The sequence below is a fragment of the Maylandia zebra genome, linkage group LG17 (genome assembly GCF_041146795.1).
Source record: "Maylandia zebra isolate NMK-2024a linkage group LG17, Mzebra_GT3a, whole genome shotgun sequence".
Classification (NCBI taxonomy): Eukaryota; Metazoa; Chordata; class Actinopteri; order Cichliformes; family Cichlidae; genus Maylandia; species Maylandia zebra.
Genome location: NC_135183.1, coordinates 13,516,671 through 13,588,759, shown reverse-complemented (window position 1 = coordinate 13,588,759; position 72,089 = coordinate 13,516,671). Strand labels below are relative to the sequence as shown.

The 72,089-nt window shown below is 40.0% G+C and overlaps 2 protein-coding genes and 1 long non-coding RNA gene across 4 annotated transcripts; 2 read left to right on the top strand and 1 right to left on the bottom strand.

The window, feature by feature from the left end:
* Positions 1-23,113: 23,113 nt before the first annotated feature.
* On the top strand, positions 23,114-26,080 carry LOC143413233 (uncharacterized). The gene is made up of 3 exons (XR_013093858.1): positions 23,114-23,451; positions 23,708-24,022; positions 24,167-26,080. It is a non-coding gene; the product is annotated as an uncharacterized LOC143413233 (long non-coding RNA).
* Positions 26,081-29,907: 3,827 nt separating this feature from the next.
* On the top strand, positions 29,908-43,984 carry atpaf1 (ATP synthase mitochondrial F1 complex assembly factor 1). Its single transcript, XM_004572332.3, has 9 exons — positions 29,908-30,137; positions 30,758-30,866; positions 31,066-31,128; positions 31,494-31,556; positions 31,651-31,701; positions 32,965-33,012; positions 42,763-42,858; positions 43,175-43,282; positions 43,426-43,984. The coding sequence occupies exons 1-9, from the start codon at positions 29,923-29,925 to the stop codon at positions 43,606-43,608; spliced, it is 936 nt and encodes a 311-aa protein (XP_004572389.2). The 5' UTR covers positions 29,908-29,922; the 3' UTR covers positions 43,609-43,984.
* A 696-nt stretch (positions 43,985-44,680) lies between these two features.
* Positions 44,681-65,516, bottom strand: rhpn1 (rhophilin, Rho GTPase binding protein 1). Of its 2 annotated transcripts, none has more exons than XM_004572333.2 (16): positions 65,293-65,516; positions 65,003-65,102; positions 61,830-61,945; positions 57,149-57,277; positions 56,508-56,583; positions 56,056-56,133; positions 55,759-55,883; positions 55,132-55,298; positions 52,334-52,521; positions 52,095-52,251; positions 51,422-51,547; positions 51,077-51,271; positions 50,917-50,993; positions 50,678-50,824; positions 50,058-50,210; positions 44,681-49,580 (listed from the first exon to the last, which is right to left on the bottom strand). In XM_004572333.2, exons 1-16 carry the CDS (start codon positions 65,310-65,312, stop codon positions 49,368-49,370), a joined length of 2,067 nt encoding a protein of 688 aa, XP_004572390.1. In that variant the 5' UTR covers positions 65,313-65,516; the 3' UTR covers positions 44,681-49,367. The 2 variants fall into 2 exon arrangements, with proteins under 2 accessions (XP_004572390.1, XP_076732330.1); XM_076876215.1 differs by having other exon boundaries at positions 44,681-49,577.
* Between the last annotated feature and the right edge of the window lie 6,573 nt (positions 65,517-72,089).

Below are 72,089 nucleotides of genomic sequence, written 5' to 3'. Positions count from 1 at the left end.
GCCAGTGTTACTCAGCCACTCCTCAAAAACAGACACACACACACACACACACACACACACACACACACAGAGATGTTGTTCTTTCAGACTGTCAGTCTGACCATTGTGATGCGGACATCGCCAGGGCTGACACTAAAAGGGGACAGGGCTCAGCTCTTATCGTCACGGTAACAAGCTGATGGGAAGACAGACGAGCTCCAACCGCCACACCTGATCAAGAAGGAGGAGGACAGTCTCTTTGAAACAATCCCCCCATACACCAAGCATTCGCTTCCTCTCATTGTCACATGTGCACACACACTGGAGTAAGTCAACACTGAATAATCTTTATATATTAGGGGTGCAACGATACTCGTATCGATATTGAACCGTTCCATACGGTGCTTTTGGTTCGGTACGCATATGTATCGAACGATACAAAATTTTTAATTTATTTTATCAACTTTTCTTCTGACAATGCTGTCTGTGTTGAGCGCTCAGTGGATCTGTGTTCGACTACTCCGCCGAGGCTGCACTGTCGAGCGCAGATCCACTGAGCGCAGCACAAGCTAGCAAGCCAGAAGCTAAGCTCGTTGCAACATGGCAAATTGAACCTCCCCCACCCTCATTCAGATCTGGCGTTTGGAACTATTTTGGTTTTCATATGAAGTATGACCCTGAAGGTAAGCGCGTCATGGACAAAAGTAAAACAGTATGTTGGATGTGCCACGCAATGCTCAATTACATGGGCGGGAACTACTGCGTTAGCGCAGTTTGCTCGTTAACGTGTTGAGGCTGTCCAGCCCCATGCACGGGGCGATCCGCGGTAGCGCGTTAACGGAGATTTGCCGTGTTGTGGCATTAACGTCATTTCAGATTAACGCTGACAGCACTAGTGGGAACACAACGAATATGACTGCACATTTACACCGACATCATCCTAGTGCAAAGACAAGTGGAAGCAGACAAAAACAACAAGCACGCATGCTACAAACTTTACCCGAGTCATTTAGACAGCCGTTAGCACATGATTCTCCTTATGGGGACCTGATATGTTTAATATGCTGCTGAAAATATAGCCCAGAAGAAGCGTATAGTATAGCTTTTATTTTGGAAAGAGCCATTTCTCTGTAATAAACTCTCTTTTCCAAAGATGAGTGATTTCTCGATCAGATAGATTTATTTTTTTATTACTTTGTTGTTTCAGTAACATTAAATTTAAAAACTGTACTTTTGAGTTAAAATATATATTTATAATTTTAGTAAATGACAAATTAAAAAAGCATGAACATTTTTCTGTATCGAAAAAATATCGAACCGTGACACCAAAGTATCAAACTGAACCGTGAGTTTTGTGTATCGTTGCACCCCTAATATATATATATATATATATATATATATATATATATATATATATATATATATATATATATATATATATATGTTAGGGGTGCAACGATATTCGTATCGATATTGAACCGTTCGATACAGTGCTTTCGGTTCGGTACGCATATGTATCGAACAATACAACATTTGTAATTTATTTTATCAATTTTCCTTCTGACGATGCTGTCTGTGTTGAGCGCTCAGTGAATCTGTGTTCGACTACTCCGCCTAGGCTGCACTGTCGAGCGCAGATCCACTGAGCGCTCCACACAGACAGCATAGTCAGAAGGAAGAGCGCAGGGCAAGCTAGCGAGACAGAAGTTAAGCTCTCCTTGCAACAGGCAAATTGAACGTCATTCAGATCTGGCGTTTGGAATTATTTTGGTTTTCATGTGACGTATGACCCTGAAGGTAAGCGAGTCATGGACTAAAGTAAAACAGTATGTTGAATGTGCCATGCAATGCTCAATTACATTGGTGTGAACTAGTGTGTTAGCGCAGTTAGCTCGTTAACGTGTTGGCCGTCTAGCCCCATGCACGGAGTGATCGGCGGTAGCTCGTTAACGGAGATTTGCCGTGTTGTGGCGTTAAGGTCATTTCAACGAGATTAACCTGAAAGCACTAGCGGGAACACAACGAATATGACTGCACATTTACGCCGACATCATCGTAGTGCAAAGACAAGTGGAAGCAGAAAAAAAACAAGCAAGCATGCTACTAACTTTAGCCGAGTCATTTAGACAGCTGTTAGCACATGATTCTCCTTATGCTGCTGAGAATATAGCCCAGAAGAAGCGGATAGTATAGCTTTTATTTTGGAAAGAGACATTTCTCTGTAATAAACTCTCTTTTCCAAAGATGAGTGATTCCTCAATCAGATACAGGGCTTGCAATATCGCTAGCCCGACGTCCCGGAGCTAGCGATTTTTTTCAGTCGGGCTACCAAAATCTATCTCTTCCCTGCCCGTCGGGCTATTGTAGGAAAAATATATGTCAATGCTTTTGCATTCTTTCGGAAATGTAGCTGGGTAATTATGTCATTGGCATCGGTGAGCCACTGTCAATATGTGACATATTGAAGTCGCGTTTGAATTTGCGCTTGTTTTTTGCTTTCACTTTGCAATCGTGCGAACTGTGTATAGAGAGCGACAGCACTGATCTGTGAGTGATGATAATTTGTGCACCAATTCCTCTGACATCGTCTTATTAATCGTTAGCTTACTATGCAAACATGACAAGTGAAATCTCCCGCAGCAAGCTTAAACATGTGAGAGGTTGATCGCGCAGAGAATCGCTGAGCTTATGTGAGTGCGTGTGTAAAAGCATTTCAGTTCTGCTGAGCCAAATAAGACAGGTCAGGGTGAAGAAGTGACAGCCAAAGAAAAGCTTACCACAAAACGGAGAAGTTATGACAAATCAGACTATGAGGCAAAAAGAAAGTGCAGCTTTATGGTTTCATGGACAAAAGAATTTCTGTGGCTGCAACATGATGAGCTAAATAACCAGGGCTGCACATAAGTGGTCCGCAGGTGCGCATTCGCTGTCAAAATAAAAAACACGCACAAGGGTTAGGGTTAAATTTAAAAACTGTACTTTTGAGTTAAAATATATATTTATAATTTTAATAAATGACAAATTAAAAATGCATGAACATTTTTTTGTATCGAAAAAATATCGAACCGTGACACCAAAGTATCGAACCGAACCGAACAGTATCTTAGCTGTTCCCAGGACTGCGCTCTTCTGGACAGAGATCTCCGATGTTGTTCCCGGGATCTGCTGGAGCCACTCGCCTAGCTTGGGAGTCACCGCATATTCATGTAGCCCCTTCCGCCAGGGTTACTTGCGTAGTAGCATTCCAACAACGCCCTGTTTTCGTCTCTTGCCCACCGATGCCTTCTTGTTCCAGTAGCCCACTTTTCGTCAGGGTGCCTTGGTTCCTCAACACCTGACGCGGACCTTGTTGATCCGGGCGACGTCCGAGCCAGCATGCCTTCATATTTATCTGTCTCGCTCATGTCTGCGGTAGGCTTGCTTAGCATAGGGGGTCTAGCCTTAGGACCCTTACTGGATACAGACGCCCCAGGCAGGAATCGAACTTGCGATCCTCTGTTCCAAAGGCGTGTAGTCTAACCACTATGCTATCCATATATATATATATATATATATATGGTTAAATGATTAATTGTCATAACTTTGGATGTTTTTCCTACAGTTGAAATTTAGTACATATATTCACAACTTTATCCTTGGGGTAATTTGTAATAATGGAGGATTTAAACATCATTTAAAAAAGTATTTTGTTCAGTGCTTATTAACTATGTGAAGGTTAGCAACCTAAAAAGGTGGTAAATCTTTTCCAACATCCATAGCTTATCTTTATATGCAAGTTAGCATGCAAACATTATAGCATAGCATTTCATATTTTTCATTTTGTCTTAGAGTGCCTATGATATTTTTTGCCTTATATCAACCAAGAACTACACTCCCAGTCAAAAGACACACCTTATCATTTAGTCATTTCCCTTTATTTTTACTACTTTCTACATTGTAGATAAATACTAAAGGAAAGGAAGAAAAGGAAGACCAAGAGTCACCTCTGCTGCTGAGGACAAAAGTCATCCGCCTCAGAAATCGCAAGTTAACAGCACCTCAGATTAGAGATATGCCACACAAAGTTCCAGTAGCAGACACATTTCTACATTAACTGTTCAGAGGAGACTGTGCAAATAAGGTCAAATAGCTGCTAAGAAACCACTACTAAGGAAAAGGAACAAGCAGAAAAGATTTTTGGGTGCCAAGAAACACAAGGAATGAACATTAGACCAGTGGAAATCTGTGCTTTGGTCTGATGAGGCCAAATTTGAGATCTTTGGTTCCATTCATCATGTCTTTTTGCGAAGCAAAAAAGGTGAACGGATGGTCTCTACATACATGAAGCATGGAGGAGGAGGTGTGATAGTGTGGGGGTGCTTTGCTGGCAACACTGTTGCAGATTTATTCAAAATTAAAGTCACACTGAACCGGCATGGCTACCACAGCATCCAGCAGCGACATGCAATCCCATCCGGTTTGTGTTTAGTTGGACCATCATTTATTTTTCAACAGGACAATGACCCCAAACACACCTCCAGGCTGTGTAAGGTTTATTTGACCAAGAAGGAGAGTGATGGAGTGCTGCACCAGATGGTCTGGCCTCCACAGTCACCTGACCTAAGCCCAATCGAGATGGTTTGGGATGAGATGGACCGCAGAGTGAAGTCAAAAGGGCCAACAAGTGCTCAGCATCTCTGGGAACTGCTTCAACACTGTATAAAAATAAAACATGTTTTGAGTTATTTCACACTCTTTTCTTTACTACATAATTCAATATGTGTTCATTCATAGTTTTGTTGCCTTCAGTGAGAATCTACATCATAAACAGTCATGAAAATAAAGAAAAACCATTAAATGAGAAGCTGTCTCCAAACATATGACAGTGGGAAGGAAAGTCGATACTCCTATTGATTAAAACTTGCATAATGAATTTGAGGTCTTCAGAGGTCTGAGAGAGTTCAGCGGTCTTGATTTTGAATTTCATGTAACTGTACTTTCATTTAGTTCCGATTGTATCTGCTTTACATTTATCTTCATTTTTTCTGCACTAGAACGCCCGAGTGTGTCCAGGGTATGCATGATTCCCATAAGAGGGCAATGCGAATGCTGACATGTCTGTTTTTTTATGATCTGAGAGCAATTTGAGCAAAATCCAATTTCTTTGCGTCCAGATATAGTTCATTGTATGAATCCTTATATGACAGAATTTGCACTGAGACAGAGGCTTTAACTGGAACTCAAGAGTATATTGTACGCAAACGTGTATTTGCAACAGAAGCACAGAAACACACATACACACACATACACACACACGTAGATGATACGCTACAGATATTGATGCACTATTCAAACATTTTTAACACCATTAGAATTTTGTGGGGGTTTTTTTAATAAGTTTTACTTATACACACTTACTTAACCAGATGTCTTTTTCTTGATTAGCTAAGAATTTCTACCATTTGTTGTATTGGGACTGAACTACCAGGGCAGTTGCCTCCCTCCTCCTCACCCTGCCTCTCTGGCTGTCTGTCACCTCTGAGCTTTAATACAAAGGGACGTACACGATTGACCTGGTTCCAGAGCAGTAACAGAGTGTCTGGACACTTTACAGCCGGTAAAGAGAGATGCACTATTAACCTCCATCAACCCCGCCTCCCTCACTTTCTCTCTCCTGTCATTCTCCACTCCGCCCCCCTTTCACCCCCCATCACTACCTGGAATTGGCTGGGGGTGAGGTGTTGGTGAGAGGGACATCAGAGGGGCAAAAGAGTGGGGTTAAGAGCGGGGTCAGTGGCTTTGTGTGATATGTCACCCTGTTGGTGTTAAAGGCATATCCAACTGTGGTGATGATGATGTTCTGGGAAAACTGACTGCATCAAAACATGGTTTAGTACAGCGTAGTTCAGACATCAGTTGCCTCAAGGAGCTTCATATATTAACGTCGACCCTACAATAATACATACAGAGGAAAACCCAACAATCAGGACAAGAGACATGCTGTGAAGGAGAGAGAGTCAGAGATTAATAACAAGTAATGATTCAATGCAGAGAGGTCTATTAACACATAGTGAGTGAGAAAGCTCAATACATCACATTTTATCACGACTGGTCCTCGGGAGAAAGTCAGGGGATGTTCACATTTTCTTGCTATCACTATTTAATAAGGTTTGGTGACAAAAACTGTTGTATATTGTTAGGGTGAAGGAAAAAAAAATAGCTGTTTGAGTTTAAATTATAGTCTGTATATAAAACATGGAAGAAGTTACTTATAGATCTCCCACTGGGTTACAGGCTTCTGTGTTTAAAGCCTTGATCTAGCTTTGATTGCAAAACCAAATCAATTGCATGCTCGTATCGTAGTGACTTGTCATTCAAGTCAGTGCATAAACGCTTTATCAATCTGGACTGTAATAGGGGAAGTAATTTACAAAATCAAAGACTGAAGCCCAAAAAGGCACCAGGAAAATGTTCTGTACTGTACAGGCTATAGTGAATATATTCTTCTACAACATTAAACTAATTACAAAGCTCTATTCAAGATTTCCAGGGTATAGAGGCTTGCATTTTACATGCGAGACTGTGGAGGTTGCTTAAATGTGAAATTTAACGTTTGGTAAGAAAAACAGCTTGCACAACGAAATCTATTGGGTGAACCTATGCGGGTGTTTTCAGAGGAATGACAGGCTGTAAAAATGTGAAACCATCATTAAAAATGTTGTACAACTGCATTTTTTTTTTAGTTTGTTGTTTTAATAGCAGTCAAAGTTACATCAGTATCTACTCTCCTAAATTGCTTTGCTCCCATTTCCATGACAAAGTGAGACAAACCTTATCAGCTACAGTCATCTAGTTGTTTAGTTTGACAGACAACTTTCACATCAGCATAACTTAATCAACACAAATGTGGCATCCCTGTGAGGGAATGACCACATTAATATTATTTGGTATAAAACACCGGTGTTATGGGACAGTTTTCCTTACTGTATGTACTCCTTTTCAGTTACTTTAAAAGAATAGAAACCCATGAAAAGGGAGTCATTTTATGTTAGAAAGCAGTGAGGGCGGAACGTTGGTGGTTGCTCCAGGGTTTCAGGGTGCAGTAAGTGGAGCCCACCTTCCGCTGCTTCCTCAGACATGTTCTAGAGGAAAACAAAGATGCATCGTGTCTTCCTTACTCCGCTCTTCACCTGCTTTTACAGGTAACATATTTGTCATCGTGGTCTTCATCCTTGGGACCCGTAACACAAACAAACAGCAAAATTTCCAACAGATAGTTGTCAGACACGGTGGTTTCCTGTATGTTTTCAGACAGGATGAAAAATTGTATTGATTTTCACTAACGTATTTATTTTTTCATTATCATGTGTCAGCTGTTTGTGTGGTGGGAGTAGTGAAGGAAAGGCACAAATCTTGTTTTTGAGACAACCGATGGAAAAAAATTTCCCAATTTGCAAATTTATGATTGCGGTCACATTTGTGCCTCATTGTCTCATGTTAAACGTATATTTGAGACTCTCTCTCTGTTTAACTAACTGCTTCCAGTTGAGGGGAGACAAATCACTGCTCATTTGGAGGCAATTCTCAGAATGCATCATTTGCCCTGTTCATGGGACGTTTGCCGGGAGAAACCCTTCACATGCACGCACAGGAAGACAGAAAGAACGTGATCGAGAGGAAAGAGGCAAAGAGGCAAACGGGGATCTCAGACAGCAGTGGAGAGTGGCACAGGAGTCCCCATAAAGCCAAGGTTAATTCCTCAGTCTCTCCATCCATCACTGAGCAGCTGAGAATGGGGGGTGGGTGGTATGGGGGTGACATACCACTTTCAGCCATATATATGTGTGATGAAAGGAAAGAGGGGTGGTAGGGGTGACAAGAGAAATACAGTTCAGAGAGACTGGGGGGGTGAGGGGGAGTCTGTATCGCCCCATTGTCTCCCCAAGCACCCATAAAGGGCGTAGGAGGCAAGGGATCATAAGGCTCGTTTGGCAGGAGTTATGGCTGCCACCAGAAGGCGAGTCAGAGCAGGCAGGCAGACCAGACCAATGACAAGCTCGGGATGTAATTGTCACGGTAACTGGTGGGCACTGATGCCGTTGGGGTCAGGAACAGTCCTGGGTGGACAGCAGCCAGGACATCACAGTGAGTGCGGTAGAGACATCACTGTCACTAATGATCAATGGTCAGCTGAGGCAGAGAGGGCGGTAGCAGTGGTTAGCCACCCAATGAGAGAAACATGGAGAGTGGCAGGTAGATTGTTTTAACTGAGGTAGCAGTGATACAGGCCAGAAAGGAAAAGTGGAAAAAAAAAAAACAAATGTGGGAAAGCCAGATTGTTTTAGGACTAGAAGTCTAAAAGATGTCAAAGCAGCTGCTGAGAATAAAACTCTGGGTAATGCATTCATAAACTCCTTTCTAGTGATGCACACAAATACCCTAACACTGCTATCTAGTTACCAATACTTTTAGCTTATGTGGTTAGAGAAATATAGTTGCTCTCAGGGGGGTATTACTGATGCATCAAACAATTGTATAGGTAATGTTTAGGTTAAGGTCAGATTTTTGGTTAGGGTTTCTGTAAGTACGCCTAGATGTTGCCATTTTTGTCAATGTGTAGCTACAGAAGTGTGACTGGACACGTTTAGTGTTGATCATATGGCAGCAGAGTCTGAGTTCAGGCAGACCGAGCACAGGGAAGGCAGAAGAGCTCATCTTAATGCCAGCCGCATTATCTGGCGTGCTAATGGTAAATAGACTGGATCTTATATGCCGCATTTCTACTCAATTTGAGCACTAAAATCACTTTACACAATATATCTCATCCACCCATTCAAGTACTTTTTTTATGTCCAAGTAATTTCTTTTTAACATTGAAACAAGCCACTCATGGTTCACTATCTTGCCAAGGATAATTTGGGCATGTAGACTGGAGCAGCCAGGGATCAAACCACCAACCTTCTGATTAGTAGATGACCCGTTTTACTTTCTTAGCCACAGATACCATGGGTATGCTGGTACTTGCTTGGCACAAACTGATAAAGTTCATATATAGTACCCTATTTAAGCATCTTTAATAATAATAATAATAATAATAATACATTTTATTTAAATAGCGCCTTTCAAAGCACCCAAGGACACTGTACAACAGATAAAATAAAAAGTCCTGAGATTTGTGTCTCTTTTTTTGTTTTTTGAAGGGCTTCTCTGAAGAATAAGAAAATCACCATCATCGAAAATAGTACCCTATTTAAGCATCTTTAGCCTACCCACTGTTGCTGTGTGTTTGCAAGCCACTATACAGCCCACCTCCACATCAGCTCCTCCCGATAATGTATCTGACTTATTAATGGCATATCTGCTGTCACTGATGACCCCAGGTTTATCCTTCAAATCATAGTTCAAACATTTTAAATTTAAATATTGCTTTAATTAAAGAAATATTTGCAATTTTTTCACAAATCCGTACTTTCTTCGAGAGGGACAGACACACTCCCCTCTTAGTTATGTTCCATGTCTTTTTATCCTTCCGACCTGGCTTCTGTCAGGAAGGTGGGTGTTATTTAAACCGGGCTACACTCCAAAAACTAAAACTGACATTTACTTAAAATTTTTGAGGCAACACTTTTACACTTAAAAATATTGAGTAGATTGGAAACCAGTCAAATCTGTTCAATATACTTGATCAATTGAATAACTTAAGCTTAAACATATTAAGTTGAAATTAATAATTGTAGTTGTTACACAAACATGAAAAAATTGAGTAAATAACACTGACATGCTTGGTCAATGTAACTGAATTATAGATGGTCAGTTAATCCAAAATTTTGTTCCATTTACTTAATATTGTAAACTGAATGTAATCAAAATTGTACTTAATATTAAATATGATAAATGGCCTGTATTTGTATAGCGCTTTACTTAGTCCCTATGGACCCCAAAGTGCTTTACACTACATTCAATCATCCTGAATGTGTGTGTGAATCATTCAGTCATTCACACACACATTGGTGATGGCATGCTACATTGCCACAGTGATCAATTGAATAACATTGCCTGGCAGCGTGGCGCACAGACAGAGGCGAGGCTGCCGGACACTGGCGCTACCAGGCCCTCTGACCACCAGTAGGTGGGCAGTAGGCAACCAGTAGGCGACCAAGACTGTCGGAGCTCAAACCAGCAACCTTCCGATTACAAGACAAGCTGCCAACTCTTGAGCCACGATCGCCCCCTAGAATTCAGATATGAATGTTATTGTATTTCACTGGTAGTCTAAGTCTGAAAAACCAAACAAACTAATATGTAGTTGTGTGTTTCATAATACATGTATGAAAAATGACCACATGTTAAACATGAGCAAACACAAAAGCTCAGAGTATTTAAAAAACAAAATGAACAAAACAATGGAAAAGGCTCACGGTAGTCAATTACTCTACGTTATCGTGTTTTACTTACACTTTTCAGTTGTAGTTGCTGACAATAAATAATATTGATGTGGATAATTAATGATAGTACAAGATACTGATGAGTATAGATACCTATTTCTCAAATATTTTGATTCAATTTTAAACAAAAAATATTAAGTACATGCAAAGAAGGTATTCTGTGAACCACATACTGAATTTTTTTTGTCTGAGATAAATGTAAATAAATACCTTAATTTAACACGAACACATACGTTAACATTTTAGACATTTATTTCAACTTATCAAACTCAAATAATTACTAAAAGCATATCCATAGATTTTATCAGGCTCATCTAACTTATATTTATTGTGATATTTACTAAGCCTCTGAATTACTTTTTAGAGTGTATGCTTATATTTTGCTCATTCTCTCTCTCTTACCCTCACACTCTCTTCTTGCCTCTCTCTTGCTCTGTATGTCTCAGAGGGTCATTTGCCTGTTCAGATGAGATTATGAGCTATAATGGAGGAGGTGTGGAGTGCTGAGACAAGGAAAAATGGCCTACCGTGCAGATAGGAGATTTGATGGTTAGTCAATAGCTTTTTTTCTGTCATCAGAGAGAGAGGGGAGGAGAGCATGGAGACGAGCATGCATGGACCTTGATTCTGTATAGGAAATGCATTATTTTCTTGAAGACTACCTGAAACGGTCTCAGAAAATCATTTTAGCATGAACTAACCTTGAACATTCCCATACTTATGTAAATGATCATTGTCAGTGGTAATCAATGAATGGAATAGCCTTGAGGTTCTTAAATGTTATTGAGAACATTTTCAATCTAAACAGCATTTCTTTGTCAGGTTGGTTATAAAAGCCTTGTAGACAAGATGAGAGGTCACATTGTTACTCCATCTTTACCCTCTGTAAAGCTGTCTTGCAGTTTCACAGTCTATGTGCCAGACTGCTAGTTGGCCACACACTTTCATGAAGTCTCTGCTGGCTGTCTAATATTGTCTCAGTGACCATAAAGGTCAAATAACTGGTGGTGACACAACGAGGGTGTGAGCTGAGATTAGCTTCCAGCTTCCAGGAGAGCAATTGAAAATCTACCTGGATCAAAGTCCATTTAAAATGAACATCAGCTCTCAAAAAAGAAAAACAAGTCATGACTTTCTAATGCATTTTTCTGGTATCATTCTTTGAAATATTTATCTGTTAAAAAGGTGTCTAAGACCAGGACTGTGGTAGCGAACTCTTTCTGTCCTCTGGAATATGGACAGGGCATTTTTTAATCAGTCATACTGAGGACACTTGATAATATTGGTGACTGGTTACCTTGGAGGCCTGATCAACTCCTTGGACTTTTTTTCATATTCTTTCAGCATTTGCTGATTTTTTTTTTCCTGTCCTGTGGCCACAGGATGCTGCCTTTATGTGTGCCATTGCCATGGACAGGACCATCTGTGGTGTTTAATAATCGATCAAACTTCTAAAGTCAACAATGGAAGTGAAACAAGGACTCTTTCCAACTGTAAAGGCAACAAGCTGGAAATGAATTATTGAATTTTTGAATTATTGTCAAACTTTTACAAAAGGCATTTTCTTTGCTGTTCAGTTTAATTATATTCATTCTGATTTATATAGCACCAAATCACAACAACTTTATATTGTAGAATAAAGATCCTACAATAATACCAACAACAAATGAGCATATAAGCAAAGTGAGTTGATGCAACACTCTGCAGACTTTTAAGAGGACTAAGTTGGAAGTTTGGTCCTATTTTAGATGCTAAGAGTGCTGATGAAGAGTAGAATGATAGAAAAGAGTAGCCTCTGTGCCTGCAGAACACGCTGAAAGTAAATCACATCACAACAAACTACCCACTATTCAATATCAAATGAAAGGTAAGTTTGCTTTTAGCTCAGTACATGGTATGAGAACACAAGAGCAGGAAAAATACACTAGGAAGCATTGCTTGCCTGTGAGGTGTCAGTCCACATCTGGACTGGACTGTGTTGTGAGCTTTACCTTATGACTGTCCTGATGACGCTCGTGTCTGAGTGGAAATGGGAGAGTGACATGAAGCACTTGAAGGACGAAGTCCTCAGTCAGTGACAAAAAGCATGAATGACACCTGACACACGGCTGACCTCAGAGTGCTGTCTGCTTCTAACAGCTGCTCAGAAAAAGACGTGTGATTAACCGGACCTGACACAAACACAAGTGAACACACACCCACACACTCGCACCCAGAGCCATGATAATACAGCTGAGGGATAAATGTGGCTCAATCACACGAATTTCTTTCTGATAACCATGATACCACTGCTGCTGCAACTGACTCTTATAGTCACATTGATTTATGATACCTTTATACTTTCAGTTCACTACATGAGTGTATCAAAAGAAACAAACTATATAAATCTGAGGCAGGGCCAAAATGACACATGACACACCTCTTTTGATTCACTAAGCATTAATGCAGTTTTGTATTTAATCTTTATTATTATTAAGCTCTTGCTTCTTAACATGCTTTTTAATGCATGAGTCTAAAATACCCAAATCTGCTCATATTAGAGGAACAGCAACCGCATTGGCTTCATTTCTCAGGAGACTGCTCCTTTAAATATAACTTGCGTGTTTTTTTTTGCTTGTTTGGTTTTTGTTCTTCTTGCATATGTGTTTGACGTGCTTTCTTAACAAACTTGCCTGATGCTTGCAGGCAAACGTATTCTCGCAGCTCTGACATGTACAAAAACTTTTGAGCCGACCTCTAATTTGCCCAGCGACCGCTCTCTCCTGCCCGCTGTGTAGTGCATGCAGAGTTGTTTGTAAAGTCCTGTGTGAGAATGTGTCTAAAATGCATGTGAATGTGTGCAGTGAGCCAAGTGAATATGCATGGCCGCACCCACTTTAATGCATGAAGCCTATCTGCGGCTCATTCATATTTATCTGCGGCACATGCATGCATGCTGGCCCGCAGCTGTTCCACTGCAGGTAATCATACACTCACCGTTTCTAATGTGAAGCAGCACGGGAAGTGCCACCGCATGTTGTGTTTGCAAACAGCTTGCATTCTTACTGTTGACGTTCACTGTGAAGCCACGAGTGTGTGGTGGTTCAGCTGAAAAGTCAAGAGGGAGAAGCAGTAAGACCCTGCCAAAGCTTTCAGAGGTTGCAAACACACACACAGACACACTCAGCTCCTGTCATTGAAGATATTGACTGGGCAATCAAGTGTTATCAAGGATTATCTTAACCTTCGCCCTGCTCCTCCTCTTGACTCCACAAACATACAGGATACTCCATCACAGGGAGAACTATGGGAGATCAAAGCTGGCACTGACATTCTCACACTGTAATATGTAATATTATCTAATCTGAGCTTCATTCTTCAGCTATAAAGACATGGCAGGAGTGGATAAAGTACATCTGCTTATCCATTTATCAGCTTACCCCCCACCCTCCTTATGTCTTACATCCCCCCACCATCTCTTTCTCTCTCACCATGTCTCCCCCGTCCCCCCCTCTATCTCTCTCTGTCTCACTCCGCCTCTGACACCCTGATCAATTCCCCATCAAATCCTAATGCCACGGTTTAACTCAAGTGTGGCATCTTAATTAGAACGATAACTGCACACTGTCAGGGTCATCGACTGGGCCGGCTGCAAACCAATGCTTCTCATCGACAGGCTGCCAGCGCTCAGAGAGGCTCTAAAAGCAGGGGACAGGGGACGTAGAGGGATGGATGGACAGAGAAGACGTACAGGTGGAGATTGGGGGTGAGTAAAAAAGATATAAGAGTCAGTAAGGTATACCTGAGAGCACTCAATGAATGTGAGACTAGAAAAACCTAAAGAACATGTGACTAGAGTTTGGTAACAGTTCAGGAGAGATTAATAATGTTTTAGAAAACATGTTTTTGTAGGAGATAAAAGGACCAGGAACACTTCTATACGGAGCAATGATAAATTGGATTGGCATCTCAGGTGGTTTCTCTCAAAATGTTGTTGTCATATTAATGCAACTATGGGCAGAAGAGGGAAGGAAGAGGTTTGAACCCTTCTCACTGTCAAAACATTGTTTTCTTTTAATGCATTGCTGTACCAATTTGTGCTAATTATACACTCACCTGCCACTTTGATAGGTGCACTGGTTAACTGCTTGTTAACACAAATATGTGATCAGCCAATCACAGAGAGTCTGTGTACTTAGGCATATGGGAATGGTTGAAGTTCAAACCGAGTAGAAAAGAGATAGCGAGATTTTAACTGACTTTGGTTGTTGGTGTCAGAGGGGCTGTTTTGGGTATTTCAAAAACTTGTTGATCTTCTGTGATTTTACTGCACAATCATCTTGGGGGTATACAAAAATGGTTTAAGGAAGAGAAAATGTTCAGTGAGTTCTCTTGACAAAAATGTCTTGTTGATGGCAGAGGATAGAGGAGACTGTTTTAAGCTCAAAGACAGGCAAAAGTAACTTAAATCACACAAACAGCACAACACATCAAGCCTTTAAGCAGACGGGTTACAGCAGGAGACAACCACATCTGGAACCAATTCTGTCAGTGGAGAACTGAGGCCACGATTCACATGGCCTTACCAAACCTGGACACTAGACGGCTGTGAAGTTGTTGTCAGGTAGATGAGTCTCAGTTTCTGCTATGTCTTTTGGATGGTCGAGTTTAGAAATTAGTACAAACTACATAAAAGGATGTATCCATTATGCCTCATAGTGACAGTTTGTGTGAAGGATATGTTTTTACACACTTTGGTCTTAAGCACCTATGCAGACTGCTTCTGCAAACATTTTTGGACGAATGGGTCAACCTCAGGAAGTCAGTGATAGGCCATGTAAAATCACAGATCAGGGTCAGCAGATGCTGAGGTGCACAGTGCACAGAGCTTTCTGAGAATCAATTGCTACAACCCTCCAAACTTCATGTGGCCTTCAGATTAGCTAAAGAACAGTGTGCAGAGAGCTTCATGGAATGGGTTTCCATGGCTGAGCAGCTGCATTCAAGCCTCCAACTGCAATGCAAAGCTTTGCAGTTGGAGATGCGGTGGTGTAAAGCAAGTAGCCACTGAATCTAGAGTAGTGGAGACATGTTCTCTGGAGTGACAAATTATGATTCTCTGACTTGGGCTCTGATGGATGAGTCTGCATTTGGTGGTTGCCAGGAGAACGGTTCTTATCTGACTGCCTTGTGCCAAATTTAAAGTTTGGGGATTATGGTGTGGGCTTGTTTGAGTTACAGTGAGATCAGTTTGGAGATGGTCCCTTCCTCTTCTAATATGACTGCACACCAAGGTTCATAAAGACATGGATTAGTGAGTTTGGTGTGGAAGTTTTATGACCTCCACAGACTCCTAAAATCAAACAGATGACTTTGGGGATGAATTAGAGAGGAGACGGTGAGCCAGAACTTCGTGTCCAACATCAGTGTCTGACCTCACAAAAGCACTTCTGGAAGAATTGTGGAAAATTCCCATAAACACACTCCTAAACCTTGTGGAAAGTCTTCCCAGAAGATTTGAAGCTGTTACAGTTGCAAAGGGTGGGCCAACATCATATTTAACACTATGGATTAAGAATGGAATGTCACTCAAGTTTATATTATGCCTGTGAAGGCAGACGAGTGAATACCTTTGGTAACATAATGGATTACAAAAGAAGTTTAAAGTAATTTGATTGAAAAGACTAACTGACGGTATTCAGGAATGTGAGAGAGCTGTGCAAACTGTGAAAAACATAAAATACAAACTGTGTTGATGAGTTATGAGGTTCAGATGAGAAATGCATCAACACAGTAATAAATATCTTCAGTAGAAAAATATGTGTCGAAACTACATTGAAAGTTTACACAAACACAATGAGAAACACCTATGAGGCGGGAATGCACTGGTTATTTGAGAACTTTGTGGTGAGAATGATGTAAAATTATGTCAAAGTGATTGTTAACAGCAGTCACATCAGTAAAATCATTAGAAGTAAATTAAGTGTCTTGCGGTAACTGTTGTAATTTGGAGTTATATAAATACGACTGACTTGAATTTTCAACTATTTTTGATTTGGTTTGGAGAAAATGGAATGAAAGAAAGCAAAAAAAAGGAAAAAGAAAGAAAAGGACTGAATGAAGGAAGACAAGCTAAAGGAAATTGTTGGATGGAAAGGAAAAACAGGCAGAGAAAAGGAAGCGTGGAAATAAGAGGAAGAGAAAGGAATCCTTGGAAAGAAACTAAAAGGAAACAAAAGGAAAGGAAATTTCAACCAAGGGTCTCATTAAAAACTTCTTTATCAAGTAGGGGAAATGGAGCTACAGGAAGAAGGCATCAAGAAAAAGAAAATAATTAAAAATGAAAGGAAAGAAAGAATAGCACTGAAAAATCAGATCAGGGAAAGGAAAAAGGAGAAGATGAGAAAAGGTTAGAAGACTGAAAAAAGAGGCATGAATGAAGAGCTGTAGAAAAATAAGAACAATTAGAAAAATGGAAAGAAGGCTAAAGCAAGAAAGAAAAAACAGAGGTTGCTGGCAGAAATAAAAAGCAAAAATGAGGGATTGGAAACAGAAAATGTGGGCAAGAAAGAAAGGACATTTAAAGAATGAAAATTAAAGATGACACAGGCATCTCAAGGAAGACAACAACAATTAGGAAAGGAGGGTAAAGGAAGAAAGAATCAAGAAAGGAAATTACAAAGGAAGAAATAGGTAGAGAGGAAAAGAGTGTAAGGAATAAAAGGAGGAAGAATGGAAAGACAAAAGAAAAAAGGCTCGTCTGTATATTTGCTGTCAAGCAGAGAACGGAAGATCCTTGACTACAGACACTGAACTCGCTTTCACATGGCAATTTGCCCTCTCTGTTTGCTTTTCAGACCAGAAATAAGGAAAGAAAAAGAAGAGAGGGGAAAAAGAGAAGGACAAAACACAGAGATGCTAAGTTTGTCATTGTATGTGACAAATGTAGAAATCAATAAATCATTGTGCGCTGTTGACAGGTTGTGGCAAGGAGGGGCCGCTCATTCCTCATCGACTATTTATGAAACTGTCGCTGCTGTCTGTCTCTCCTTCTCTCAGAGCATGTGTTGCCTGGCTGACTGGTTGGCTGCCAAGCGAAAGTACTGTCTGAAATATTTAAATGTTTGCGTGCATTTCACACCGGACCTGTGACGCCCACAGAGGGAGCGTTACGTGCCCATATGAGAGGAGGAGGACTGAGACACAGGTTCTGTGTGTCTATCACAGATTCGACCACCAAAACTCATCCTGGCACAAATAAAACCACCTCTCTGTTGTTCCTTGAACTGTTCAAGTCCATGCATGTCTTACAGTGGATAGGACTGTTGCCTCACAATTCCTGGTTCAAACCCTGGCTGCTGCCTTCCTGTGTGGAGTTTGCTTGTTATCACTGTCCCTGTGTGTCCCTGTGTGGACAGTGATAACATGCCAAACTCCTACAGAGGTCTGGAAGTCACTCGAAAAGGGACTAAACTCAGAAAAACAAAAGTAAATATCTACATTCCATAAACAGCAATGTAAAAAGAGAATATAACAACTCAGGCATTGTACTAATTTAATTCACTGCAGTTTTATTTATATAGCGTTAAATCATCACAAGTCACTTTATACTGTCAGGTAAAGTCTCTATAGTAATACAAAGAAAACCTCAACAATCAGATGACCCCATATGACAGTGGGAAGAAAAAACTCCCTCTTAACTGGATGAAGCCTCCAGCAGAACCATGGTCAGCGAGGGGCAGATGACTGGCCCTGGTTGGGGAGGGTGAGGATGGGGCTAAGGGAATGAGACAGGTCAAACAACACAGTGTGGAAGACAAGAGTGAAGAAGAAACACACAATACATCTGTACACAGCCTAGACCTATTGCAACATCACTAAGGGGAAATTCAGAGTTACCTGATCAAGCCTTAACTCTATTGTTTATCATAAAAGAAAGTTTTAAGCCTAATCTTTAAAGTAGAGAGGGTGTATATCTCCCAAACCCAAATTGGGAGCTTCCACAGAAGAGGGGCCTGGAAACTGAAGGCTCTCCCTTCTATTCTACTTTTAAATACCCTACAAAACATGAGCAAGTAGAACATGTCTACCTGTTTGGTAGGTTTTGTACAGAAGATGTCCTTCCTGCTGTAACCTCAAATGGTTTTGTGTCTTCTCACAAGCTTTCACTTGTAAGGTGGATGTGTAATGTGCAAAAGGAATCGTGCAAATTGTGATAATCTTCAGAGATAAAGAAACCTAATAAATTTATTGCTCGCGTGGCTAGTCATACCATCCTTTCTGTTTCTGGAGACGACTCATTAGAGTCGGCATACATACTTAGCATACATGGTACTGATATAGAGATAAATAGATATTTCTTCTCAGTTAAGCACACAAAGGCCTTTCTAATGCAAGTCTAACTGACCCAATCACACAAACAAAACTTTTATCTATGCCTAACCACTGTCTAACATTCCCCCCCAACCCTCACCCAATTGTGGTTAAGGGAGGGAGACAGACTGTGATTGACAAAAACAATCAAATTCATGAATTTTTCCACATGACTTGCTGTTGAGTCCATGTATACTTGAATGGAACTAAATGGCCTACAACTCCTCACATACTTTATGTCCTGCTGGACCAAATACTCCAGAGTAACAAATGTAGATTGATCCTCATATCCTGTGTAAGTAAAATTTGCTAAACAAAACTAGAGAGTAGGAAGGCCAGAAAGCAATGAAAGGTGGGCTAATATTCTTCGATTTTAGTCTAAGAAAATTAAAAGTATAGAGCACCAGCTTTACCATCTGAAATTAACTTCTGGGGATAATAATTATAGAGGGCTGAAGCATCAGTTCTCAGAGCTCTGCTGTGACTGTCTCTAAGCAGGCCATGAATGGGCATTAGTTGATTAATGAATTAGACTTTATATCCAAAGGGGTGCTCTCCCAAAGAGTCCAAACTCCCTAACCTACTGTAATCCACCTATTACAGACAGATTATCCTGACTATTACACCAGTGTAGATTTAACAGACCATGAGCTCAAATTACCCAGAGGGGTTGGATGAAAAATTTGTCAGTTTTTACTTCAGGATTATCCGTATTTGAGAGTGATTGCCCTAAACCTTTACTGTGGATGTGTTAAATACCAAGTTCCTTTTACATGCAGTGCCATCCTTATTTTTTAAGCTGTAGTTGCTTTTATATGATCATCATTTATATCATTTATAAATGATACTAATAAAGGTTTGTTGATTAAATTATTTTCATGTTAGAGCATGCGGATATTTTGCACTTTTTTTACAATACTTTTTACTTTGTCACCAAATATTCCAACTAAGCCAAAGCTGTCAATCATGCGAGCGATGTGCCATAACCTGGTCGGTAAAGGTTCGAAACCGGTCCGCCGTATGCCTTTGCAGTGTGTGAAAACTGAGGTGAAATCAGGCGCAGTTTTTGAATCTGTTACTGTGTTTTGCACCAAGGAAGCATTGTGTTGGAGATTGTTAAGAATAGATGTGTTATGAGAGGGGCTGTCCAAATTGGTTATTTCACCTGAGTGTGAGGTGTGAAAGTGTTCCAGCATTCCTACTGACAAAGACATTGTCCACAGCCTGTCATACCACGCTGAAGCAAGACGGTTGAGCCAAAGAGCTTTGCCAGCTTTTATTTTGATTTCCAACCATACAGTAATGACAGTAGACTGGCGGAGAAAAAAAATCATTCTGCTGAAATTTCACTGCACATTTTTAAACTAAAAGAAAAAACAATTTTTGTATAGGGCATCATGCAATAGTTTTGCTTGTCTTGCCCACTTGGGAATCAAACTAGCTGAGCTTGACACCCTTGGACTAAACAACCAGATTTTTCTCATTGTCTCAAAAAAAAAAAATACAGTGTCCCAAAGTAAAATTATTCCTTTTTATTTTAGATTTTAATTATTTAAATGGTAAATGGCCTGCATTTGTATAGCGCTTTTCTAGTCCATAGGACCCCAAAGCGCTTTACACTACATTCAGTCATTCACCCATTCACACACACGATAGCAAGCTACATTGTAGCCACAGCTGCCCTGGGGCGCACTGACAGCCTCTAAAGCCTGCTTAATTTTGAACCCAACTATAGGCCATAGTTAAAACGGTAGTTCGGGGACTGTGACTTTTTTCAACAGTTGGTGCATGTCCCATCTAAGATTAACCAGTTTTCTTTGGCCTATAAAACTGCATGCAGCCTTAGCGTGGTCCAGACGCTGAACATAAAGCTCCAAATTGCCTGAAATTATCAATAACCCTTAATAACGTGTGAATAGGAGCAGACGAAAGGCTATATTACTGAAAGTCTGAAATCAGAGGATGATATCTGCATATTGACACCTGTGGTATTGAAACAAGACGTTAGTCCTCAGTTTCACCAGCTTCTCTCACTCTAAGTCTGAGCTGCTTCTAAAAGTAGTTTAAAGCCACACAAAGCTTTTAATAAAACAACATTTTGCTTCATATTTTTGTGATATGTGGTGTAGTCTTGCTTCACAGTAAGTGTGCACCTGTGAAGTCTGATGTGTGCAGAGAGAGAGAGCAAAAAGTAGATGAGGCACTTTGAGAGCTTGCGGCAATGGTGAGATTTAAACTCATTCTGTCTACGGTTCCATCAGATAACGAGCTGAATCAGCACGCACTGTGGATATGCACAGAGTGGGACACGCACACAGACACACACACATCAGACATTTACGGAGATACAGGAGGAAAAGACAAAGTCTGGCACTGGCTGTTCATGAGCAGGAGTCCTCAGAATCAGAAACTGTCACTTTGTCATTCCTCCACCATTTCTCTTTCCTCAAAGTTTCTCTCTCCTGGTGTCTCAAAGGTCACAAAACAATTAAAGGTAACAAAATTGATTTATTTATCCTTGGTATGCAGTGTACACTGCATTTCCTTCCTCACAAAACATTTCCAAAGTCAGATTTAGGAATAAGGTAATCACTGCAGTCTGTATCGTCTTCTTCCTTGCTAGTGGAGGATACAAATGCGGTCGTGTGGAGACAGAGTGGACTGAACTAAAAGCGACCTGTTTATTGACTGTTTGCAGAACTTAAAGGGCAAAAGGGGAAAGTGAAAACTATAAACTTCTGAAACATAAAGCTCTGTGAGGGACTAATGGAAGGGCAGCACTACAGACAGATGCAAAAACAAGACACAGCTGAGCTAAACTACAGAGGATGAGACAACAAAAGGAAAACTAAAAGCAAGACACAAGACACTAAGCATCACGAAGTACTGGGACAAATGACCCGGGGCAATGACAGCAGGATCCCTTGGTTTCTTAATCAGATCAATCACGGTTATTTAGTGTGCTCACATTGATCTACAGAACAGCTAATGGTGGAAAACTTTTACAATGCACCTTTAATAATCTTAGATATGAAAGATTTCTGCCTCAAAATCTATCTGCTCACAATCACTTTTAATAGGATGTTCTTTATTGAGCATTAATTAGTCGTTTTAAAGGTCGTCATCTGCAGGCAATATGCAATTTATTAATGTTTTAAATTAGTTATATATTAGTTAGGAACAGGTCATTTTGTCACATTCAATGATATTTATGCTATTATGATATTTCAGCACACTATTATTATTATTATTATTATTATTATTATTATTATTATTATTATTTACACACATTAAGAACGACAGTCTATCACTTTCCGTCTTCCATCTTCCTCTGTCCTCTTCCACCACTGCTCCTGCCTCCTGCTTTTACTTTCTCTTTTCCTCCTTCTCACCCAGGCTTGTTTTAGGCTCTGTGTTGGATCACTTTCATAGCCCTGCTGTCAGTGCTAACCACACCTTGACCCCACTGACCCCTCTTATATCCTCTGCCTTATCTCTCCCAACCTGCCACAGCACCCTGCACCTCAGCCCTCACCACATACTCTGCTGCTACCTTCTCCCTGTGGAGGAGGAGGAGGAGGACGTGGAGGAGGAGGATGAAGGAGGCGGTCAGTGACGCACTCCGCTACAGGCCTGTCCCTGCTCATTTCAGGTTAGCCCATCTGCAGTAGCACCAGCCAAAGTGACAGCTGTCAGCGCCACTAAGCGTACTCCACATGCTCCCCCTCCATCCGTCCTTGGAGCTCGGCCAGAACGAGGAGAGGAGAGGAGAGGAGGAAAAGAAAGATATTTAAGAAAATGAGAGAAAAGGAAAGCAGATATTTTTAATAAGGCAAGAGAACAAACTGAAGAAATAAGTCAAGAAGAAAGAGTAAAATAAATTGGGTAGAATTAGATTTTAATAAAAAGAAAATCTAAAAAGAAGAAAATGAAAGGAAAAAGAGGGGACAAGAGGAGGAAATAGAAACGGGATGAAGGGCGAGGACGTAAAAAATCAAGGAGAGAAAGAAACAAGAAAAACAAAAGAACAGATGAACGGAGGAAAAAAGAGATGAAAGGGGTAGAAGTAAAAGGAAAGGAAAGACTGAGGGCTGAAACAAGGGGAATAAGTGAAACTGGTTTTTTTGGGGGGTTTTTAATAGAAGCTCAGCAGTTTCTCCAGTCACTGGCCTACAATAATAATAATAATAATAATAATAATAATAATAATAATAATAATAATAATAATAATAGAGGTGTAAATTTAAACTGGGCTTCGTCCGTTTCTCATTCACTCTGACCTCTCCAGTCTCGGCTGCTGTTCTTCGGCCTCTTCTGTGGGCTCGCAGCTGCTCCTGTTTAACGTGCGAGCAGCGCCGCCTGCTGGCTGGGAGCGCAGCAGCCTGCAGCAGCTTCTGCTCGGCGCTCCTACGAGCATCAGCGCAGCGCTGTGCTCAGAGCGAGCGCGAAGGTGCGAGAGAAGACAGACTGAACGTCTAGAGGAGACAAACAAAGCCGGACTGTGAGCGTGACTTTTGCTGTTCACGCGTGTGTGTGTGTGTGTGTGTGTGTGTGTGTGTGTGTGTGTGTGTGTGTGTGTGTGTGTGTGTGTTTTAATCGCAAGGGCTGCAAAACTGCCGCAAAGGAGAGCTGGAAATCAGGGGGAGCGGGAAGAGAAAACAAACTTATCTGCATTTTATGGCTGATGTGAATGAAGGTAATATAAGTTCAACATGTCCACGTGCACAAAAAGTAATATTTGCATCGTTCTTGAAAAAGGAGAGCTTCTGACTTAATCTGTGCTGAAATAATTCAATTTTTTTTATCTTCATTTATACACATAATTATGCATGTTTTCATAATTTTGTGCACATATTATTTCTTATGTTCACTTTACTGGATCATCATTGTATCAAATGTCATGTCAGTGAATATAATTACTTATATGACGTCATGTTTAAACTCACTTTCAGAACCAAATAAATGGACAGTGTGTATCCAGCCTTGGTTAGGTAAGTGAAGGACGACAGCATTACAGGTAGGAACAAGAAACCGAACTAAACCTGACAAAATGTTCTGTTAGAATCTTGGTGGGAAATCTCTTTTTCAGATCTCTTGTTCTTTAAATGTTCCTCCCATGTCTCTGTTTCTGTTACACATTTCACAAAATTACAAAATGTTGCATTTCAGGTTTCGAGGTCAACAAAGCTACAGTCTGACAGCGAAAACCAGTCAGTGCGACAGAAACGCGACATGAAACTCATGCACTAAGCTCCTCACCTCCAAGCGTGAGTATATTGTTTCCTGTCCTGGAACCTGACTTGAAGTTGTGCAGACTGTGCTTGAAGAGGTCGGAGGTCGAGTTAATGATCTTATGAAGACCTGAGACCCAGAGATAAAACAGCTACCTACTCTCCTTTGCTTCATTCTAGATACAACCGGTACGACTGAGTGATGCCTGCTACAAGATGTTCTAATAACCACGTACATGAATAAATAACACACACACACTCACACACACACATACACAGGTACAGAGCTATCGGCTGAGCAGCAGCAGCAGAGCGGGTGTCTTGATTCCTAGACAGACACACTCATGCACTTTTAATGGGATCCCGCTCTAAAACCATGGGATTCCTCTGCCAAGTGCGACCCTTTTTTTCATCCTTTCACTCACACACAGAGTGTGTGTGAGTGAGTGCTTAACCGTGCGTGTGTGTGTGTGTGTGCAGGAGGTGTGGATAAGGGTCATCTCCCGGCCCAGGGGTGCGATTTCAGCTTTCCAGAGGGAGGGTAAGTGAGTAGTCCCAAGACCCTGAAAACCCTAAGGTTTGAAATGAAACCTCATCGCACACGTTGTGCACTCAGCCCGACCGCCAAGAGTGCACGTGAAAATATCACAAATATAACGTGCAGCTGGATCATTTTTAATAATATATGGGGAAAAAATAATCATCCTTTTTGCTGACCTTTCCAGTCTTTCTTTGTTTATTTATTTGCTTGTCTTTTTTGATGCCCATAAATTAAAGTCACACTTCCTTACATAAAGAAAGTCTCAGTGAATAACAAAATCACATGTTCAGTATATGTAGATTTTTTTCAGATGATTCCTTAATATTTCTGCATCATTAAATCAAACAATGATACTTCAGGTTTCACGGGCAACATTTTTAAGCCCGGATTAGCATCTGAGTAAAAAAAGCTAAAAGCAGGAGCTGTACTTCATGCCTGTGATTTAATCCGGGATTAAACGGTTTGATGAATCCCAAATTGATCCCAAATTTGTATAATATCTCCATCTCATCAGCCCCTGACACAGAGGAGTGTTTATCAGGCAACTTCTTCAACACAATTCAATATGCATTAGAGTAGCCTGAAATAAAATTCTCAGAATGAAAGCCTCACAAGTCAAGCATTTTAAGATTTGTTTACCAATTTGTTATTTACAGGAGTGCATGCTTGTTTATGCATTACTGACACTGAGTTGGCAGAAAGCTGGAAAAGCTTTCTATTGGACAACTCTCAAGAGGTCAAGCTTAGGCATTCTGCTCTGTGACATCCTGTTGGTGTCCCTGGCAAAACCATCTTTGTCACCTGTCTCATCAGATGACAGAGATGATAGGATTAGAAAGTATCTTATGTGAATGAGGGGATGAGCAGAATATTTTCTGATATATAAAAATGCTCCCAGTGGTCGAGCGCAGCCTCAGAGGTGGGGTGATAATATGACCTGCAAAGATGCATAAGTTCCCACAGTAAATGATTCTTCTACTGTTTAACCCTGAGTCTGCTGAACTGCTCTTCGTATAATGAGGAGACCCCATCTCATCACGTTTTACACAAAACTACCAGAAAACCCCACGTGAGATGTTTTTGATGTATTTTTGCCTAAAAACCCATGATATAAATGTATCATATAAAAACACTATTATTTAGTTTCTGCAGTGGTGATATTTATTTATTTTCTGACTCACATTTCATGCCTCAGAGTAGTGGCTCATTCCAGGGTATTGGGGAAAATAATCAGTGTCATGTATCATGGACTCCAAGATTCTGCCTGTGAGCTCACTTCAGCGTGTGAATCCAGCCCATGATCACTTTGGACACATTGTCTCAGACTCTTGATCTCACATATCCAGCAAAGGCTCAGTCTCAATGAGGTGCCATATTTGCAAAACTGCTCAAATGAACGTGACACCCAGCAACACGTCAAGCAGCTGATGAAGCAATGCCCCCTTTAACTATTTCTTGTTATATGTAGTTTTTTTTTTTAAGATCCACTTTTTTTAAAAAAGTACATTTGACTTCTGTTATTTATTTATTTTTATTTATTTATTTATTTTTTGGCTTACTTTTATTTTGTTGATGCATTTAAAAAACATTCAAATGTACTCTTGTTTCTCATATATTGTTTTATTGTAATGAGGAAACAGTCTGTATTATTAAAAAAAGAAAAACTCAGTTATTGTGCTTTTGATTTAATGATGTAGCTATCACAGAGCTGCATTTTATTAATAATTAGTTTTATAATGACTGAGCCCCCTCGTGAGCTGCTGGAAATAAGGTTCTTTAAAACACTTACATCAATCATGTCATTTGCATTTTTCAATTAGCCTGTTAATAGGTTCATATATACAAAATGGGACAAAATAAATTACTATTGATGGAAATACTGAAGCAAAAAGTCCAACACCGCATGTCGCATGTTCGTTCGACCAGCCGAAATCCCAACGCTTCACAAATCTTTGTGGTATTAAAAAATTACCATTATTTAAAAGGTATATTTTTGCAAACTGTAGACCTACACATCTGTTTTGTTCCTGTTGCGAGTAAATAAGACTGAATTATCACGTTTGCCTATAATCTCTGTTTCTCAGTGTACCTGTGGTAGTGTCACAGGTTCTGACAGCAGAAACTTGTCTTATATGTCTGTTGCTATATCAAACAACAGATAGTGCCATATCTGACTGAGTGTTTTTGTTTGTTTGTTTTTGCTTTATTATTATTTATATTATTGTCTGGATTTGAAACAAATAATTCCACTTTGGCATCTTTATCCAACCGTTGTTCTGAAGCTCAAAAATGTTGCAACAATGTGTGTGTGTGTGTGTGTGTGTGTGTGTGTGTGTTTGTGATTTTCAGAAATACTTCGAGGTTGAATAAAAAATGAAATGATGGAGCAGCTGTTCCATATTTATTACGCAGAAGGCACTTAAAGGTGGAACACCGTGGAGGAAATCTGTGCATGCTGCTGTGTTGAGCACGCAGGAGCAGAGTACCAAATGTTTGTGGTTTTTGCTTTTTCTTTCTTTATTTATTCATTTATTTATTTGTTCTCTGGTGAGCGGGATTACCTCTGAATTATGGAACAGTCCCCTTTCTCTCCTTAAGTAAAAAATAACATCTGTCCGGCAAATGGAGAGCTTAGTGTTTCTCTATAATTAATGGTAAAAGCCTCCAGAGCTGCACATAAAATATACATCTTCCATGCAGGACCCCCATAACAAAGAGAGCAAGAGAGACCAAGAGACGAGGAGGCGGAGGAGAGCAGTAGGTCAGTGAGAAAGGAGGAAGTGCCACTCTCTGTGCATGACAGCACAGTGAGTGACTGTATTTATTCACAGACCTAAAAAATTAAGTCAACACTGCCAAAAACGGCCTTTTCTCCAAGATTTGTTCTTACTTTAAAACCCTTTTATTGTTAAGTCTTTGAATAAAAGCACAGCAGAGAACACTAAAGACTTGCAGGCTGCTTGTTAACGAGGTGAAAATATTCCATGTATAACTCAATATGCAATTTTAGATGGGTTTTTTTATGTGTGTTCCTGACAGTTTGATGCCATCTAGATTGCAGTTTTCATATACAACAGTGCTTGCTCAGTAAAAAAAAATAAAAAAAGTAAAAAATAAAAAAACCTTTTTATTGAAAGAGATCTCATCAATCTCAATGTTACATCTCAAACAATGTTCTGTCACATAAAACATCTCACGTTGCCTCTTTGCAGACTTCCTTCTAGTAACTAATGGCTGCAGTTAGAAGCTAGCTTGACTCTGCTTGACTATGTCGTTTTCATTAGAGGCCAGCAGCATTTTCTGGTTGCTTGTGCGTGCTCTTGTGGATAAACCTCTTGTCGGTTTAGCAAAAGAGCAGCTTGTCCTGATTCTGCTTTCACTGTTCTGAGATCAGCTACAGTTTGCATGTGAGAGACTGCACATTGCATGTGTGTGAAAACAGAGCAGCTAAAAAGTAACCAAGCAAACTTATTCTGTGATTAATCATCTAAATAAATACGTTTTCTGTAATGACCTTGCCCGAAATGTAGAGAGGAATTTTATTACGTTTAGCACAGTTGTTTTGCAAATACACCACCATCAGTTTTCTTTAATATTTTTAATCCCACTGCAGATATTGACAGTTAATGTGTCATTCTGTAGATTTAAAATGTTATTGATATGTTTTAATAATCAATTTGTAGGTTTGTTTATCTGAATTCATTAATTCACCACTTTTATACATAATACAGGTCACCCATACCACAAAAATAACATTTTATAGAATTGAATTCATACTGTAGATAAAACAAATTATATAAAACATTTAAAATAAGACCATCCTTACACATTTGCAACAGTAATATTAACCCGTGTAAGACTAATGGGAAACATTTTTCTGCAGAATAAGTACTTTTACCTTTAATGCTTTAAGTTACATGTGCTGGGGTACATGCTGAGGACTTTACATAGACTTGCAACGCTACTTTTACTAAAGGAAAAAAATTAAATCCACCAACACTCTTCATTGACTAATGAAATAATAATAGTGAAGATTTTAATAACAACTATAGAAATAAGAATATTTTACAATTCTTCAGGCGAAGGAGTCTATGCAGAGTGCATAAAATATTGAGAGATAGCGCAAAGTCATTAAATATTGTGTTTTAATAAGGTATTTAAACAGTAGCAAACATGCATTTTTCTTCTTTTAAAGGAGGTGGTGATCGTTACCTCTGCTTCTTGCCTTTCTGTAAAATTACAACACACCAACAACACATACCAAGTTCACTTCTAGCAGCGCTAAACACATGTGCTGCGTGCAGAAACTGTATACATACAGTTTCCCCTAAAGACGTTCAGCAACATTATCTTGGATCAATCAATAAAAACTTTTCCTGCAGACAAAAAAATCTTCAGAATTCATCATCTCTTATTTAAATGAGCTAACCTCCTTAATAGTGTTGTCTCTTATATATGTTATGCAGCATCTGCTACACATGAACACATAACCTCACAACCACGCATGCCATAATCATCTGCTGTGAACTGCTCCCAACTGCTTTGTTTATTGATTAGTGATTGAAAAATGATTGGCTGTGGAAAGTAAACACAGGAGCACTCAGACAGTCACCATGGAAACACACATCTCATTAAATTTACAGCCAGCATAATACACACACACACACACACACAAAGTCAGAGCTGTAAGTGACTCTTCGGAGTTGGAGCAGTTTATTATATAGCTGATAGTCTTCAGTAAGTGAGGGCATTAATATAACAAAGGCTGCTTTGATGTATAGTGAAAACACTGAAGTTTTTATTGAAAGTAAACAGTGACCTCTACAGGTTACAGTGTGTCAGAACAGGTATCAGACTTAAAGCAGTTCATCTTTCACCACTGCTGTTTGATACATTTGGAGATACATAACGAGAATAATCCTCCAGCTTTTAAGGGAATGGCTGTAACATAAGGATGGAAATTGCAGGCGTCCACTTATCTCTGAGATCATCTGCCTAGAGATACAAGCATTGTAAAAATGTACACAAAGCCGCATGGATTGCCTTCATCTTATCTTATCTTCCCAATTGTTATACCTATATATATTTGAAGATGAATTTTAAAGGATTACGTGTTGTGAACTATTAATTTTTCATTTAATTTTACTTAGTTTTACTTTATTTACACATTTTATGAACACGAAGTTGTAATTTTCTCTCTCTCCCTCTCTCTGTGTAAAAAGTCATATTTTGCTACTAAAAAACATGACTTTGTTATTGTGGTGTAAATGTAGTCCAAGTACAAACATGTTAAAACAAGTCGATACTTTATTTGCGATAACTGTTTGTTGTTTTTTTGTTTTGTTTTTTTAGCGGAACCAATATGTAAACCGTTCTCTCCGCCGGAGTATTATAGATGTGGGACGGGAACGATGGAAAGATGGCGGCCGCAATGGTGCAAATGTCATGTTTGTACCGGGGGATGTTAGCGGTCAGGGCCACTGGCATCAGGACGCTGATCCCCGGGCTGGTCCCGGTCCAGTTCCGAGCCTTCTCGGTGCGGAAGGAGTCCGAGCTAGAGGAGAATCCGTACTACAGCAAGTACCAGGACAAGATCCAGAAACTGCGCAGGTCAGCCACCAGCCACACACCACCACAACCCCCTTACAAACGATAGGTTTCCCGTCGTTTACAGTTTCACATTAACGCTGAGGTATACGGAGTATCTCTTCAAAGATTTCACCCACAGTGAAGTTGTCTAATATTATTTATTGATATGTTTTTAATATGAATATCTATTGTTAAACTATAATGGGTCGGCGTGTGAAAATGCAGGAGAAATCCAGCATGTAGTATATATGAAATATATATAAATATTAAAAATATCCATTGAATTCATTTCATAAATGTAATGTGAATCTTTTATCATTTGTTTACTTTGAGAGTTGTTGGAATAGTACCCAGTGGAAGATAGTGAATGAATTTCTGCTTTTAACAGTTTACTTGTTTCATTATGTTATCATTATAAAGCCACGAAAATGGATTATAGTATAACTACAAACACTCTCCACTGTTACCGTTGACTTATTGGTTGTTTTAATGTTTTCATCAAAAGTTCCTGAAGATAATAATAACTGTGATCAGATGATAATGATGTGTACAGTTACAGTCATGATAGAATAGTGATATTAAACACAGATAGCTAGTTAGTTAATTTGTTTTTACACTGACTTTGTCTGAATCCTCTGTAGTGCCAAACCGCAGGAGTACAAGACCCGACTGGAGAAAAGGCATGAAGCCAATAAGGAAGTGCTGGGACACTCGAAGCAGGCAGAGTTTGTCCGATTTATGGAGCAGGAGGTGGAGTATCAGCGGGGCTCACAACTGAACAACATGATGAGACAATGGACTAGTTAGAAACTGTTTCGTTTCTAACAACCACTTGTTAACAATTGTGTTGTTGCGTAGACAATTTTATTCAGATGTGTGTAACTGGTTTGCATTAGGATGGTCTGGTTGTAGTCAGTGAATTTCCTTTTTGCTGTGGAAATCTTTGCAGCTGGAAAAAAGGGACAAGATGGCAGCTGGTGACGCAACATCAGGAGGTTTTACAAAGAATAAGGTGAGCTAAAGATAGAAGAGGTTTAGGCCTCAGTTGGCAGCAGTGGATCTTGAATAGGACACAAATGGAATACTGAGACAGTTCGCCTTCAATTTAAGAGTTATGTCTAACTGCTCTAACAGCATTTTAAAAGCTGCAGCTTTTATTTTGAAGGTGAATTGTCTCTGTTTCTGGTTTACATCGCACTTTCCACTGTTTTACATCACTTGGCATGTAGCGCACAAGTGTCTGCAGGCACATTAGCATCTTCCTTGCAAGCTGTGAGTGACTGCAGTAGCTGGTTAGCAACTTAAGTGATTACAGTGAGGTTCTCAAGTCACTTTCCCCTTTTGCTGTTGTCTCAGACTGTGATGTGTTTTCTTTAGACTTTGGGCTCCATCCTCAACTTGGAGATGATCAAGGACAAGACAGGCGAGGAGATTGCAGAGGTGATTGTGTGGGATTGGCCTGTGCACATCAGCCTCAGACTCTCTGTACAGAAACCTTTTGAAACTGTTTTCACCTTTCCTGTTTTTCTCTCAGCTTTGGATGAAGTATTATTCTACCAAGGATACAGTCAGCGCCATCATCCCAGTGAGCTTTATGTTTTTATCTCCTTTATTTTTTGCTTGGATTTAAATGTGAAAATAATATTCATATTTGGTGGCTTTCTGATTGTTTGTTTTTGTCTATTAGTCTTTAGAGTAAATCTGATGGTTCAGTGAGCTTTGATGGAAAGATGTGCTTTTAAACACCGAATGTGACAGAGAAATCAAGTGACACAACATGCTCATTGGCTAAACAGTTGTGATTAACTAATTGGCCAATGAACGTAGCGTAATTTTTCTGTCTTTCTGATTCTAATAATGAGCTCAATTTCCAAAATGAACTTTGTGCTTTATTTAGCATAACTTGTAAATAGGAGCTGAGACCACAGACTGACCAAAAAAGTGTTTACTTAGGTCACAGAGTGACAAAGCTGAGGGCCATGTTCTTCCTCACAACCAAACCAAGTAGGAGGAATCACCCCCTGCTGTCCATGCAAGAGAATGCAGGTTTTTGTAAATTTAGCATCGGGTTTAATTTTTATGATGTGATATTTTATACAAATACTTAAAAAAAAATAATAATTCGATGGTACTGCATGAGGTGGTCAGCAGTGATAGAGAAGTATGTGAGTTGTGGTGCAGGACTGGGTGGAGACGAGCGCCAGGGGTGATTTGTGACAGAAGGACATGAGCAAGGGAAGGTTTACAAGATGGGAGTGAGACCAGCTGTGATGGTCGAACTAAAGACAGGAGGCAGAGATTCACTTGGAGTGACCAGGATGGACAAGATTGGAAACAAGTGCATAAGAGGCACAGATCATGTTTGGAAACAAAGCTGAGATGGTTTGGACGTGTGCAGAGCAGGAAGAAAAGAGAGAAGAGTCATGGATGTAATGAAGGATGTTTGGTGAGATGGAGGAAGATGATCTGCTGTCTGACAGGGCAAGATGATATTTTATATACAGTCTGTGGTCTCATTGCTATTTAGGTAATGCTAACTCATATATGATGTACAAGCAAAAGGACAAGCTGTGCAGTGATGCAGAGAGTTCCTTTGACATGGTGTCAGTAATAACACAGGAAAAAAATAAAGTGCTTGCTTTCATAGAATGTTTGTTTTTGACTCATCTACACATTTAAATTGCAGATTTTTTTTTCTTTGGGGCTTTTCTGTGCAGTTTGGTATTGACTGATAATAACACTCTAACACTGCAACGATGCCATTAAGATAATATTTATAGTTGCAGATTAAATTGTGATAAGCACTGTTCATAATGATCTAATATTCTCTCCTCTCTTGTATTTGCAGACACAGATCTATGAGATGATTTTCAGCAGATCACAGTCCTGCCCAATGGTAAGATCAATGCAGCAAGCTATGGAAGCTAAGCCAACGTTATTTCTGAACACTTTAATAACAGCAACACTGACCAAAGTTCGGAGCGAAGGAATAAAAATACTGAAGATAAGAAAAAAAAAAGCTGCAGAAAGTGATTGATGGGTATTTCAAAAGCAGCAACAAAGTTTGGCTGAATAGCTGCAAAGTACTAAACTTTAACTACTACAGCAGACTGACCTTTGTGGAAATGCTTGGAGCAGACTAACCTGTGAGCTGGAGTGTTCTGGGACGTTATATTTGGTCTTTGAATGGCTGCGATCCAGGCCATCCGTCGCCTCTTTGTTACTTCGGAAACATGGCTCGAACAATTTCTCTTCAACGACGTAATCCGATAACAACCGATTTCTCTACCTGTCGGCTTCCCGTGGCTGTCATGTGACCGGCTATTGCAGTTAATAATACAACAGCTTCTTGCCATTTTTTGTGTTTCTTTTTATCGCTGTATAACTGATTTCAATTAAAAGCCTGCGTGCGCTAGTACCTCTTGCCACGAGTTCCCAGAATCCTTTGTGGTTCTACCCCAGAATGACATCACATTTTCAATCTCTATATAATATGCATGTTACATTTTATATTTGGGGTGAAATATCAAGTCTTTTCAAGTAAACCGGTTCAAGTCCAATTCAAGTCCCAGGTCATTGGTGTAAAAGTCCAAGTCAAGTCACAAGTCTTACAACATTTTTTCAAGTCAAGTCTAAAGTCATAAAATTAATGACTCGAGTCTGACTCGAGTCCAAGTCATGTGACTCGAGTCCACACCTCTGATAGAAGCCACTAGAAACAAACTATTCCAGCCTAATTGATGACATTTATGGCATTTGTTTTCTGTGCTGACTGATATGCTGCTCAGTGCTTTGCTGCCTGCTTTTAAATCAGGTGTCACTCTGAACATAAACACAAGCTACATGTGATGTCTCTGATGTGTATCTGTTTCTACCCGTGCTGATGCTAGCATGACTAAAGCTAGCCAAGCAGCAGTAAATATGTGAAGCAAGGCAGAAGGATATACTCATCAAACAAACAGGATCATAAGAATATAAAACCACGAGCACTACAAATGTAACAGAAATATGTTGACATAAAATGGCATGTTATTTGAAATCTACACGAAACAATGACACAACTACTTTTTTTCAATTTTTTCAATTTATTTATTTTTTACCAATTGTCCAAATTAGTCTGTGATTGGCCTTAGTGTGACAGAAATCATATTTATATACAACTAAATATGACTCAGCAAACATGTTTTAAATGGATGATTCCTCACTTGATGACGAATGATCCATTTCCATATTTGCTGAGTCTTAAATTTGATGTCAGTGAACTTTTCAGTGGTTGGTGTTAAAAAAAAGCCCCCAAATCCCCTATGAGCAAGCACTTGGCGACAGTGGAGAGGAAAAACTCCCTCTTAATAGGGAGAAACCTCTGACAGAACCGGGCTCAGGAAGGGGTGGCCTTCTGTCTTGACCGAGAGGGGTTCAAATGTTCACTGACAATTTAGTTGTATATAAATATGATTTTTAGGACTTGATGTTGACACCAATTATGTGAAATTGGGGACGCGCACAGTTCCGCTTCTTCTTGTTCTTCTTCTTCCTTGGCGGAATCTCTGGCAGGCTCTTAACTTCAGTCTTGAGTTCAGCCACCTTGACATTGAGCATTTTCTGTTTGTCTTGTAGACTTTGCAAAGATTCCTGTACAGAAAATGCAGCTGACTCTTCTTTTTCTATCTTCTGTTGTTCTGTGGTGTCTTTTTCTTTCTGAGGCTCCTGCAGAGACCTTGCAGTGGATGGCAGTGAGTCCTCTTTTTCCATCTTCTCCTGTTCTCCAGTCTCGTTTTCTTTCGGAAGCTCAAATTTGTGCATTTCATTTGCAGCAGTGGAATTTTGTTCTTTGTGCTGCTGTGGGATTTTAAGTGAGGAAGCTTTGGCCCCTTTCAGCTCTCGCTCCAGAGACTCTAGCTTCAAATCATGAAGGGCCTTGTTGGGGCAGAGCTGGGATTTCAGGTCACTGATTTCCAGGTTGAGTGTCTCCTGCTCCTGCCTATGTTTAACGGCCTGCTCTTCAAGCTGATTTTGAGCTGCTAGGAGCTGTTTCTGGAGCATCTCAATCTGCTTTTGCTGAATCCTACATTTGAGCTCAAATTCAGCCTCCTTAGAGGACTTCAGTCCTACAGAGTCAGTGTGTGAAGCCTCTGTGGTTGGAGTGGCAGACTCCACACACTGCTCTGTGGTAGGGTGGCTGATTTGGTCCTGCAGGGTAGCAATCACCTCATCCAATATGACCATAGCTTTATTGTCACTTGCGAGAGTGTCTGTCTCACTGATGTCATTGGGCTTATTACTAGAAGCCTCTTCCAGCTGCTCTATGAGGCCTTTAATCGTTTCCTCGTGATTTCGCTCGTTCTCGTGAATTTCTTCACGAAGTTTGTTCACCTGAAACTGGTGATAAGAGGCCCTCTTGTTTGCACCTACCATTTTACAGTAAAGGTCGTTCTGATGGTATTGGGAGGCTTCCAGTTGGTGTCTGAGAGCAGCAATCTCGTGCCAGGGATTAAACGGGCTCCCTCCATTAGGCACAGGGTTTGGTCTGCTGGGGTTCTTCCCATTTCTCTCTCTCTCCATGTCCTCCTTTGCATTTGAAATGGGGAGGGATTCAGCCTTTTCTTTTTCAGGAGTGGCTCCAGTGTTTTTTTGCATTTCTTCATTTTTCGGGTTTGCTCCATCACCCGTGCTGCTTTGAGCTTCAAGAAGAGCCCGGGCATATGCCCGAGTAATTGGTCTTTTTGGTTCTTCAGCCACTCTTTTCTGTTTTTGCTTTTTTTGTTTCTTTGGTTTCACAACCGTTTCCTTTGGTGGTTGTGCCACAGGAGACTTTTTAGTATTTGGTTGTGCGGCTTTATCAACCTCAGGTTTTGGTGTGATGACCATTTCTATTTTTGCTTCTGCCATTGTAGATGCGTCAGCGTGTGCGTTTCTCTGCGTCCGCCTTGTCTTTGTTTTAACAACCAGGTTGCTTTGTGTTTCTGCCATCCGAGATCCACTAAAGTTGGTTGAACGTCTCCCCTATTTATAGGGTTTTCCAGTAGAATGTGCACTGTGACATCACAGGCTGTTCCTGTGATGCGCTGTTCCTTTGAAGTGCCATGATTGGAACAATTCAAAATAAAATGCCCACAAACCTAATGTAAAGGAAAGGCTTTTATTTTGTAGCACATACTGAATTAACACTATAAAAGCTACTCTACAGGAATTGCAGTAAAAAATAAAACAAAAGCAAAATATGTTTTTTAAATGGTTGTTAAAAAAACTAACCAAAGTAGAAGACAACTGTTTAGTGGAAAGTATTCGACATTCTAGAGATTCTCAGGCATAATAACTTCTTTCATAATTTTAACAAGGACAGGTAGAAAACGTTCATATTTAGTGAAAGATATTTATTAACATTATCCAATGAGAGTTACTGAATGTCTGTAGGCAGTGAGATCTTGGTGGTTGATGAGGCGACAGAATGTCATCTATGTTTTGTTTTAAATTCAGTTTCAATGCTGAATCTAAGAAACAACAGACTGCAGAGGGAGACTTTAATAGAGGCTTACTAACTCTTACTATCATATACATTGTGGAAAAATCTGTCTTTATTTAGCATAATATATTTGTTATAAGCACTAAATATGTTTTATGATTAACTGATGAACACTAACGTACCAAGCTGAAAATTCTGCTCACCAGTCAGCAGCTTATATTCACAAAAAACGGATAAATCTGCGATCCATGCAACTCTAACCAGCAGAGGTGGGACCAAGTCATTGTTTTGCAAGTCTCAAGTAAGTCTCAAGTCTTTATCCTCAAGTCAAGTCTCAAGTAATGTCAGGCAAGTCACAGTCGAGTCTCAAGTCACTGGTGTAAAAGTCCAAGTAAAGTCACAAGTCTGAAATTTTGAATTTCAAGTCCTTTCGAGTATTTAAAAAAAAAACGAAAAAAGAATGTTGCAGTTATGCTAAATGTAAATATTAGACCATGTAATTTTTAAATCTGTGTTTTTCTCAACACATGACAAAATAGTGAACTTAGAAAATATACACAAATTGTGAAATTGCACCTCTTTAAAATGCAGCTCAATTAAACCTAGCTCCAAGAATAATTTTCACCGACAGTTCTGAGATAAGCTGCATGTTATTCTTGGATGCGCTTGTAGGACCGGCTTTAAAATCGCATGACAAAAATATCATACACATTAAAAAAAACTGCATCACCAACGTAGCCTGGACAACATTTGCTAGTTAGATGAAGTCAGCTATCTCATCGTAGCATATTTATATGCATATTTATAATCATGCGGTTCTTGGAGTGAGTGCACACACTCATGAAGTTTAGTAACTTCAGGTCACTGCAACAAGCCCAGGTACAGTTTACCGACGGATGGGTACAGGACCTTGAAATGCACCGTGTAGAACGAAAGACCATCGTACATATCATAAGTTTACCAGTCTCACAAATCGTTGTCATAAACACACATTCATTAACCGTTTATTAATATAACCTTTGAGCTCAACGGTAATTAATTAGTAGTGGAAATAATTTCTGGTACGCGTTACAGAAATGTAGCAGTGACAATAATACTGTATGCTGTAATCGTACTGGGCAATTAGTGATACAAAACAACTGTTTTATCCTGTGAATAAAAGTATGTTTTTGTCAATGCACCATAATAACAGAAGCGAAACACAATATTGTGTCAGGACAATTCACTATTTATGCACAATAAATAAAGGAGCATAGCGCGACAATTTCTGTTCAGCGCCAGACTTGCTTGTAACCTATATCACCAATTATGTTATGAAAATGACGCATTAACTACTACAGCAGACTGACCTTTGTGGAAATGCTTGGAGCAGACTAACCTGTGAGCTGGAGTGTTCTGGGACGTTATATTTGGTCTTTGAATGGCTGCGATCCAGGCCATCCGTCGCCTCTTTGTTACTTCGGAAACATGGCTCGAACAATTTCTCTTCAACGACGTAATCCGATAACAACCGATTTCTCTACCTGTCGGCTTCCCGTGGCTGTCATGTGACCGGCTATTGCAGTTAATAATACAACAGCTTCTTGCCATTTTTTGTGTTTCTTTTTATCGCTGTATAACTGATTTCAATTAAAAGCCTGCGTGCGCTAGTACCTCTTGCCACGAGTTCCCAGAATCCTTTGTGGTTCTACCCCAGAATGACATCACATTTTCAATCTCTATATAATATGCATGTTACATTTTATATTTGGGGTGAAATATCAAGTCTTTTCAAGTAAACCGGTTCAAGTCCAATTCAAGTCCCAGGTCATTGGTGTAAAAGTCCAAGTCAAGTCACAAGTCTTACAACATTTTTTCAAGTCAAGTCTAAAGTCATAAAATTAATGACTCGAGTCTGACTCGAGTCCAAGTCATGTGACTCGAGTCCACACCTCTGATAGAAGCCACTAGAAACAAACTATTCCAGCCTAATTGATGACATTTATGGCATTTGTTTTCTGTGCTGACTGATATGCTGCTCAGTGCTTTGCTGCCTGCTTTTAAATCAGGTGTCACTCTGAACATAAACACAAGCTACATGTGATGTCTCTGATGTGTATCTGTTTCTACCCGTGCTGATGCTAGCATGACTAAAGCTAGCCAAGCAGCAGTAAATATGTGAAGCAAGGCAGAAGGATATACTCATCAAACAAACAGGATCATAAGAATATAAAACCACGAGCACTACAAATGTAACAGAAATATGTTGACATAAAATGGCATGTTATTTGAAATCTACACGAAACAATGACACAACTACTTTTTTTCAATTTTTTCAATTTATTTATTTTTTACCAATTGTCCAAATTAGTCTGTGATTGGCCTTAGTGTGACAGAAATCATATTTATATACAACTAAATATGACTCAGCAAACATGTTTTAAATGGATGATTCCTCACTTGATGACGAATGATCCATTTCCATATTTGCTGAGTCTTAAATTTGATGTCAGTGAACTTTTCAGTGGTTGGTGTTAAAAAAAAGCCCCCAAATCCCCTATGAGCAAGCACTTGGCGACAGTGGAGAGGAAAAACTCCCTCTTAATAGGGAGAAACCTCTGACAGAACCGGGCTCAGGAAGGGGTGGCCTTCTGTCTTGACCGAGAGGGGTTCAAATGTTCACTGACAATTTAGTTGTATATAAATATGATTTTTAGGACTTGATGTTGACACCAATTATGTGAAATTGGGGACGCGCACAGTTCCGCTTCTTCTTGTTCTTCTTCTTCCTTGGCGGAATCTCTGGCAGGCTCTTAACTTCAGTCTTGAGTTCAGCCACCTTGACATTGAGCATTTTCTGTTTGTCTTGTAGACTTTGCAAAGATTCCTGTACAGAAAATGCAGCTGACTCTTCTTTTTCTATCTTCTGTTGTTCTGTGGTGTCTTTTTCTTTCTGAGGCTCCTGCAGAGACCTTGCAGTGGATGGCCGTGAGTCCTCTTTTTCCATCTTCTCCTGTTCTCCAGTCTCGTTTTCTTTCGGAAGCTCAAATTTGTGCATTTCATTTGCAGCAGTGGAATTTTGTTCTTTGTGCTGCTGTGGGATTTTAAGTGAGGAAGCTTTGGCCCCTTTCAGCTCTTGCTCCAGAGACTCTAGCTTCAAATCATGAAGGGCCTTGTTGGGGCAGAGCTGGGATTTCAGGTCACTGATTTCCAGGTTGAGTGTCTCCTGCTCCTGCCTATGTTTAACGGCCTGCTCTTCAAGCTGATTTTGAGCTGCTAGGAGCTGTTTCTGGAGCATCTCAATCTGCTCTTGCTGAATCCTACATTTGAGCTCAAATTCAGCCTCCTTAGAGGACTTCAGTCCTACAGAGTCAGTGTGTGAAGCCTCTGTGGTTGGAGTGGCAGACTCCACACACTGCTCTGTGGTAGGGTGGCTGATTTGGTCCTGCAGGGTAGCAATCACCTCATCCAATATGACCATAGCTTCATTGTCACTTGCGAGAGTGTCTGTCTCACTGATGTCATTGGGCTTATTACTAGAAGCCTCTTCCAGCTGCTCTATGAGGCCTTTAATCGTTTCCTCGTGATTTCGCTCGTTCTCGTGAATTTCTTCACGAAGTTTGTTCACCTGAAACTGGTGATAAGAGGCCCTCTTGTTTGCACCTACCATTTTACAGTAAAGGTCGTTCTGATGGTATTGGGAGGCTTCCAGTTGGTGTCTGAGAGCAGCAATCTCGTGCCAGGGATTAAACGGGCTCCCTCCATTAGGCACAGGGTTTGGTCTGCTGGGGTTCTTCCCATTTCTCTCTCTCTCCATGTCCTCCTTTGCATTTGAAATGGGGAGGGATTCAGCCTTTTCTTTTTCAGGAGTGGCTCCAGTGTTTTTTTGCATTTCTTCATTTTTCGGGTTTGCTCCATCACCCGTGCTGCTTTGAGCTTCAAGAAGAGCCCGGGCATATGCCCGAGTAATTGGTCTTTTTGGTTCTTCAGCCACTCTTTTCTGTTTTTGCTTTTTTTGTTTCTTTGGTTTCACAACCGTTTCCTTTGGTGGTTGTGCCACAGGAGACTTTTTAGTATTTGGTTGTGCGGCTTTATCAACCTCAGGTTTTGGTGTGATGACCATTTCTATTTTTGCTTCTGCCATTGTAGATGCGTCAGCGTGTGCGTCTGCGTTTCTCTGCGTCCGCCTTGTCTTTGTTTTAACAACCAGGTTGCTTTGTGTTTCTGCCATCCGAGATCCACTAAAGTTGGTTGAACGTCTCCCCTATTTATAGGGTTTTCCAGTAGAATGTGCACTGTGACATCACAGGCTGTTCCTGTGATGCGCTGTTCCTTTGAAGTGCCATGATTGGAACAATTCAAAATAAAATGCCCACAAACCTAATGTAAAGGAAAGGCTTTTATTTTGTAGCACATACTGAATTAACACTATAAAAGCTACTCTACAGGAATTGCAGTAAAAAATAAAACAAAAGCAAAATATGTTTTTTAAATGGTTGTTAAAAAAACTAACCAAAGTAGAAGACAACTGTTTAGTGGAAAGTATTCGACATTCTAGAGATTCTCAGGCATAATAACTTCTTTCATAATTTTAACAAGGACAGGTAGAAAACGTTCATATTTAGTGAAAGATATTTATTAACATTATCCAATGAGAGTTACTGAATGTCTGTAGGCAGTGAGATCTTGGTGGTTGATGAGACGACAGAATGTCATCTATGTTTTGTTTTAAATTCAGTTTCAATGCTGAATCTAAGAAACAACAGACTGCAGAGGGAGACTTTAATAGAGGCTTACTAACTCTTACTATCATATACATTGTGGAAAAATCTGTCTTTATTTAGCATAATATATTTGTTATAAGCACTAAATATGTTTTATGATTAACTGATGAACACTAACGTACCAAGCTGAAAATTCTGCTCACCAGTCAGCAGCTTATATTCACAAAAAACGGATAAATCTGCGATCCATGCAACTCTAACCAGCAGAGGTGGGACCAAGTCATTGTTTTGCAAGTCTCAAGTAAGTCTCAAGTCTTTATCCTCAAGTCAAGTCTCAAGTAATGTCAGGCAAGTCACAGTCGAGTCTCAAGTCACTGGTGTAAAAGTCCAAGTAAAGTCACAAGTCTGAAATTTTGAATTTCAAGTCCTTTCGAGTCTTTAAAAAAAAAAAAACGAAAAAAGCATGTTGCAGTTATGCTAAATGTAAATATTAGACCATGTAATTTTTAAATCTGTGTTTTTCTCAACACATGACAAAATAGTGAACTTAGAAAATATACACAAATTGTGAAATTGCACCTCTTTAAAATGCAGCTCAATTAAACCTAGCTCCAAGAATAATTTTCACCGACAGTTCTGAGATAAGCTGCATGTTATTCTTGGATGCGCTTGTAGGACCGGCTTTAAAATCGCATGACAAAAATATCATACACATTAAAAAAAACTGCATCACCAACGTAGCCTGGACAACATTTGCTAGTTAGATGAAGTCAGCTATCTCATCGTAGCATATTTATATGCATATTTATAATCATACGGTTCTTGGAGTGAGTGCACACACTCATGAAGTTTAGTAACTTCAGGTCACTGCAACAAGCCCAGGTACAGTTTACCGACGGATGGGTGCAGGACCTTGAAATGCACCGTGTAGAATGAAAGACCATCGTACATATCATAAGTTTACCAGTCTCACAAATCGTTGTCATAAACACACATTCATTAACCGTTTATTAATATAACCTTTGAGCTCAACGGTAATTAATTAGTAGTGGAAATAATTTCTGGTACGCGTTACAGAAATGTAGCAGTGACAATAATACTGTATGCTGTAATCGTACTGGGCAATTAGTGATACAAAACAACTGTTTTATCCTGTGAATAAAAGTATATGTTTTTGTCAATGCACCATAATAACAGAAGCGAAACACAATATTGTGTCAGGACAATTCACTATTTATGCACAATAAATAAAGGAGCATAGCGCGACAATTTCTGTTCAGCGCCAGACTTGCTTGTAACCTATATCACCAATTATGTTATGAAAATGACGCATTAAATTGTCATACCTGTGATTATTCATTAACCATCTGATCATCAAGACTTTCATGATGCTGTTATTGTTTTCAGGCAGCCCAATTTTTTTCCCTCTTTTTCTAAGTCGTCACCTCGGTGACTTTTCTCTGTTTCTCCTTCATCTCAGTTCCTTTACGCTTTGCCTCAGAAAGAGGGTTACGAGTTCTTTGTGGGTCAGTGGTCCCGACACGAGCTCCACTTCACCTCCCTCATCAACGTCCAGGTAAAGTGCTTCAGACTTACAACACCTTGACATGCTTCTGGGAAAGGTCATTACTCTCTGGATTCCGGAGCTTGTGAAACTAGGCTTTACAGAGTCATTCCTTCTGGCACCTTTCCTTTGGTATTTTTAACCATAAAAGATGGAAAGAGAGTCTTTATTTTGTTTTTTTACATTTTTGAAATTAGCAATTACATTTTTTGGAAATGAGTTGATCTGTTCATGCTTGGCTATTTACAGTAACAGCAACTTTGCCCAAAATCTCGTAATTCCACTTTGAGTTTATCACGGTAAATTACCTGATGGTGTCTGTGTGCAGACGCTGGGTGAGAATGCTCCCAGTCAGCTGATCCTATACCACTACCCAGACCTGAAGGAGGAGAAGGGCATCGTGCTCATGACAGCAGAGATGGATCCCAAGTTCATAGTAAGTCCACATACGAGCCTATATGAATAGACTTCAGAGGTTTTATGTTCTTGAGAGATTCACAAATACAGCGATGCAGCGGATGTAGTGTGTCACACCTGATGTGTATTTAAGGCCTCAACATCTGTCCCTCATCTCCACAGACCGTCCAGCAGGCTCAGTGTTTGGCTAACCAGGTGCAGCTCTTCTACGGCACCCAGAGACAGGAGACTTACCGATTGGTGGAGATGTTTAACCACCACCCTGCAGAATTCAAGCACATGTCAGTCATAGCAGAGCTGGAGCAGAGCGGTTTGGGGCCTGCAAACCCTTCCACGGGTTCCTGAGATGGACTGAAGTTGCCACCAGACAGCCTGCTGAGGAACTGTTGGTCTCCGTGTACAGTCGCAAAGATATCCAAGCTTCTTTGCTCAGCACGCTCCAGTGGGATATAGCTGCTTCTTGCTCTGTGTGTGCAGTCTCCAGCAGCAGCTGTGAATTACAGAAAAAAGAACTTAAAGAAGCACAAACAGCTTCTCTCAATATTTACTACACATCTTGTGTGTTGTCAGTTTGCCTCAATGGGAAAATAATGTTGAAGTGAGCACTTCTATAATAAATAGTTCTCACTTTGTCTTGTTTTTCATATCAGACTGTGATGTAAGCAGAAGAACATTGTTCATAGGAATCCAATTAAGTAATAAATCATCTTCAAAACTGTAACCTGTTTATATAGTCAGCGTTCTAACCAGAAGAAAAACTTTAAACACAATACTGAGGCAAACAGGAAAGTCTTCACAGCCTGGATTGTGACTGACCACTTATTAATGATCAGTGTGGTATCATTCCATACAACTGTTACTGTACGTTAGAGTTCACATTAACCAAATATTTATGACAGATTTTACTTATTTTTTTAACAGTGATGGAAACATTTCACGTGTGTCCTTCCTTTTGACACATAACACTGATGGATTTATCAGAAACTTCCATAATAACACCCTTAACAACAGTGCAGCAGAGGTGGGCAGTCTCTGCATAAAATGACATAAACATATATTCTGGGCCTAAAGTGGAACTTTGCAAGTGAGGCACCAAAGGCTCTGGTGCAGAATTTAGAAATAACTGAAAGTAGAAACGAGTCATGTACAAAATTGTTTTAGCTTTACTAGATTTACTTTCTTTACATGTAAGCTGTGGGCAGGTAACCTGTGCTGCTGCTTCTGAGGTTTGGTATGCTTTGTGGATGTACCCAACTTTACCCTGTAGTATAAGAGCAGATGTTACATAAGCCTTTGTGGCTGGTTTCAAACCCTCCAGCCAGAATACAGCTGTGTAAAGGTGGAGTTTGATAAGTGATACTAAAGAGAATACTCAGCAGACTGCGCTACACTGCATAGGAGCACTTTGTATTTGCTGATATTTATTGAGTTGTATGAAACAATGCATTTGAATGTACAGATTAATTTTAATCGATACAGCTTCAATTCACAACAGTAACTTTAAGGTGCTTTATATTTTAAGGGAAAGACCACCAATCACACGACCCCCTATGAGACTGAAAACAGCTGAATTCAAAGATTAAAAGCTGTGGCTCAATGCATCATGGTTCTATGATGCGTGCTACTGCATGTGTTACAGTAAATGCAACAGTAAGAATGGCAGCAGGTCATTATTCACTTTTATTGTATTTATTTAAGGAAAAAAGTACTGTGCAAATCCCCAAATGCAGTATTAGGGATGGTCACATATTCAGGCAAAAACACAAATTCATTTCTCTTAAAAACAGTCAATTCCAAGCATTTACTCAAATGTACACACACACACACACACGGAAAGCCAGAGAGGACATAACAAAAAAAAGTATTTGGGTCTAATCACAATAAAAAGATTTAAAAAGTATTTTCAAAGAGTTCAAATCTATTTTTCTAATGCCATAAACAAAGTTTTTGTAGTGATAGAAACACATAGTCAACAGACATAAATCTATGTCATTGCAAAATAATGCAGTGCATCTGCAGGTTGCAACACCTTAAATTTAAGCTGGGAGCTGTAAATACAATTATAAAGCCAATTTAAGACTTACTTAATAATCACACAAAAAAGTACAGACAAGGAAAAAAATGAATTTCTATTAACTTAATCTCAACTTTTACTAACTCCAAACGAAACAAGTTAGGCCAGCGTCTCTTCAACAGTCAGCAGTGGCTTCTGGCCCTGGCAGATCCCCAAAGAAAGCAGAATGGATTTGCACGGGGTGGCTGTGATTGTATACCGACTAAATGCTAATGACGTGTTAGGATCGGGGATCGGAAGTTAAATGTAGACAGTGAGAGAAATGAATCTAATGTTGAAGGCTTGTAATGAGTAGTGACACTTTGATGGTACACATTTTAATTCACATAATAGGGAGTGACTGAAAATTCAGAAAAGCAGGTTTGGGATGAAATGAACCAAATTTCTAAATCTAGTCATGTTAAGTCAAAGACAGCAGTTGCTTCTGTCTAAGATGGTTATGTCAAACAAGGTTGGGTTGTCTACGTGAATGAAAATGGATCTCTTGATGATTTATGCCTGTGGAAAAGAGCCACTATTACTACCGAACAAATTTGAAAACAGCTGATGTTGGCTAGAAGAAACTTTTCTGACTGAACTTGGGTCGTTTGGTGTAGAACCGCATTCTGCCATAAAACTGGCTGGATTGGTATTTGTGCAGTGCTAAGTGTTTTGCTGAAAGTGCAGCTGGCCCTAAAAACTGCCATTGAAGCTGGCAAAGGGTGTCAACGTAATTGTGCTGTTGGGCAACTGTGGAGATGTGTGTGGTCACGTTTCTCAGTGGTTTCTGTCTGAAATGGCTTGATCCCTAAGAAACAGGGTGTTATGGATTTGAAAGCATCAGAAGTTTAACTTATCAACATTGGGTGCAAGTAAACCAAAGCCGTGCAGCAGCAGTTCATCAACAATAGGTAGACTGCTTGAGGAGCAATCTGCATTTCCTGCATATAAATGTGTAATCTGAAGGAAAGGAACAAGATCTCATACTGCAGAAAATCCCATCTGGTTTCCATTTGTAGTCAGAGCACTACTGATCAAACACATCTGACCACATAACTGCATGCAACAATGCTTGCAGAGAACGGAAATGCAATGATAAGACCACTGAGTAATACTTTCTGACAAAGATTTAGCTTTCGAGTGAAGGAAGATGGAAGAAAATCATGGCCTAGATGTACACTGGCCTTACTTAAGCTGTGAAAACAGAGAGCTGAAATCAGGTGCTGGATTGTAGCAACGTTCTTTCATTTGAACCAGTTTCCTACAGCACCTGAACTGATAAGGGGTGTGAGTATATTTCCCATACATCCATCCATCCATTCACTTCCGCTTATCCTTTTCAGGGCCACGGGGGGGTGCTGGAGCCTATCCCAGCTGTCATAGGGCGAGAGGCGGGGTACACCCTGGACAGGTCGCCAGTCTGTCGCAGGGCCAACACACAGGGACAGACAACCATTCGCACTCACATTCACTCGCACATTCACACCTAGTGGCAATTTGGATTATCCAATTAACCTATCCCCACAAGCTGCATGTCTCAGAAGACAGACATGCTATATTTCATAACATGTAATTGCTAAATTTTATTGGGGCTAAACACAGTACAGGAGAATGCTCAACAAATACAAATTAAGCAGACAAATATAACAAGTAGAATAGGGAAAGTGTATCTGGAAACCTGCTGACAATGTGAACTGAAATGTAATGGAAAAAATAGGATGTAGAGAAGCATATTTGGTAACTCAGTGTCTCAACAGGGAATTAAAAAATGTTTCAAAAGCAGGATGGAGGAAAGATTATCTGGCAGCCTCGGGTCAAAAACGGGTTATCAAGAATGTTCAAACACAGGATGGAGAAAATGAAACTGTTATCTCAGTTCCAGAAACTGGAGTAGTTGATGTTAGTGAACAGAGGAAAGAAATTAGCATCTCTGTGCTAACACAAGTGGAGAAAAGTAAATGTTAAATGGACTGGTTGTTATATAGTGCTTTTCTACTATAGCTGAGCAATCAAAGTGCTTTATACAACGTACCTCGTTCATGTCTATTCATACAAGCAATTTTTTCTATGCTTAAGTGTTTTTCTTTCTATCTAACATTCATACTCTGGTGGATGCACGAATCATGGTATCGCATCGCAATAGTCTTCTTACTGTCAAAAGTGGCACAAAAGTTGCTAATTTCCAAAGGAATGTGAATATCATCATTGTGAAAGAAGTTGTCAGACCTTTTAAAACTATATTTAAGATTTTCTAGACGAAACAAGACTCAGATAAACACTAATTTTTGCTCTTGTCCCCTCATGCTTTCCACACTCATGACTATGGACCGTCATGTCACAGTGAACACGACAAACTCAAATAACATTCATTTTAAGCTGGAACAAAATGCTACTTCAAGTTGTATCAAAATTTTACAAAAAGTTCAAACAGCATTGATTTAAAGAAAGAAACATTTTCTCAATACAGCTCTTACAACTACAGATGCAACATTGGCTGTTTCTAACATACAGTACAGTGGCTGGACATTGTTAAACACAGTGGACTTTGATGTAATCACACCTCATGTCATGCTTTTCCTACATGATCGCTCTCTATCACATTTGACATCCAAACACACATCCTCTCAATGTGAGTACATCATAGGCATTATTGTAAAACCTGAAACTACATTTACAAAATATTTGTCACAGTGCATTCAAAATACTAAAACTACATTAGAAAACAGAGCAAAGTTCAAGTGCTTTAGTCACCTAGAAATGATAAAACTAAACATAAAAAAATGATCTAAGGATTAATTCCAACATGACACTTTTAGTAATAAATCCAGGTTGAACTGACTGTCTGAATTAATCCTAATCTATTAAAAACTGAATGTGCTTTCTGTCAGAAGTGAACAGATTAACCGTTGGAGGCCTTCAGTGGTTAATCACAGGTGACTGCTGGTCTATTCGGTCCCATCAAGAATACAGTACAAGAAATTTTGTGCTTCCTTGCTAATTCTGCTCTATCTTCTTCAACGATTATTAACATTTAGAGAAGCTACTTTCAGCTGTATTTACAAGGGATCATCACAGTGGGTAGCACCACATTGGCAGGTTTTTACACCAGATATCTCTTCTGACGCAACCCCAAAGTAATTTGTGTAAACCACTACACTCTGACAGAAGCTGTTTTTTTTTTTCTTTATTCTTACCAAATAACTTTGCCAGCTGTATCAGGCAGAATTGTACAGTGCTTGAACACTTAAAGTGTGTCCATAAAGAAGGGTACTGTACAGCTGTCAGCTTCAACACAGCAAGCATGTATGTTTGTAAAGCCTTGAAATTAATTAAGAAGAAGCCTCAGTTCTGTTATTTTGCTCCCTTTATACTTTTGTGCTTTTATTTTTGTAGCTACTGCACTTATATGACATAAAGCTCATTGAAATTCTACAAATGTAACTTTGCTAGGCCCTGTGGAAAATTTGCATCTATTTACTCACACACTTACTGACTTTATATACATTGCCACCACATTCTTCCTAAACATGCAATTTAAATTCAAAGTCAGGTTACCCCAGTGTAGGAACTGGGGACACTGTTCAAGGCCTGTACAATGTAGACAGTCCCAAAAAGTGAAGCCATGGTATCTTGGATGTGGGCAGTGCCATATTGTGCTGCTCATTTGCAAACAGATCCTTCATAGTAGTGACTTCAGGTGAGAAATTACAGACATATTTCCACTATCGACTTCCCTACTGCGCAGTCTCTGTTAGAAAGATGCCAGGACACAATTCTGTGATACTTCAAATTCACTTTTGTACAATGGGTAAAAGTAATAAACATCACATTTCAATGATTAACTGACGAAGATGTCAGATATGCTGGAGTGTGCAAGAAGAACCTGGCACAGCAGGTGTTCCTTGACTATACATGTTTTTTCTTTTCCTTTGTCCCAGCTTTGCATCATCACCTACCTCCTCAACTCAGGAGAGGCTGTTTCTTTGTGTCTGCTGTACTTGTACCGTGTGCTCCGCTGCTATTCCCTGAGTGATTCTTCTGAAGTCGTCTCTTAGTACATGGCCTCAGTGTCTCGGATGCTTCCGAACGACAAACTGAAAGCGCTTCCAAGTCTTTTTGTGATCGTGCTGCCTTCCCTCTTTTTCTTCCTGTTCCAGTTCAGCAAAGAGGCGGAGCTCTGGCCTTTAGCCCCAGACAGCAGACGATGCCGAGTGTTTTCTTTGTCGCTGCACAGCGACAGCATAACTGCCCTCCTCTCCACCTGCTAAGAAACAAAAAAGCATACACACAGGTACACAACCACTGAAACAGCAGACAAACCCCACAGATATTTCCACAATTTAAGGAATCAAAGAAGAGACTTTCAGTTTTGATTCAAAGGTTTGAAAATAAAGTATTGCATTGACCTGAGCCTTCAGGCTAATACTAGGTTAGTATAAAGATGGCTCAAATGTAATCAAATGACAAACACTCATATTCCCTTGTTTCAGCATTTTACAGGTGAGGGGTAAAAAGCATCCATCAGAGAGACAGAAGGGTAAATTCTGAAAAAAGGTCACTGAGCACGGCCTTTTCATGCTGCTTATGCTGGAAAAGGGCTAGACATCCATGGAAAACAACAAAAAATAAATGCCACCAAAAAGCTTTGCAACAATTTATTGTTCTCTACGTCTCTACGAAGGAAGTTTATCTGAAATCTACATGCTTATGAATACCCTACATAGCTCATACACATATTTACCTGTGTATCATGTGAGTGTAATGTGACCACACTGATCTCCACCCCTCTGTCACTGCAGCTCTTCAGCATGTGGACCACCTCACCATGTTTGGCCCACTTACAGTCCTTTCCATCTACTGCTACTATGTAGTCTCCTTCCCTCAGTCCAGCCTCCTGAACACATCATGTAACATCATTAGTTCATCTTAATTACATGTTTTGACCTCATTTTTTTCATGCAAGTATGCAGGCCCGCAATATATTCCCACAATGAAGAAGGAGACAAAAGAAGGAAGTGTATTGCATTTTGTCTCCTTCATGTCCATCACAACTCTTTTCTAAATAACAAATGAATGGCTCTTTTTTGCAGTTAACTACTTAATCAAGTTCAATTCAACTGTATTTATGCAGCACCAAATCACAACAGTCACCTCAAGGCACTTTATATTGTAAGGTAGACCCCATAATAATACAATAAGTAGACAGGAAAGCAGGTCTTAAAATATTTAAATCTTAGAATCAAACTGCAAATCAATTCCTTTTGAGAGGATAAAAATAGAATAGAAATAAGACTACAAGAATACAAGAGAAGATCTTTTCTTCTCACAGAATCTTCTCTAGATGTGCAGGGTATATCTCACCTCTGCCCAGCCTCCAGGCACCACTCCAGCCACCAGGACAGGAGAGTCTCCTCTGAGCGTGAGCCCCAGTCCTCCTTCTCTCTTATTCAGGCAGATCACACGCATCGGGCCCCAGCGAGCCCTCGCACAGAACACTGACAGTGGACCCTAGAGCATAAGAACAGGAAACAATTTTAATGGTTACCTAACCTGGGTAGGTATCTGCCAAGTGTGTATTATTTCTTCCCTGTGGGACTTACCAGTCTTTGGAAGATATCAGTAACCTTGACTGTGGAGAAGTTGGGTGGAATGACGTCTGGTTTCTGGTGGGTATGAGCTGGTAAAGAAGCCAGTTAGTCACTATGATTTAATCAAACAGAAAATGTAATCACTGACTTTACGATTATACGTGACACTCACACTGTATCTCTGGGGCCTCTGCAATTTCATCAAAGTCGTCCTCTCGGTCGAGCTCTGAGTATTTGTCCAGGGAACGTTTGTGTGTGACAGAGAGCACATCCTGCAGGATATCCATCTTTCTCAGGATCTTGCACAGACTGTGGACACGCATGGCCTCCTCATGTCTGATTACAGCACGCCGCAGGTGGGCCTTACCTTCATGTAAGCAGAAATTATTATTAAAAAAATAAAGGTTTCAAAGAATGGGAATATAACTATTCAAGTTATAACATGAGCATTTTGGTTCATTTTCAAGATGCTTGCACAACGCAGCTCATAGCAGCTACGTGATGAATACAAACTCACCAAGTTTTCGTCTTTTTTCAGGATCTTGAAGAACCTGGCTGAGTTGTGGCCCAGCAGGAACACTGGCATGGCACTGAAGGAAGGCCTTCTCAGCTTCCTCCTCCTCTTCCTCCCCTCCTGCCAACACTATGGAAAAATATATACAGCTAAGATCTGTTTAGAAATGCTAATTAGGTGAGCATTATCTCTGGAAAAGAATACAATAAAGTTAGGTTTATTGGGTAAATCACTAGAAATGTCAGTTTTCTTCTTCAAAACACAGTGCTTTTGATGCTGCATAGGTGATACACAGGACAGAGGTGTACTCCATAGGTGACAGAGGAAAACAGCTTTGTTGATGAATTTGCCTCATTAGGCATTAACAGACTGCTGACAAGATGACAAGCACAGACAAGATAATGTCGCACACTGCCCGCCGGATCAGTCTGACACCACTCTCACACCACCAAGAATGTCAGTCTTTGATAAAAAATATTACATTACAGTCTGTTTATAAATTAGCAGCAAAAAGTGTCTTACGTATGTAACAAGCTTCAACTTGATTTTAAGACTTTTTAAAGACACAAGTGTACTGCTTTAATTCAAAATTAAATATAGCCAAGGCAGAAGGTTATCTACAAAACAAGAAGTATGAACTCTCCCTAATGAACATGTGAGTAAATTTTGTACTTACACATGTGGTCGCAGAGTGCAACAGCAGCGTAGTAGTGGGAGAGAGCGCGGAAGTGTTCAGATTTTACCTGAACCATGGACACCCATGAAAATGGCACGTAGTCCTTCATCAAAGGCTGTGTCATAGTCTGCTGCACTAACAAGTAAACATCTGACACCTACAAAAAACACACATGCATACAGTTAAACATAGGGCATTAAGGGTAATAACACAAACAAAGCACATATGTATTTACTCACCCGTGCAGCCTCCTGTGCCAGCCGGAGCTGGGAGGTAAAGTGCGTGTCCTGTGTGGTCAGGGTGATGCGCTCAAACACACACTCCTGTACCTGGGCAAGCATGAGCCGCACCAACATGCAGAGTGATGGACTACTCATGTCCAGACTTGGAGCGTTGGAAAAATTCTCTTTAAGATAATTAAATGCACCTACACATTAAAAAATAAATAAATTACCAATTAGCCATGTGAATTCAAACATCCTGATATCAATGTTTATTATATCAAAAGTATATAATAAAAACAACTGAACAAAAGCTTTAAATTTACAGGATTGGGTACCTCAAAATCATCAATAGCTGATTATAAACAACAACAAAATCTGTTATATTAATGGCAATCTTCTTGTTTTGGCTGCTCCTTTTAGGGATTGCCACAGTGAATCATCTGCCTCTATCTCGCCCTATCCCTAGCATTGTCTTCTGTCACAGCAACCCTCTGCACGTCCTCCTTTGCTCCTCTGAGGTCTTCTTCTTTTCCTTCTGCCTGGAAGCTTCATCTTCAACATCCTTTACACAATATATCCACTATCCCTCCTCTTTACATGTTGCATTCTTCTCTGTCACTCCTGACTTACTCATGCAATATCAATATTTCCTATTCTTGGTACCCTAACACATGCGTTCTCTAGATTCAAAAAGACAACAGTGAAGCTCTTTCTGACCTCCATCAATACTCTCAAAGCAAACATTGCATGTGTAGTTCTTGCCACGAAGCCAGACTGCTGCTCGCTGATCAAACCTCTTCTTAACCTAGCTTCCACAACTCTTTCCCTTAGCTTCATGTACTGTGGGGCAAAAAAGTATTTAGTCAGCCACCGATTGTGCAAGTTCCCCCACCTAAAATGATGACAGAGGTCAGTAATTTGCACCAGAGGTACACTTCAACTGTGAGAGACAGAATGTGAAAAAAAAAATCCATGAATCCACATGGTAGGATTTGTAAAGAATTTATTCGTAAATCAGGGTGGAAAATAAGTATTTGGTCAATAACAAAAATACAACTCAATACTTTGTAACATAACCTTTGTTGGCAATAACAGAGGTCAAACGTTTACTATAGGTCTTTACCAGGTTTGCACACACAGTAGCTGGTATTTTGGCCCATTCCTCCATGCAGATCTTCTCGAGAGCAGTGATGTTTTGGGGCTGTTGCCGAGCAACACGGACTTTCAACTCCCGCCACAGATTTTCTATGGGGTTGAGGTCTGGAGACTGGCTAGGCCACTCCAGGACTTTCAAATGCTTCTTACGGAGCCACTCCTTTGTTGCCCGGGCGGTGTGTTTTGGATCATTGTCATGTTGGAAGACCCAGCCTGGTTTCATCTTCAAAGTTCTCACTGATGGAAGGAGGTTTTGGCTCAAAATCTCACGATACATGGCCCCATTCATTCTGTCCTTAACACGGATCAGTCGTCCTGTCCCCTTGGCAGAAAAACAGCCCCATAGCATGATGTTTCCACCCCCATGCTTCACAGTAGGTATGGTGTTCTTGGGATGCAACTCAGTATTCTTCTTCCTCCAAACACGACGAGTTGAGTTTATACCAAAAAGTTCTACTTTGGTTTCATCTGACCACATGACATTCTCCCAATCCTCTGCTGTATCATCCATGTGCTCTCTGGCAAACTTCAGACGGGCCTGGACATGCACTGGCTTCAGCAGCGGAACACGTCTGGCACTGCGGGATTTGATTCCCTGCCGTTGTAGTGTGTTACTGATGGTGACCTTTGTTACTTTGGTCCCAGCTCTCTGCAGGTCATTCACCAGGTCCCCCCGTGTGGTTCTGGGATCTTTGCTCACCGTTCTCATGATCATTTTGACCCCACGGGATGAGATCTTGCGTGGAGCCCCAGATCGAGGGAGATTATCAGTGGTCTTGTATGTCTTCCATTTTCTGATGATTGCTCCCACAGTTGATTTTTTTCACACCAAGCTGCTTGCCTATTGTAGATTCACTCTTCCCAGTCTGGTGCAGGTCTACAATACTTTTCCTGGTGTCCTTCGAGAGCTCTTTGGTCTTGGCCATGGCGGAGTTTGGAGTCTGACTGTTTGAGGCTGTGGACAGGTGTCTTTTATACAGATGATGAGTTCAAACAGGTGCCATTCATACAGGTAACGAGTGGGGGACAGAAAAGCTTCTTACAGAAGACGTTACAGGTCTGTGAGAGCCAGAGATTTTCCTTGTTTGAGGTGACCAAATACTTATTTTCCACCCTGATTTACGAATAAATTCTTTACAAATCCTACCATGTGAATTCATGGATTTTTTTTTTCACATTCTGTCTCTCACAGTTGAAGTGTACCTCTGGTGCAAATTACTGACCTCTGTCATCATTTTAAGTGGGGGAACTTGCACAATCGGTGGCTGACTAAATACTTTTTTGCCCCACTGTATGGCTCACCACCTTTATCCCTCTCTGCTCATGCTTAGCTACAATCTACAGAACACTGCCTTGCAGTCTCCTTTATCTTGCAGTTTGCACATGCGGCATAAGGGTTAGTATGCAGTCATTGTTAACCCAGACCCGACAAATTCAGAATGAAAAATTCATTTTTTATGATCTGCATCTTTGATCTGGTCAAGATTTTACATCAGCTGCACTTCCTGATGCAACCCTCCCTATTTATCTGGACTTGGGACCAGCACTAGGACTATATTGCCTTGTGCTGTTTTGTGTAAAAAACAAGCCCCTCGTATTTGAAGGCTCACAAAACGAGAAATCAAGTATTTTGATGTATGATTTTGCCATTGTGCTACCTGCAGCACGCTGAAAAGCATCTATAGCTCGGTCTATGCCAGCTGTTGCAGAGCGGTCCTGTCGTGCTCCGATCTGCGTGTACAGGGCTCCGATGTTGAACAACACACTTCCCTTCTCGAAGGCCAGCGCACGCTGACACGATGGAACGCCAGTCAAAGAGTCATACCTGAATGACAAACGAAAAGGGAACCACCAATGAGCAAAGCCCCTCCAGAGTTTAAGCTGCTGGAACAAAAGTTTCTATTAAGCTTAAGTTTTTTTTTTTACAGTCATGGAATGAGACACTGCCATCCATGCTCTGCTTCATAATTAGCACCTTCAAGCTCAACTAAAATTTGTAGCCAACCACTTAGAAACATAAATGAGATTTTAATTCTGGAAAAATGGTTTTATAGTCACATTACATAAATCTGTCCCTGGAAAACAACTATTGAATGCTTCGATTTTCTCCTGAAAGAGAGAGCAGCAGTAAGGCACCAGGATGTAGTAACAACACGGCTAAAGTGCACATTTAAAAAACTGTTCCTTTGCCCATTTTTATTTTACTGCATATTGCACATACTGTAAAATGCATGTTAATGATTATGATAACCCTTCAGTATTTAAATTATGCTATCATATAATACCAGTGGAAATGAACACCCAGATTCTTCTGAGCAGAGAAGAAGCGTTGATCCAGGTAGTACAGCTGATTGTAGTACTCCATTAGCAGCTCCAGACCGGCCTGGTTTCGACTGGGTGTACGCATGGCCTGATTGAATAATCAATAAACTAAATGTTAACACTCATTTAATGTCAGCTACAGACAGCCTAAAAGAGACATCAACTTTAAATAAATCAATACTTTTCATTCCACTTGTTTTTCTACCCATGATGAGCAGAATGTTTACTCTGGATCAAACTGTATGGGTGAATTTATTAACCTGTCTAAGTTCCATAAGCTCTTTGATTTCCTTGTCATAGAGAAAGCTGTCCTCCCCGTAGTGCTCACATATGAAGTCCTGTGAAGGCAGACAGAGACACGGTGACAAAAGAATTATCTTCACGTGTCCACATGAAGATGATTTTGGTTATTCTTCCATACTATCTGGAAAAAGGAAAGCAAATAAGCACAAAAATATGATATTTCATCAAACTACCCATCTGTGTCAAATGTTTAGTAATGAACAAGTAATGAAAAGAAGTCAGGCCAACTAATGTAAATTAGCATAAAAATATAAACACTGCTTGTAAAATAAGCTTAAAAACATTGATTCAGTAACTTTTATTAGGATACATTTATTGCAATAATCTTTTACTCAAACACAAGTTTTTCTTGAAAAGAACAACAAACTGGATAAATAAAGAGAAGGAGGTAGATAGATGCTGACTTCACCTTGATAGCAACAGTGACATCCACCTCTTTGGTTTCTTTTAAGCCAAGTGGGATCATTGGAACATTGACAGCCTCACTACAAAAAGAAATTAACAGAGGTAGTGTAGGTTTCGGCAATGACTGCTGCTGCCATCTGCTTGTTTTCAAAACCAGCGAGCACTATTCTCAGTGCTTCATCCTGCTAATCAGAAAAGCTAAAGCCAAGCAGTAAGCCTGTCACCCCCCACAGTTACCTACTGCCATTCACAATAACAACAAATGTGCACACTGCCACCACAGGGTTATTGACTATACTCTAATCAGGGGATTTTTCCCTCACACGATACGGAGCCGTGGAGGCAAAAATCTTATGGCTGTGACAGAATGCATGACACACATGTGGATGCTTTTTTCCTTTAGTCTGTTTAAATAAATGTGACTGAAACCCAACTTTGATTTAAACCCCATCCTATTATTAAAAAACAAAGATAACATTTCTAAGGACTGGTCATCACAAATATCCAAGTACAAGGAGGTTATACACCCAGTGCCAGCGTCACTACAAAAATATAATGGATGCTTGTTTTCCCCAATTATAATGATCATTAGTCTAATAAGCACGGCCTGGAATTAATGGGACAAATACGCATGCATTTGTGCACCTGTCTGTCTGGTAGACGTCCATGCTGCTGTTAAGTTCCTCCAGCTCCTCTTTGAGCAGCTGCAGGTTGGAGTTGACAAAGCTGAGCTCTAGAGCCACCGTCTCCTTCACCTTGTTGTTGGTTGTCGCCCTGCAGAATAAAACACAAAGACGTCCAGGTGTTTTGTTTTGTTTTTCAGTTCTCAATACTTCTTTGTGGGCTTTCTAAAAACAGTACTTGGGCTGATTCCTAATCTGCTTTGTCGTAGAGCCCAGTATCACAATTAGAACAACACAGCTAAAAACTGACTTGCTACTTTCATTCAGTATTAGTGGATGCAGCAAACTTTTCTGAGAACATAAATTCAGGATGGGGTGAAGGCAAAAAAAAGCAGCTCTCTCCACCTTCTCCTCCCTCTGTCAACCACTTTCTCCGGTTCACCCCCCAAAAACAATGAGAGGGTCGATGACTAATGCCAGCTCATACTTCTATGGGGTACACAATGTTCCCAGAAATCTGAAGCATCTCTAGTTTACAATGTTGTTGTTTAGAAAAGTGGTAGAGAATTCCTCCATTATTGGTCCTAAACAGTGCACAAAATTATTGGGACTTTGCAGTCATAAAGACATTCTATCCATGAAGGAGAGAAATGCATCAAAATGGGCACTGTGTCAAATTCACAGAAATGTAGAAGAAATGGTTGAGTTTAGATGAACTGAAAAAATAAAGGCCTGCAACATCAAATTTACTTACATTTCCTCTGGCCCATCTATCCACCCCATCTATTCTGTATCTTGTTTTAGCGGGAAATCTGGTGTCAGTTTTGGAGATGTTTCTACAAACTCCACGTCGCCTTGTTTTCAAGTTATCGATTTCACAAGACTTTCAGAAAACTTACTCTGACTTTGAGAGTGAGGTCACTGAGATTCGAACTCATCCAAGATTTTCAGTAGATGCACCTGTGGTATGAATATGAATACACTGTCGCATTCTGGAGTTATCATATTCAAAAAAAATTCAGAAAACTAAACCTCTGACCTCGACTTTGAGGATTCAAAATCCTCAGATATTTCTAGGAGATACATCGATGATATCAATTTGTAGCTCCTACGTCGCCTTGTTGTTGAGTTATCACATTCACAAGCTTTTCAGAAAACTACCCCTCACCTTTGACCTTTAGGTTGAGGTCACTAAGACTCAAACTCATCCGAGGTTTTTGGTAGATGCACCTATGGCATTTGAAAATCCTAGGTGACTTCCTTCTTGAGTTATCACAAACTTAGGTGTCCAGCCTGCCCAGCTGCCCATCTGGAGGGATGACTACAACACCCCATCAGCCTTTTATGGCTGAGCGGTAAAGAGCTAAAAAAAAAACATATGTTTGAGTGTTTATCTTGAAATAGCACTTCAGCTTCAGTTGCATATACCTGTTACCAGAACACTCACATCACTTTGAATTTGAAAAATTTGTGGCATTTTTTCCATGTTATCCTTTAACACATGACCAATCTCAGTTCAAACACACAACTGAAGCTCACTTTTGAGGACTTTTTAAATCAGGTTAAGCTTTCCAGTTAGACCACTTCAGCTTCACCTCTCTCCTCATCTGTCACTGCCTCTCCCAGTCTCACACACACAAACGCCGATATGTAGGATCAAGCCAGGGCCAATCTGATTAGTCAGCATTAAAAAGGCTGCCAAATATCCCCTTCACACACATCCACTTACACACACAACATGCTGCAGCTCCGGAAGGGTAACACAAGTATTTCTTGCTTATGAGATGAAGAATCAGAGAAGTTTAAATGTTAGAAGTTTTTTTTCCTGTCGCCATAACACATTTTAATTATTTTAAAAGCACTAACCAAAGCAGAAACAGAAAACAATGTTTTGATATCATTAAGAACAAACTGATCGACAAAGTCATTAAAAAACTGAGCAATAGTCCTTGTCACATGACCTGTAAATAGTGTCTCTGTATGTTTTTACTAACTTGTGTTTAACACCAACCTGCCAGAGGGTCTGCAGATGGAAATTAGCACAAGGCTATAATCTGGCATATTTACATTTGTTTAAATGTTCATTAATATCTATTGCCCCTCTTTCTAAATAAATAAATGAAATAAATTATATAAAGCACCTGTGAGATAAGAAAAATATCTCACATGCAGAGATATTTTGCAGACCTCTGGGGTCTGCATGGACCCCTGTCACTGGGATGATGTTTAAACAACATTACAGCCCCTCAGCTGAGCTCCTACATGCAGCACAAAACATGACGTCTTCATTAGCCAATCACAAACCCTGATTAGTGACACCCCCTCCCCTGTATTTAATTAGCATCCCAAACCCCCCTACATACAAACACACACAAACATCGACTCCCACACACCAGCACTAATACCATGACACAGTTCCACAACAGTTTCACAACAAGTGAAGTGCAAGTGAAAGCTACATGTTTTTGTGTATGTGTGTGTTCATGTGTCTATGTGTTCCACTTGACTGGAAAAAGAAGGACAGAAAAAAAAAGGTCTGACAGCACCAGACAAATAAGTGGGGGATGAGCTTGCCAGAGCACCGCTGGGAATCTCTGCATGGGAACAGGACGGGGGCAGACACAAAGCTAGCTGATTACAGGCTGACGGGTTGTGTGGGGGTCTTTGTCTATGTGACCGGGCGTCCCAATAGAACGGGAGAGAGTGCTTGTTTTATATCCAGTAAACTGAGTCATCACCTTTCGGGATAAGAGCCTAAATAGGTCAAATGTGGAGCTAGGGAAACATTGAAAAGAAATAAAAATAAATTAACACCCTGTTACACAGTAATTACTTTAAGGACTGTTTCATCATTTGAAACATTTAGAAAACAAAACAGCAACAGCCACTGCAGTCAGGCCACTCAAACTGGCTTGACTATGAAATAAGAATTTGCAAATAGAACGACAGATAGGGCATCAAAAGAGTAATTTATTAATCTCATACCAGCTGTGGTTTTCTACACTAACTAAACTTATGGGAGCATTTTGAAGCATCGTAATAATACAATAAAATAATACAGAGTACAGAGTAAATAAAAAAGAAAGAAGAAAGCTTTTTTTCAACTTTACCAGTTGTTGCAAAAACAAGTCCTGAGACAACAGTGTCTGTCTTAAATTAAAAACATGGTTATTTTGATTAGATTAGATTTTAATGCGGCACCACTGAGGAAGCAGAAAGGAGCTCTTTGCTTTAATTAAGTGGCTCCTCCTACTCCTCCTCCCGAATAGTCCTGGAGCAGCAGCATGTCCCATGTCTTTCCAGAGACTTTTGCACAGCGGTCTGCTCATACTTTAAACATTCTAAAACTGCCACGGCAGAGGTTTAGAGCAAATGTATCCACATACTTCATGCATATACTCTGAGGCTCTGTACTAATTTACCTCTGAGTGGGCAATAAACATGGACGTGTTGAGAATGAGTTGAGGAGACAGAATATAGAGGAGAGCCATGGAGAGACACTGGACAAAGATGATGCCAACGTCCTCGGAGACAAGACCTTGATGCTATGTGAACATTTCATTTTTAACTTCGTTCACTTTCCTCACCAGTAAAACTCTCTGGTTTGTGTGAATGACAACTGGCTGCTTCAAGACACAGGGCCAGCAGTTCAGAGAGTTGGGAGATTAGCTTCAGTGGTGCTCATGCTGCCAAAGTATGCAGTGTTCACTCACTGTTTTGTTTGAAAAAAGCATTAATACAAAAAAAGCAAATATTTGCACAACAGGGAGGAGATAAACCAGCACAAGCACATAAACAGCCATATTCACACACAGTGAACACAAACAGAGCTGTAAAACTGGGTGGTGCTGGTGTGTGTGTTTCTTTAGGATGGGAGTGATCTCTGACCTTTTCCCATCAACCGACTGAACCAAAAATGTGAGGCAACTAACAAAGACGACAACACAGATGGCACCTGAATGGCATTTCTCACAAAATCAAACAGAAAAAGTTGCTGTGTGATGAGTGAATATACATTATATTTAAAGCAACTGTGATACAGCTGACAAACACAAAGCTTCACTATTTTTTACCCATGGGATTGGAAAAGCAGCTCAACACTACAGCACTGCATCACTTATTTCCAAGAAGATTCGTGTCCATTTTTGCCTCTCCAAACTGTGAAACAGACACGCATGCAGATGTTGCATTACTAGAAGGAGGAAATAATCTATTTAAAGCCACGAATTCGGTAGTGAGAAAAATGTATGAAGTACATTCCAGGGTCCTTAATCATCAAAATTGATTAAGCTAGGCAGCTAATATGTATATACATATAACTGTTAATGTTAATAATGTCTGTTAAAATGCTTTTCCACGATTATGTTCATGTTGGCTTGAAATAAAATATCTTCCTCTGCCGTTACTGCAACTTCTGTGCGCATGTACGTGAAATGGACACCGTGGACTGCTGTGTCTATTTCAAGTTCTATTGTGATATCAGGTTGCAACCACCCTACCTATGGGAGTAAGCTAAAGTTCCTGGAGAGAACATGCAAACTCCACACACACGATAGATTCAAACTCAGGTCCTTCTTGCTGTGAGGCAGCAGTGCTAACCACTGCACCACCGTGCTGCCCTCGTGTAACATTACAACAGAAAAGTAATTAAAAATAAAATAAAAATTGTGCGTGCAATGTTCTGATCCGTCGCAATGTCTCACCTGAACAGGTTCTCCGCTCCAGTTCTCATACGCATCTCCTTGTTGATCTGCTGGTTGATGCGAGCCCGTCGATGCTGCAGCTTACTGCGCTGAGTCTGAGCCAAAGGATCACAGCCCTGCAGATGAAATAAAGAAATGGAGGAGGTAAAAGAATTACTGAATTACTGAATGACCAACTACAAAAGTTGCATTTCCCACAGAATTAGACTATCTTAATTAATCTACTCACCGGCAAGAAAGCAAACCCTTTTCCAAGCAATAGCGTAAATGATGCTGTATGTTATAAGGGTGTAAAGGTTATGGGGTTATCGTTTTTATCGGTAACTCGGTTTCCCTGGGTCTTTCAATTATGTTTTATGATTAAATCTTCTATTTTTTTGGTACCAGTACTGGTTTTATTTTTGTTATATTTATCCGCGACACCTTAAAGGCCGGTCCATGAAAATATTGTCGGACATAAACCGGTCCGTGGCGCAAAAAAGTTGGGGACTGCTGCTCTAAGAACAACACAGATATTGCTCTTTGTTGTTTGCTGTCTCCTCTGTTTGTTTTTGTTTGTTTGTTTTTTTTTTTTTTTCTCCATACAGGTGACCCAGGAGTTTTTTTTTTTTCTCTCTCTTCCCCCCCCTTCTCACCGTCTCTTCTCCCCTTTGGTTTTCTTTCTTTCTCTCCCCCTCTCTCTCTCATTCATTCCCCCTGTCCTATTTATTTAAAAAAAAAAAAAAAAAAATGACAAAGGATGAACTGAAGCTCTGCCATCACGTAATGTCGCATACTGCTGTTTCTGATGTCATTTAGAAAAAAAAAAAAAAAAAAAAAAAAAAAAAAAGAACAACACAGATACTTCCAGACACCAGTTTAAAACCATCCAGTTGACTACAGGATGAGAAACTCAAGCAGCTGACTAATATCAAAGATAGCAACAAAAGAAACTGGCAAGTGGACCAGACTGTAAAGAAACACGATGGTAAGGGCATGTGAACTTCCACTTATATCGTTATCAAGTCCCTGTATGAGAAACACTGGAGTCTGGAGAGGAAGCTGAATGATATCGAGCCTTAGAGAAACACAAAGTGGAAGGGTCAGGGCTGGTTGAGTTAATGAATTTGCAAAACCGGAGCAAACTGATGTAGTACCAGTAAATCCATCATGGAAGCTGCTGAAAAACCTAAAACTTAAAAAAAAGACAGCTACACTAGACTACCAAATATACTTGGTGGCTGTTAATATATTTTGGCAGTCTGCCCAAGAAAACACAGAACAGCTGTGTAAATGTGACAACATTACTTCATGCTGTATGATCTGAGTAAGAAGTACTGGAAGCAGCATGGCAGACTTACAACCAGCTAACTAATGTTTTCCCCGATGGAAATTATCCTGTCCAAAAAAAAAAGAAACCGTAAGAGACACAGCCACAGTGGGGATAAGATTTGATATATCGAAAATAAATCTCAAACAGACTGCGGCGCAGTGAGAAATTACTTTTTTTAAGCCTTCGTGTTTTCACATGACACTAACCCCAGTTTTACCATGGCACCATGGCATGTCATTACTGCCAGTGGAGAGCAGTCTGAAAGAATTACTTCGCACTACAAACCCAGTATAGCATAGAGATGATGGACGTGACAACACGTGAAGGTCATTGTGACTGCTTAACATGATAATACTGTGCCACAACAAAGCAGAGGACATACATTCTCTCAGAAGATAAAAAACTTTAACAGGATCTGTACATGTGTTTGAAGATTTAACAGCTTTTTAAAATCTTGCTTCAACAGAGGCAATTTGCTCACAATACTTTAAGAACTGCCTCACAGCTGGTAATTTGTGTGCTCACTAAAACCAGACATGTGTCATACAGTACAGCACACTTTCACACTCTGAGGTAAACAAATGTACAGTTACATGACAGATGGCGGAGCTGTACTGTAAACAAGCTGAATACTCCCTTTTTCTTATGCCCTACTGCTCCTTCCATCTTCTTCTCTATCCCTCTTCCAGGAATCTCAACAGTATATAGTTGTTATGTTTGTCTCTCTCTTTTTCTTCATATATCTCTTTACCTCCCAGTAAAGGAGTTTGTTTAACATGCGCACATCAAGTAACCCTCCAGTGAACTGAACTGATCTCCCACGACAGGGCAGGTTACAAAGACTGAAAATCGTACTTCTGATTGCTTTGGTCACTAACAGACTGGTGCACGGAAGATGCTGACTGTCTGTAAACACTTGCTGTTTACTCTCCAAGCGTTAGAGAAACTTGTGAAAATGTGAAAAACTGCCAACAGGAGGCAAAGAACATTCGCCTTCAACAGTGAAACTTCTGCCTGACTGCTGAAAGAAACACATTTTTAAAAATTGCAAATTTTTTGGAAGGCAAATGCTCACTCATTTTGCTTCTTGCTTTTCACAGACAACTTGGCAAGTAGTTTGGAATTGTTTGCAGACATGTCACAATCCTCCAGGTACACTACTTGCAACCGTGGCACCCAGCTAATGACTAAAGCAACCACCAAGAGGTTTTTGGTACAACACACTATTATATACATACAGTAAGCAAAGTAACTACACACTGCTGTTAATACAGCATGCATAGATTATATATCATCTATTATTTTTTTATTGGTAAAAGTGATAACTAACAGTTTGGTAAATGTATATTCTGTGATTTACTTATTTGTTACATTTTATTTAACAATGTCAGGAAAGCAATGTTTCAGGGGATCCTGATGTCACACAGTCTCATAAAAATAAATAAATTACAGACTAATAATTTAACAGTGGTATACGATCAGCACTCTGTGAACATCTACACGAAACCAAGGTATATGTAAATATAGAGCTAGATCAGTTCAGCCCTTCTCTGATGTATTGGGATGGTCACTATGTCAAAACTCAGAAAATGTGGTCAGCGAAAACATGTGCTCTTTTTCCCAATAATGTGGGTATTATCCCTGCTGCTAACTTTCTTTGTTCCCTAAGTTAAAGTTTACATTTGCCAATTTACATGATTATCGATGACATTCAGGTTTCATGTTCTTTAGTTTTAATTACAGGTCCAATAAGATCCCCATGTGAAGCCACACAGCATCATCTCGTGGACTGTATTCTAATTTTACTTATCCAGTATTTTTTTTTTTATTTGAAATGAATGTAAGAGTGTGGGTGTCTGACCTTGCGGATGCTCCCACTGTGGCTGCCATCTGTGGGTAAAGTCGACGGGAATTCGTCGTCGTCGTCAGAGGGACCGTCTGACAGGGACATCTCAAACTCTCTGCAAAGATTCATGTCAGCATTTTTATTACACTCAGGCACGTTTAGACGCACTTCTCATACACCACCGCACTCTTGGAACAAGACTCTTAGCTTAACTCGCCATTTTAAAACGTAAGTTTTATCCCAACGTAAACAAAACAAAAATATCCTCCCCAAAAAGCGTTAATTTGGCTAACATTAATCCTTGCCTTATCGCTGGCTCCTCCATCGTCAAGCTACAATACCGGCGATCAAAAAGTCTCTACATGTCTCCCAACTTTCCCACCACTTTGTGAATTTCCAAGTAAGCGTACTACTCCAAAAACAGTCAACCGCAGATTAACTTTTTTACTCCTGAAAACAACTAAGCTTTCGCTTTAATGTACAACGTCGTCCGCACGACTCTTCCCGACGTGTGTGCAGCTGGGAGCGCTTACTCACAGAGGCGGGCCGCGAATGTAGAAGGTAGCCAATCATGTTGCAGCTTCTAAGACGGGCAATACATGAAACAAATCATAGGGGAGGTTGGGACGGAACAACGATCCGAGGTGACCAATTGCGAGTCGCTCGTGGCATCTCCCATACTCCGCGAGTCGTTTCTATGGTAACGGCAGGGCTTTGGCTTCTGTGTGTGGGCCTCGGAAAGATTACAGAAGCTCCGCCTCAACCTAGGACTGAAAACAATTTTCCACATTAGATCACTTATTCTGTTATTCATTGTCTCCGTGCTCTGTTCTGCTGTTGTCATATGGCAGCGTTTTTTGCCTTTTTAAAAACTTTTTAACTTAGAATGTATGTAAAGTTCATCAACAGGAAACACTAATAAACAGGTTACAACATAGGTTACAACAAGGTTACAAATAAAAAAAATATTGAATATGATGTAATAAGTTGGGTTTCATTCTGTAAATGGTGATAGAGTTTTTGTTTTATACGCTAAGTCTATATCTGAAGAAGCCACGGCAGAGAAGAAGTGGGTAAAAAGCTCAATATTTGCATGTAACAAAACATGCAGGAAGGAAGGTAAGCCAGTGCTAAGGTGGCTTAAACATGCATCCCTCCTAATAGTCAGCAGGGGGCAAATCCTCTCGATGGGTAGTAGTCTACGGGAAACCGAGGCTTTTCAGCACTTTCCTGGTGGGTTTATGGCCTTGAGGGGTCTTTACCCTTCACAGATTTGCCGTAAGGCAAAATAAATTTTTCTTAAAACCATCGTCCAGCGGATGTCTTTTTAAAAGATTGTTACCAACCAAAGTGTATGAGTGAAATAGGCTTTTTAAATATAACTGTTCTGTCTGTTATTGGTTTATACAAAAATGAAAGAACAAACATAATTTTAATAATAATGCTTAATAATAATAATGGTAATAATAGTAATAGTAATAATCGTAATAATAATGCTTTTAATAAGCAGTAACACATGAAAGGCAATCTTGTTTGTTTATTAGTCACGAGAGGATGTCACATAAAAACAGATGAAAGGGGCAAAATTGTGTGCCATAGTCAGAGGTTAAAGTGGGCATGTTTTTATTTATTTGTTTTGTTTGTTTGTTTTGCTACTACATTGGAATGACTGTGGGTGTCCATAAGTTGTGGTACTTCAGCATCTAGCTAGCCATGCAGAAGAAGAGTGAGCATAAGTGTGTAATTTTTTTGTGTCAGGACATGTATTTCACAGGGAGAGAAAAGAAATAGAGTTAAATTTACTTAGACATGGAGCAAGGTAAGAAAGCCAGAACTAGAAAGGAAGAAGAGAGGTTAGACTTAAAGGTAAGGACTGCTCAGTGGTGTTTGATAAACTGGAAATGTAAAGCTTATATTTAAGTACTCATGTATTTAAATACTGGGTCTGTATATGTGCGATTGTGTTTTTCAAGTTGTGAAACATGCTGCAAAAAAACAAACAAAAACAGCATGGATTTAAACCAAAGAACAGTGTGTGACTAGCGCACAGTGGCTGTAGTCATGGTCAGAGTTTGTTACATAAAGGGTAGCAGAGATGAATTTGAAGTTAAGCTGATGATGTTCAAATTCATTCACTGAATTCCACATTCATACCAGCTGTATAGTGCACAAATGAAATGCAGAATCAGGGACAGTACCTACAACACAAAGGCAAAAACAAAACAAAAAAACAAAAACACACACACATAAGCAAAACAATGACATGCTAGATGCATTTTATTTATTTATTTTAGCTATAACACTGGTCAGCAGATAACTTTTTATATGAGTATATAAGACATTAAGACATTCTTCCTGAACCAAGAGAGCTCCAGCTCCAGTAACATTTACATCAACCTCCAGTGGTGCTGTAAAATCTGTAGCTGAGAGCATTGGGGCAACAGAATAGAGCTTTTACACAGTGTGAAAAGACTATGCACACTTTGCTTCTCAAATCCAACCCTCTGGCTTTTTGTGGGACAATGTGAAAGAGCTATAGTGGTTAAATTGCCATTTACTGGATATACTTTACCCCAATCAAATTGTTTGCCTTGACAGGTGATGGTAGTCTCCATAGCTCATATTTAAAAGGCTCTTGTAAACAGTAGACAATATATGCACATGAGAATTCAAGAAAGTATAGAGAACTACCACTTCATCAATGGATATGATGCAGCTTTAAGAAACTTTTTAACAAAAAGGGGAAAATGATTGGTGTGAGGAAGAAGCTACGTATATACAACAAACTCCAATAAATAACCAAAAAAAACAACAGATTTTCCATTAATTGTGGTGAATTGTTATTACATGGAATGAAATAAAAACCTAAATAAATATAAATAAAAATAAATAATCTAAATCAAAAGCTCTAATACAATAGTTGGTTACTTTTTTAAAGTATTCCACTGTCTGTCTTTGATTTTTTTGATTGATCAGATTTTCCCTTCTCCTCGCTTTGTACCACTTTGGTCACTTGGGGGCAGTTTTTTCCCCTTTTAGCCAGTAAAATACTATCCTGCAAACACTTCTCTTTTCTGTGCGCTCTGTGATTATTTGTATGGAGGTATCTATGGTTCAAACTATGTACATTTTTACAGTTACTACACTGTGGTGGGGTTGGGGGCTGGTGATGTTGTTGCATTCAGTAAATCCAAATGCCAACACATAAAGGTAGTAATTTCTGTCCACCTGTGGATCCAGAACACAACCTGCCATCTGTAGATTTGACCTTTTGTGCTCAGTTTGCACCTTTTTACTCTTTGAATAGCTGCAATTCAAATTTAGAAATGCTTCAAACCACTGTGATGAAGCTCATTCATGTACACTGTTCTTTACAAAGTTTGTAGAAATAAAATTTTTTCTGCTCACAATGGCCAAGTAATATAGGAACGTCTGTGACATTTTCACACTGTCAATAATTTAGTGTTGTTCTCTCCTTCACAGCAAACAATGAGGAGGACCTGCTGTCGATGTGAAAAATGTCTTCGTCCTCACATGCAGGGGGGAAATGGACATTCTGTGCAGGCCGAAATGGATTAGGGCAGAACAACTGTCATTTCAGACACCACCTTGAGGTGGCTGTTGTTGTGAATAAGAGGTATATGAATAAAGCTAAATGGAATTGAGCTGAAAAGAAAATAAGGTACTGTGCAAATGTTCCACCAGACTTTTTGGACATTTTTAAGTGGTCTTGAGCAGTAGTTCAACAGGCTTCCTGAAGGTCTTTTTGTGGACTTTAGCTGCTTTTTCATTCACTATTAGTCGGGTCCTTGTACCTTATTATTTTTGTTTGTATGTTTGTTTGTTCTCTGCATCACTCAAGCATAAAAAGATACCTAACTTAAGTGATGGACCAGTGATGTGTCCACACATAACAGACAACTTAGAAAAGAACATTTTAAATTGTAGCTTTAAGCAATTTGTTAGCAGTGACCTGCTGCAAAAATAAACTTTTTGTTCTCATTTCTTTAGTTAAATGCCACCAATAACACAGACCAGCATAAAATAGTAATTTTGCACCAGCAACATGTTTCCAAAAGAGCTATGAACCAAAAACTTGGCATATATTTGGTTGGTGTGCAGGGTGTCACTGAGGAAACTGGAAAAGTGGAGGGCAAAAGAAAAAGCGGCAACCCTTAAAAATAATCTACAGCAGATGAACAATATCAGAAGACATGTCCTTAAGCAATAGGGAAAAATCCGGAAAAGACCTGAGACAGGACCTGAGAAATGCTTTTGACAATTCAGCCAATCCATCTACAGTACTGTTCGTCAAAGCCTCACCAGAAGTGGTCTTAATGGAAGGATGGTTGAATATAAGAATCAGTCCATTATCTGTAAAAAAAAAAAAAAAAAAAAGAATGGTGGTGGCTCTGTCATTGTTTGGTGCTGCATTTTAGCCAGTGGTGTTGAGGAGCTTAATGGAGTTACGAATGCAGAAAAGTACCATCAGATTAGGATCCACCATGTATTGCCAACTAGAAAGGCTTCCCTTTTCAGTGTGACAGTGATTCAAAACACAGTGCCAATGAGGTACAAAACATGCCTGGATGGAATAATATACACTGTGAGTTGTGGACTGCTCTCCCCACAGCCCTGGACATAAGCATTAGTGAAGCAGTGTGGGATCACCTTGACAAAGAACAGAACAAACAAGCAGCCAATATCCAAAGTAGAGCTGTGAATTTCATTCAAAAAGCCCAGAGCACTGTTCTTGATGATGCCTTAAAGAAATTACAAGAAAGCTTACCTGAAAGAGTTCCTGTTGTGTTGAAGTATAAAGGTGGTCATACCAGATATTGACTTTCTAGGCCATTAGAATCTGACAAACTCTGGTTTTGCCAGTTATACTGTATTTCCATTCTTCTTTGCACATAAATTACTGCACCTATTTACCATTTTTATGGCAAAATTTAAACCACTGAGGGGTGACTCAAGAATTGTACAAGGTACTGCATACAAACTTTAGTCTTCTCTAAGGAAAGGGACACTAAAGGTAGCACATTCAGGGGTGCTGGTTGTGAGGTTGAAAGCACTTCACTGGGAAGTGGTACTAATGAAGCAAGGTGACAGCTCTTAAGACAAAGCCACTGAGGTGACAGGAGGTCCCACAGAGCAAGCTAGGGGGCAGTTTTTTGTAACAGAAGGTTACCTGAGCGGGCAGGGTGCCTGGCAGGCCTTGCTGCCCTTTCATTAGCTTGCGTGTCATCCAGTCTTTTAATGGGGGTGGCCCCTGACAACAGCTACACTCAGCAGCATTATGAGTACAAAGCTGGATTGTCCTCTGCACACATGAAGACTGTAATACTTCAAACTTAGAAGGTGCTTTGGGGTGATGAAAAATTCAGACCGGGGTAGTCTGTGATGTGTGAGCTGTCAAATCAGATCAAATAATTAGCTTCTTTTAGAAGAAGATTTTTTTTAATCTTGTCTAGCAATAAATGTGTGAATTTAAATAATACAATAAAGAGACACTGATTTTCTATCAGGTGTTTATTTATTTCAGGTATAACATGAGCAACAGAATATGTAGCAGCAATTAGCAGGCTGCTGATATAAGCAGCACGGTCAGCTGCTTATATAAACTCCACACGCATGTATATGTATGTAGATAGATAGATAGATAGATAGATAGATAGATAGATAGATAGATAGATAGATAGATAGATAGATAGATAGATAGATAGATAGATAGATAGATAGATAGATAGATAGATAGATAGATTGTGCAAGTTCCCCCACCTAAAATGATGACAGAGGTCAGTAATTTGCACCAGAGGTACACTTCAACTGTGAGAGACAGAATGTGAAAAAAAAATCCATGAATCCACATGGTAGGATTTGTAAAGAATTTATTCGTAAATCAGGGTGGAAAATAAGTATTTGGTCAATAACAAAAATACAACTCAATACTTTGTAACATAACCTTTGTTGGCAATAACAGAGGTCAAACGTTTACTATAGGTCTTTACCAGGTTTGCACACAGTAGCTGGTATTTTGGCCCATTCCTCCATGCAGATCTTCTCGAGAGCAGTGATGTTTTGGGGCTGTTGCCGAGCAACACGGACTTTCAACTCCCGCCACAGATTTTCTATGGGGTTGAGGTCTGGAGACTGGCTAGGCCACTCCAGGACTTTCAAATGCTTCTTACGGAGCCACTCCTTTGTTGCCCGGGCGGTGTGTTTTGGATCATTGTCATGTTGGAAGACCCAGCCTCGTTTCATCTTCAAAGTTCTCACTGATGGAAGGAGGTTTTGGCTCAAAATCTCACGATACATGGCCCCATTCATTCTGTCCTTAACACGGATCAGTCGTCCTGTCCCCTTGGCAGAAAAACAGCCCCATAGCATGATGTTTCCACCCCCATGCTTCACAGTAGGTATGGTGTTCTTGGGATGCAACTCAGTATTCTTCTTCCTCCAAACACGACGAGTTGAGTTTATACCAAAAAGTTCTACTTTGGTTTCATCTGACCACATGACATTCTGCCAATCCTCTGCTGTATCATCCATGTGCTCTCTGGCAAACTTCAGACGGGCCTGGACATGCACTGGCTTCAGCAGCGGAACACGTCTGGCACTGCGGGATTTGATTCCCTGCCGTTGTAGTGTGTTACTGATGGTGACCTTTGTTACTTTGGTCCCAGCTCTCTGCAGGTCATTCACCAGGTCCCCCCGTGTGGTTCTGGGATCTTTGCTCACCGTTCTCATGATCATTTTGACCCCACGGGATGAGATCTTGCGTGGAGCCCCAGATCGAGGGAGATTATCAGTGGTCTTGTATGTCTTCCATTTTCTGATGATTGCTCCCACAGTTGATTTTTTCACACCAAGCTGCTTGCCTATTGTAGATTCACTCTTCCCAGTCTGGTGCAGGTCTACAATACTTTTCCTGGTGTCCTTCGAAAGCTCTTTGGTCTTGGCCATGGCGGAGTTTGGAGTCTGACTGTTTGAGGCTGTGGACAGGTGTCTTTTATACAGATGATGAGTTCAAACAGGTGCCATTCATACAGGTAACGAGTGGGGGACAGAAAAGCTTCTTACAGAAGACGTTACAGGTCTG

Coding starts and splice junctions, on each gene's coding strand:
- atpaf1 (XM_004572332.3), top strand. CDS start 29,923: ATGTGGGACGGGAACGATGGAAAGATGGCGGCCGCAATGGTGCAAATG. Junction 33,013..42,762: donor GATCACAGTCCTGCCCAATG/GTAAGATCAATG, acceptor CCTTCATCTCAG/TTCCTTTACGCTTTGCCTCA. Junction 43,283..43,425: donor AGATGGATCCCAAGTTCATA/GTAAGTCCACAT, acceptor TCATCTCCACAG/ACCGTCCAGCAGGCTCAGTG.
- rhpn1 (XM_004572333.2), bottom strand. CDS start 65,312: ATGGAGGAGCCAGCGATAAG. Junction 56,134..56,507: donor ATGTCACTGTTGCTATCAAG/GTGAAGTCAGCA, acceptor CTGCCTTCACAG/GACTTCATATGTGAGCACTA. Junction 49,581..50,057: donor TACACTCACATGATACACAG/GTAAATATGTGT, acceptor TTTGTTTCTTAG/CAGGTGGAGAGGAGGGCAGT.